General features: G+C 43.4%; 1 protein-coding gene across 9 annotated transcripts; it reads right to left on the reverse strand.

The window, feature by feature from the left end:
• Positions 1-770: 770 nt before the first annotated feature.
• On the reverse strand, positions 771-49,874 carry SHLD1 (shieldin complex subunit 1). 9 transcript variants are annotated; one of them, XR_008448947.1, is made up of 5 exons: positions 49,768-49,864; positions 49,599-49,669; positions 48,954-49,019; positions 45,527-48,868; positions 29,030-29,792 (listed from the first exon to the last, which is right to left on the reverse strand). XR_008448947.1 is itself a non-coding variant. In XM_054061113.1 (3 exons), the coding sequence occupies exons 1-3, from the start codon at positions 49,686-49,688 to the stop codon at positions 2,442-2,444; spliced, it is 780 nt and encodes a 259-aa protein (XP_053917088.1). In that variant the 5' UTR covers positions 49,689-49,850; the 3' UTR covers positions 771-2,441. The 9 variants fall into 9 exon arrangements, 1 of the variants encoding a protein (XP_053917088.1); XR_008448943.1 differs by having other exon boundaries at positions 49,599-49,874; XR_008448946.1 differs by having other exon boundaries at positions 45,527-49,522; positions 49,768-49,865.
• Between the last annotated feature and the right edge of the window lie 14,529 nt (positions 49,875-64,403).

Here is a 64,403-nt window from a genome sequence, read left to right on the forward strand (position 1 = left end):
GGTATGCTCCCTTTAACCTTCCTTTTCTGGTTGACGTACTTGTAGAAGCGTTTGAATTAGTAAATTCAAAACAATTCATCTTAGTTTTAACTACGAATCAGCTTAAAAAATTCAAACAGATGTAAATTAGGCCCCCTGTGCTATTACTCACCAGAGGTAATATTCATTATTACGATTTCTTCTATGTAGCAGCATAAAACGCCAAATAGGACTGTGCTTCTTTCAAGTACAGCCTGATCAAAGCAATTGGTGAGTCTTGCTTGGAACACCTGACAAAGGACAGAGATGCATTCATCTCCCTGTGTCCTGAAGAAAGTAAGAAGAGATGTTTATCAAGGAAATGAGTAATAAAAACAGTTTGGCTTTCAGCAGACTTGGAAATACAGCAGGTTCCAGCACAGGTTTGTAAAAAATTAATTAGCACTGAGTGGGAAAAGGAGTGATGAGTGTTATTCTCGGTGCTGCAGTCTTGTTTAACTTGGTAAAAGTGACTGAAAAGTGACTGATCAGAGTGAAACACGTCCTAAAATTGTTTCTCCAGAAATGCAGCTGTTTGTTTCACACTAGGAATGATGATGGATATGGCTCCTAACACCATATATCTAATAAGACTGTCAGACTCCCTCCCCTAAACATTTAGCTCGTATTGTTGTAATTAGAAATGTGCTTCTGTAAGCACTAAGATATGAAAATCCACCATAAAATAACCAGGTTTATTCTAAATTTTAATGAAAATCTAACAATAAAGGTTTGAAGATGACAAAACTCAGATTTTTTCCACAAAGTTTATTTGACTTGCAAGCCCCTCCCCCCCCAGCAAACTGTGAAACAAAGCAAAATCTACCTTTAAGCAGCACGCCTGGCAACCCTGGTAAGGACTACCACCAAACTATCTTCTCCCACCCAAGTGCCTGATGCATCCTTCAAGAACAGAACTTTTGTAAGAAAAACTACTGTCAGTAAAGCAGAGCTTTAATGATTGACCACCTGTCCAGAAAGGGATCAGAAGCCCTGTTTGCTCCTGGTTGACCACTTCAAAGTGCTCCCACATGCTGAGCAGAGGGGCCTAAATTGCAGCCTCGCCCAACAGCAGCACCCTTCCCACCAGACAGAGGGAGCCCAGTCACAGGGCAAGCCATAGTCACCACAACTCAAGCTGGTCAACCGTTCTCCCTGCCACCAGTGGTGACCTTGCCAACTAAAACCAGAGCAGGAAAGTGCTGGATGTTAAGAGCAGCAGAGCTTGTTAGAAGAAGCAAAGCTTTACTGTAGCCAACCAATGCCAGATGATCTCTACTGTAAAGCAACCACCTCCATAGTTCAGGCATCTCATAGAATATTTTCCCTCATCCATCATAACATCAGGAAAGTAATCACAAGGTCTTGTGCAGTACCAACAAAGATAACAGAGTGAGCACAAGCAATGAGCATTGGCTTCCTCTCCGTAAAAGCTCTGTGCTCAGACTCCATGGTAGCAGAAATCACCAGGGGCTAATACATAGGAAGAGAGCTGGAAAATGCTGGAGAAAGCAGCATTGTCCCTACAGAATCAACAAAGCAAACCACAGGTTTGGGCGTGCCAAGGTGTGAGCTCTGCTTTTTTTTTTTTTTTCTTTCCTGCATGTTACAGCAGGCAGCTACCAGGGCAGCTGGCACCAACTCTGCAGCTTCCTTACAGACACCTCTACAGAGCTCTTACTCATTAATCTATTTCATGTCGCTCTTAACACATCTAATACAAATAGGAAAATACCCCAGTCTGCTCAGCTGGTGCATCTGAAGTGTTAGAAACATCAGTAAGGTGATAAAGGTTTCCTGTCTTTTTCATCCTCCCTTTTAAAAAAATAACCTGCTCAGAAGCTGTATTTTTTCTCTCTCTCATGCACACACACTTTTTTCTAATGAAAAAGCTCACCCGCATTGCAATCATGATTTGTGGGATCATGTCTGTAGGCAAACACACAGAGCTATCAGGCAACCCCATGGAGGCACAGGGGTTACAGTATCGAGTCAGGTACAGAACAGAATCTCAAGTTCCCTCCCTAGGTCTGGGCATACCCTGCCAAGCTGGTTCAATCAGTCTGTTACAGTCAACGGCACTTGGATATCAATGCCTACGCTGGGGCTGAATTTGAGGTGAGCCACTGTTCAGCTGGGGTAAGGATGCAGGTCAACTTAAAAGGCTGGTATGTAGAATCATAGTGTTTGCTGTCCCAGCAACAGACACTGTATCACCCATCCTGATTAGTCAATACATCCTAAGCAGTTACATGGGGATCACAGATGCTCCTTATGCAGTGCTGCCCTGCAGAGACTAAGCTGGCAAAATCTGCTGCAGATGAACCCATCCATGGATTATGGGGTATTGAAGGTGGTGCTAAGCAGAACAGTGTCTTGCCAAGAAACCAAGCACCAACGACAGAAACAAACCAGTATCTCGCTCACTTCTTATGTGGCACATCAAAGCTATATTCTGTCCGTGTTTGTTTCAAGAGGAATTTCAGGACATCATCTGAGAGTCCGGGTATTCTCTTTCGTACTTGCAAGACATCTTCTCCCTCAGCTGGCTTTGAAAAACAAGCAGTAGTGGGGTGGTTTGGAAATATCTTACACCCATCTCTGTTTAAGACCACCTGGGCCATTTGCAGGCAACGCGACACATATTTTGTTCCATCCTGGTTTGCTAGCTCTGAAATCTTCTGTGACAGACATTGTGATGCAGCCTCATAGGTGGGATCCATTCTGTCTGGTTGTTTTTTGCAATACATTTTGTAGAAGCCATCAAGAGATTTCCTGACCCTGGTATCTTCCGCACTATCATGTTCATACATCCATGAGAGAGCAGTATCATTAGGTTCAGTGGGTGCAGACAGCCCTCCTTTTGCATAACATATCACGTTTGCTTTCTCAGAGCCGCCTGCAGAAATGCTCACGGGAACTGCAGAGTGTAGATTGTTCTCTCCTGCAAGCACAAGATCAATGAAACTCATTAATCAACAGGTCATCCCTGTGGCAAAATATGTCCCTGCTCAGTGCAGTCTGGCAAACAGGCTCTGTGCAGGAATGAGCTAAGCACCGATTTAGACTTGCCTGGACTGCCAGAGGGGCTTGCTGCATAGATTCACACAAGATCAGCTGTATTTGAGGATCTCATAGTTTTCCCAGCCACACCCTACTGGAGTGATTGAACCTACTTGGTAGTATGCATCTACTAACTCCTCTCAGTCACACTTCCAAAGAGGTGGAAATTGGGATCTGCTGCTGCTGGAGACAACCGCCAACTCACAGGAAAGTCTAGATTGCAGCTGAAGCAGCGCTGCCTGTTTCCTTTTTCTCCCTTTGCCCCCAGGTCTAATTCATTGCTTTCCATTGTTTCAATTTTACTCCTACAGTGCAGTCTTGCACTCCAATGTGCAATTTTACTCCAATGTGCAGTCTTGTCCTCCAGCTTTCAGCCAGATCTAGAGACACCAAACTGTTACAGTGACTGCATGGAATCTGGGAATGGGGACTGCAAATGGGAACCGTGTGCTTCCCCATGAAGTCCCACTTTTGTGGCCCAGCTGCACTAAACACTATTCCCACATCCTGCAGGGATTTTTATGGATAAAAATGTATGTAAAGGCCAAAGACTTATTCTTGCCTAGCTTTTCTCCTCCTTCCTTGCTGACCCACATCTCTGGATAACAGTCAGAGCTATGGTTCTCTTCTGCTCCAATACAATCAAGGGGGAAGCCAAGGGGGATACTTTGTGCTTGCACATAATTAATACAGCATTAGCACAGACTCTTGGCAATGACATGGCCAGGATGATCAGGAAGCCACACAGAGCTTCTGGCATGAAGAACCTCCATAAAAAAAGACCTTGAATTGGGCTCTGGTAGACAGAGAGTGCTTCTAACTGCAATCTCATTTCCGAGTCTGCTGCTCCAGCCTGTTTGCCAAGCACCTGAGTCATGAACAAGAAAACCTTCCACGGCTCAGCCAGAGGTTGCACAGCCGTCATCTGCAAGTTACATAAGCAGGACGCATAGAGTCAGAAAACAGCTTGGTCTTTTCCAGTTCTGTAAAATATGAAGCAGAGTGCTGTCCTTCATTTTGGTAAGAGATCAGGTTCAAAGGAAATCTCAGCGTGGTGGCAGAAGGCTGCTCTTTCCCTCCCAGTACACAGAGAGCTATCAGCCCCTTCCTGAATGGTCAGAGATTCATTAAAATGAAATGAAGATATCTGTGCAGCCATACTGCACATTGCCTCTCTCCTCCTCCCCCTACTTTTTATCTTTGATCTTTTCCAGTTTCACTCCATCTCCAATTCTGCAATTTTAAATCAAACTTTTCATCCTCTTGCAACGTGTCATTTCCAATGCAATACAAACTAAAGCTTAGTAGCCTTCTCTTAACATTGCCATCAGAGTAGCAGATCTGAGCTAATCAAAGAGAAGAGGTCCACTTTGCCTGGATAATCCCTCAGCCTCGGTGCCCATGTTAAGTAAGGACTGAAGCCTTATGCCTCTCTGATAGTCCAATCCAGCTGTGCTCAGATTCCCGTGGCAGTTACATGCCCCTGTGCCAGGCTGGCCTCTTGCTACTTCTTAAGCACAGCTCAGCCATTTTTTGCGAAAGAGCAGTAGCTGCCTCCACCTACAAGTCTCAGCCCTACATGACCCAGGAAGACCAAAATCCTGTTTGTTTCATGGTGTCAGGGGAGACCTTTGCAATGCTGTTCTGCCCTTCTTCTGTGATTATAAGTGAGCATGACTTATAAAGGTAGACATCCTTTGTTGAAGCTCAATCCATACAATCTACCAAAGAAAAGACTGGTTAGTAGGGGTGTACTTTGGAGTTTAATTAGTCATAAAGTACTCAATTATATTATTAGGAGAACAGTTTTCTTTCATTTACGTATTGAAATCCAGGTATCTCTCTTTTTCAACAGTAGGCCCTACCCTCTTAGTGGATTACTTTTCCAGCAAAGCATTCTTAAAGGAAGACATGCAAAGTTAGATGCAGAATTCCCAGACACAGTCTAGATCCCATGAAGCTGCACAGTTCCTGAGCTTTCCTGACAATTCCTCGGTACTTTCTTATATTATGGACCATGACTGATTTTTGCAAACATGCTCAACCCTTTTCCTCCCTAAAAGTGATCAGCTCAGGCAGAGGTCCTTCCACAACACCCCCCTAAAGAGCTGATACCGCTGTTCTAATGCACAAATCTCATGGACGATTTACAAACTACAGGGCACAAGCCCAGTCACTGGATGCCTGAAGGGTCTAGAAAGAGCTTCTCAGTTGGGGCACACCTACAGCACACAAGTGTGACATGTCAACCAGCAAACACACTGCTAAAGGCAAAGGCAGCACTAAACTAATCAATCTGTTTCTCTCTCTGTGCCCCTTCCCCCACCTTCCCAAGAAAGCTGGGAGTCCTGATTACACGCAGCAGCATTGCATCAAAGCTTACACCTCCCTGGCCAGCTCTCAGCAGCAAGAAAAATGTAGTTTTGCAAACCCTTTATCCTTCCCAAGGCAAACTTAACAACACATCTGTTGGCCTGACCCAACACCTACAGAAGTCAATGCAAAGATGAGCAGGGCTGAAAACTCACACTCTATTTACTTGAAAATGGAGTTTCATCACCAGAGATTCTGGTTCAAATTATTTTTAGCTATTTTCACTCATTTATACTACCAAATTTATGTTAAAGGTGAAAAAAAAAAAAACCCAAACAAAAATAAAGCCCCCCAAAACTGGAACAGGTCATTACTCATGTCTTGATTTCATCCTCACATGATGGATAATCATCAGTGAGAAAGTAGATTATTTCATCTGTGCCCCCACTCCACACTAATTGAAGTTCAGCATGTGTAGCTTATTAGTAAAAGACCCAGAGGCTGATAAAAGGATATTCTTTGTGTTTATAAACCTGCCGATGAAAATTTAAAGTCTCCATCTGGCACAAGCACATAACCCTACCACCTGAAGCACACAACAAAATCCTGCTTTGGACCTGGGCCACTTTCAGTGATGCAACAACTCTGCAATATTATTATTTGCACTTCTACAAAAGCAGCTCACGTAGTGGTTTGAGTCTCCGTATAACTGTGTTCAAGCACATACAGTCAGAGTGTTAAATAAGACACCCCTCAAACAGCAGAGCTCCTACACTGATGGCTTTCTGGGGAATGAAATCCTTCCCAATTCATGTGCTTCACTAGAGCTGGTGTTGCTGTGATCTCTGTCTCTGTCCCTTGCAGGGGCTTAGCTGGACGCCAGCAGCTGCTAATTCTCTAGTTACAACACTTGTAGCTGGATTTGTCCAAGCCTTCTGCCCTCCTGCCCTCTCTCACACCACCTGACTGCCTGCCAGGAGCCCTGCGTGTAGGATGTGTGGTGCCCTTCCTGCCCAGTCCACAAAGGCCACTCCTGTTATGAGGGTCTGCGAGATTTACATTGTAGATCTGAGGATGGAAGAGCTAAACCACAGTGTTTTGTCATCAAAAGTTCTGTGAAAGGAAAATTACATCACTTGGTTTTGAGCACGAATAATCTTCCCTGGGGCTTAGGAATGACTCATGCCAGGCACAGATGGAGCTGTAGTAAAACCCACCAAAATGCCAGTCCCATACCACCCTAGAGCTGCTAAGGTACGTCCAGGTGTCTCCCACTACTGGAGCAGCCATGTCCAACAAGGCCAGCGATCCCCATCTCTAAATAGTTCAAGCCCTTGGCACCTTCCAGCCCTTTGACTGATCCCATACTGTGCATAACTTGGAGCAAGGGCTGAATTTCTCTGGGTGGCTCTATTGGGCCTCTCTAGACAAGGACCAAGAAAACTATGAGACTGAGAAAAGCTAATATTTTTTTTTAAGAGAACTAAATTAATCTGGGGACACACAAATTGCCTTTATGTTCACAGCAGTGACTGAAGTTCAACCAGATGTTGGTTAGATGATGCTACAGCGCATCCCTACATTGTAAAGTCAATTATAGGACTGTTAGCCAAAGTATCGCAGAGTGACAGATTATTTAGGTACTCAACTCTGAGATGGTGTACTGAGAAAATGCGTGTCTGCTTCCTCCTACAGCCATCCTGCTGGCTGTGAAGTCCTGAAGAGACCATTGGGATCAGCTTGTCTGAACAAATGTCCCTTAATAAAGATTACCAGAGAACTGAGCAACACACCACGGAAAGGAAAAGCAAAGGAAACGAGAGAGATAGATGAGAGAAAAACTCTTTCTTTGGGTGAGACTATCCCAAAGGTCATCAATGCTTTTACTCCCCTCTCTGGGAGTAAATGGGGCTGAGCATAACTGAATACACCAGCCACAGACTTGCATCTCAGAGCATAACATACTGCCATAACAGAGGCAACACCATGATTTTATGCCAAATTCAAGACCTGCAAAAGACCACAGTGTGCCTCTCGGCACACCGTAGTTAATTGATGCTCCCAAACTTTTCCTCAGAAAGGAAGACAGAAGGTTCTCCTCTGTTGGCCACAAAACCAGCCACTTATTGTGCTGGACACCCCACTTGCCCTGGACACTGCCACCTGCACCTCAGCATGCTCTCTCTTTCTACCCATAATAAGTCTTCTCCCCGCTGTGACTCGTTAAACAAGTTATCACATTCTCAACACCCACAGGCAATGATGAGTCATACAAGAAGGACAAAAGCTACCAGCTGTTTTGGTTGACGGTATCCATTAAAAAGGGGCCATTCAGTTCTCACAGATTGTACTGTTTCTCTTTTCCCATCAACCTGCCAGGATGTACATAGGGTGAAAGCAATCATCCACAAATAAGAAAGGGTGTCTAATTTTGTGGTTCCCATTAAGTGACAAGACAAGTGAACACAGATACCATGCCTGAGGGTTACAACAGCCCTCTCACTACTCCTGGAAAATCCCTTCTTGCCTCTCCACTAGACATGTCCATATGGCATGGGAAAGCTCAAGCAGAGGCGACACTACTTGGGCTTTAGCAGAGCTCCCAACTCACAACAAATTTGTGCCAGGCCACAGCATTTAAGGGATGCATCTATCTTCATGGGAAGTGAGAACGGGTCACCTGTCACAGCAGAACTCCCTACGTGCCCATGGACCTTATAATCACACTTGTTGAGACAGCTAATGCAGAGAAAATTATATTTATTTTCTTTCCACCTGGCTGATTTCCAGTGGGAGTGTGAATATCATCATGGTAATGCAATTCCGTTCTGTCTTGGGAAGAAAGAAGAAATTTAAGGAGAATTGAGCAGGAGCTCATTATACCCCAGTCTCACACGGCACCTTAGCCCGCCAATAATCACATACCAGAGTGCTCAGGCACTGCAAAGTTAGACGTTATGGGACCAAATTCTATTGCCCTTACAGGCATTAATAAAATTTCCATTGATTGCAACAGTTAAAAACCCATGTGTGAACTGTTGATTACACCCCTTTACATGAACTGGAATATATTTGCATTGTATGATTTCCATTACTAACATTTAAATTGGAATAGCACGAGAAAAAACAAGTATCAAAAGAACAAGTATCATCGTGCTAGGTGCAGTACAAACACCTATCACACTGAGTAAATGACAGATCCTAAAGCCTTTCTTGTACAGTATTGAAGTATTATGGTAGTCTACAATTTCTCTGCACACATCTCTGCTCAGCAGAAAACAGCTGTTTTCTTCTTGTAGTGATGTTTGGAAAACCTTCCTCCAATTAAAGCAAAGCCAAAATGGAGTTTTCAATGACCTTATTATTCAAAAAGACTTGTAACTGGAGAAAATTTGATCCTTGTGGGTATTTAAATTGCGAACGGAAAGTTAAAATAACAATCTAATAAGCCTTGCTACTTTGCTGTCTCCCTGATGACACACAAACCAGCCTTCTTGCGCCATAATATGCAGTACACTATAACTAGCTGTATTCTTCACCCACCAGCCCACGGGAGAGGCACATGTTGCTGTGTGTGATTGCCGAGAAGCCTGCTGGGAGCTGTGCAAATGCTGGCTGCTCTGTTAGGAGACCTGGAGGATATGAGTGTGGGAGGGTGAGCGAAAGGCAGCAAGAAGAGAAGGAAGAGCCTAGAGGAATTAGGGGTATGGAATAGAAAAGGGAGGCAGTGATGGAGGAATAGCACTGGAATAGCCCAGTACTGAATATTGCTTCCTTCTTCTACCTGCTGCACATTTGCAGTGTGAAAAGTTGTGGGGGCTTTAATTTCTGTGCAATAAGACATAAGCAGTTTCTCAAGGGAAGGATAAACTCTTCCCTTTCTGTCTAACTCCCTTAGGAATTTGAAACTGCAGAAAAATAAAGAGCATGGCAAATGGTAAAGTGCTTTTGAAACACAATAAGTAGGCATAGCACATCCCCCTAGACACTCTTCCAAATGTCACACTTGATATTAAGCTCTGTCTTGCTCTGAGAGCTCACAGCTGATGCCTCTGTGCCATACTTACAGGACAGCTGGAATACTCAGCCAAATGAAATCTTTCAGAGACCGCACTAGTTAAACATGCTTGATTTAATAGACCACACAGCAAGTCAGACACAGTATGAATTCCTACAAATTAACACTCTTCATTTGCTGAAAGCCAAGAGATAGGCACCACAGTCATCTCACTAGCGGTCTCACTAGCGGGTTCCTAAGCAACCAGGCCCCATGGTCCAGGGCAACATGTATGGGCAGAAGCAGCAGCACCATAATAAATACCATCACTTATGGCTGTGCCCCAGGGGCCTGTCAATGATATATCCTCAGCCAGGCCTCTGAGCAATGGAGGCTGGATGTGAATGCGTGTGAACAGCTGCTGAAAATGCAACAGCACACAGGAACATTGCAAAGATCCCAGGTATCTCTGAAGAGATGGGCAGCAACATAACTGGGATGCACAAGATCGTATGCTTAAAAGGCAAGTTCCTGCCTTGGAGTTCACCACCATTCTAAAAATGGAAAGAGCAAAGTTAACTCTTCAAACAGGTATATTTAGAGTGGTTTAATTTACATGATTCTGTAGGCAGTATAAAAAACCTAAAGCATCCCATCTGTCCCAAATTACGATTTTAAAAAAGGTTCTTAAGATCTAAGGTTAAAGACTCTACTATCAAGAGCAACTTTTCTCTGGAAACACAACTAATATAAAATCCTGTTTATGTAGCTGAAAACACTAACTATCAATTGAAGTTATTATCTGGCAGATGAGGGCATCAAGAGGCTTTATTAGACTGCAACTGTCTGCTGCTTTCCTATTACACACACAGCCTTGGGAACTGACAGACAGACTCACCTTGTCTATGTTAACATTAAAAGCACCAGTTTCAAAAAGAAACTCTGACAAGGCTTCTTAAGGTAATTGCTCAGCTTCCAATTCAGCATTAGGAGAACATAGGGAAGCAACTGCAAGAATAGCACTGTGTACATTCACGCACACAGACACAGCAGTGCTGCGCTAGACCAGCCTCTCCTTAGCCACAGCAAAATATTCCAATAGGCTTTCAATCTTTGACAGTCAGGATCTGACAAGCAAAGTCTCTGCCTTCTCTGTGAGCGAAAGTGAAAAACATTCTCTCAAGTCCCTTACTCAACAGGACCACAGCACCACTCTGCCCACGGGGAAGATTTGCACCATTTGAGTCAGGTTTTACCCCTTTACTCCTGTAAGCAGGCAGAAGTCTCCTTTCAAAAATATGAATTTTTCCTTCTTTTAATCAGTAACCTGCAGAGTTGGGTTTTTTTTTTAAATACATGGAAGGCTCTAATTTTAGCTCCAGAGCATATTTGTCTTTAGGTTCATTCTATTTCAGAATAAAGCAAAAGTCTGGCATTTGAAACCAGAGAGAAACAATTCTGATTACCCAATTTTCACTGCTTAAAATTTGTAAGAATTTTATGAAGGAAAACTGGGCTTTGTGTACCTGAAGGAGCTTTCTCACTTTATTGACATTGCACATTGCTAAAGCAAATGGGAGTTATTTCCCTTTATATTTTTTTCCTGCCTAAAAATTATAAATTCTAGTCTTCCCTATTCTCGTTTTCCAGCTGGCACTACAGAGTCCGGTCTTCATGAACTGTTAGCTTTCTGGCATTAGAAGAATTTCCCAAAGAACTCTAATTAACTGAGAGGGAAGGTATTTTTATTCAGCCCCCAGGGTTCAGTTATGAGTTAGTTAACTCCAGAATTGGCAAAAAGATTTGCTATGCCTATCCCTTCAGCTAAAAGCTGAGAAAGTCCCTGAGGAACCTGAGTCATCCAAGGAGACATCTCACAGAGACAAGGAGGGACTGATGAAAGACAACATTTTTTATCGTTCTAAGGTAAAAGACCAACAGGAAAAAAAGCCTTCCTGTTTCTGGCAAGACTCACAAAGGAAAGATACTGTACTCTTAGACATTCTGCAGATGGTGCCACGCATAACTGATGAAGCTGTGAGCTGAAATTAAAAGAGGACTTGAACATCTATTTGGATGACAATTAGTGGTCATAGACAAGTTTAGCAATAAAAAATCTGGAAAAGTTATTAAATCCCATTCTTCCAAGCTTTAACAAATCCTCTGCTAGAGGCAAGAATAGGGCCAAAACTGGCAGCACACCGTAGACGCCCGTTTTGGAGGGTAAGGATAAAATAAAGAGGGGGAAACTACCACTTGTTCTGAAATACTCAGTAATGGCCACTGCAATGCCAGAAAGCAACTCTAGATTACTTGTATTACTAAGAAAACATCACCATATTTATAAGTATCGAAAAGAAAACAAAACCCAAAGCAATATATACCTTCTGGATACATTAAATATCTTGTCCTTCATTCAGTTACGCATTTTCAGCACTCAAGAGGACCAACAATCCTCAGCTGATGCCTTGGACACAAATAGGAATAAGCAGACATAGAATCACAGGAGATCAATAGATCAAGTTTCAAAATCAGTTTACAAAAATTTTACCTTCTGCATCTCCCAGAGTGATAGGCATGACAGTTTGCCTGGAAAACAAGTATCTGATGCTATTCATACAGCTAAAAAGGAAGGAAGAGCCTGTCATGATGCTATTTCTTTAATGAGAAGAATATAAAATTTAGTAAAAGATTTGCCATATTTACAGATTGTAGCTGGGAAAGGAGAAGCAGAGGGCTTGCCATTATAGCACCTGAAAGTCCAATTCATTACAATGTTAGTACCCACAAATACACATACAGTTTATGTCGCAGAGATTCACGTGCATATCAGCTCCGCTTCCAACCGGCTACACACAGATGTAGATGCAAATGATATGACAATCATAGGCAGAAAGGCAGTTTATAGACCAAGAAAATACTGCAAAGCAAGATATTTTTTTAAGATTCCTTCTTGAATTGCAGGTCAAATTATACTGCTTATGAACGTTTTTGAGAGCTGTGGAGTTATAACCTAAAATACTATCATTAATGATTTTCATGGGAGGCCCTGCTCTTGGAGGCCCGAATCCTGATATGGAATTGATGCCAGGGTACCACAGGGCATCTACTGTGAAGCAGCTGCTGTGGGGAAAAGAAAAAGCTCTAAGAACTGTGGAGGTTGAAAACTGAGTTAAATGAGGCAGATGAAGGTGAGGGCTGACTTAAATGTAACTTCCTCTGAATTCTTTACTCCCTTCAGCCTGCACACTTGTACATCTCTCAGTCAAATGCATCTGTGTGAGTCTCTTCAACTTTCTACCATCTTACTGTTTAGGCTCAGATCCCAAATCAGTGGACTGATTTCCAGAAGTGCTGAATACATGGATGTTCTCACCAAGTTTAAAAGAAGCCATAGAGATTTGAGCTTTTCCAAAAGAATACGGGGACATCTAACCTTTAACATTACTAATTCTTTAGCAGCAGATCACCACACATTGTACATGAGAAAAACAAGAGAGGTACTTTTTGGTTTTCAGGTTTAAGGTCTTGATGTTTCAATTTGTCTAAGGCCAAAAGCATTAGTGAGAATACTATAAGAAATGCTTACAGATGGGACTGATTTTCTCTAGATGTGATAGAAACAGCTGAACATGTGCAGTCTGTCCCTCTTCAGATCAAAGCTCTTTACCTCCAGTCAAGATTGATCTTTCACTAAGAACAACAGAGGAACACTTGCAGAAGCGGTTCCCTGAATTTGGTTGCAATAAAATGCTTTTAAAACGAAGCTTCTTGTCTGTGTCATGCTCCTGAAAATATGCTGCATGTCAGACAAGCACAAAAAGGCTTGTGCTTCTTTTAGAAGCAGGAGTAGTAAAAAAACCCAAAGAAATAATCTTAAAAAGCACAGACAAATAGAAGGCACAATGGTAAAGAGATCTACCGACACTGGTGAAGATTTGAATGTAGAGTGAGACATTTTCCCAGCCTCCCTGCAGGCCTGAGGAGTCTCTGCACATTGAACTGTCTGGGCAGAGCCCAGAGAGCCTTGGCACAGAAAGATGAGCCTCCATCCTCTTCCCAGCCCCACCATGTGGGACGTGGAAACACAGCTCGGCTCTGTTTTTCTGGATTGCCAGAGGAAGCCTGTGCATCAATCAGATATTGATCAAAAAATGATAAAACAGACTCAAAAATAAGAATAGAAGCAAGATACCAATCTCCATCTATCAGCTTTCCACAGGCTAATAAATGAAACATCCTCATATTGAAGACAGCAGCAAGTCAGATATATCAGTCATCAAGGAAATTTTCAAGACACAGAAAATGCAATTTCAAGAGAATACAATGAAAAGCAAGCAAGATATAAAAGTTTAATAACTGGGAGATGTTTGTTCACCCCTAGGGTGTGGCATCTTGGTTTGCCATTTTAAAAGTATATTGAATAAAAATTTGAGCTATTTAGTTTCGCTGCACTATTATTTGAAATCAAGTAATGAGTAGAAAGTTTATTGAACTAGAGTGACAGGCACATTTGTAGACCATTCACAAATGCTGGAAGCCGAAGAACCAGGAGGACTTTTTCTTAATTATCTACATGCTGGTTTGGGAATCACTGAAAATCTCCTTCATTGGAACTAGCTTCACAGAAAATGAGGTTTTGAGCAGAAGTGTTCTGTCATTTAATCAGTCAGCTTTCTGCAGGAATTGCTGTGTTGCTAATACACCTGAAAACTGAAATGGTTATCACATAAGAATTGCATCGGAAGTGCCCATTAAGGGCACTCACTTGCCAGACTTTTCTTGGATGGAGTCATGACTGTGGGACTCCATATGCCTCTGAATGGACTTAAACAACCTGAAGGGCAGAAGGGAGAATGTCCTTAAAAAGGAGTATGATTTTAAAAGCTAAAAAGGAGGAAAATCACTGAGCAAGCAACTAGAGCAGTCTCCATCCCTATTTCCCCACTTTGTCCCCTTAGCAAGTCACAAGAAAGGCTTGACAATACAGGCATTTCCCTGCTATAATTCAGCTTTGCACTCTAAGGCCAAACAGTACAAAGTTTCAGTGATTCCACATTTCTTTGCATCCTTTTAGCTGGCTGCATGGCCGATTAGTCCTGCTTTTAAAGAACATTTCTTAGTCATGAGCAGATGTACTCAAATCTCTCAGTTCTGCCCCAAACCAAACATGTCATTTGTGTTACAAGTGAACACAACTCAGGGTAAACTAGGAAGGTCAGTAAGAGCCCAAATCCTGTTTAAAAACCAAACAAAATAAAACTCCATGTTGCCATCCCACATTATTATCCATAGCAAGTCCCCACTGGCATGGCTCTGCTGAGAGGCTGCGCAGACAGCAGGCAAGAGCCTGCTGCTGTCTGTGAACCATTTGCTTGGACGGTTTTTCAGTAACACCTTCAACTACTGACGAACTGTGGTTAGTGATAGTTACTGCAACCACGTAACATTTGTTCACCACGCTTTTATGACAGGCATGTTTTTAAGCCACACAAGAGATATTAACATCTTGCATTATCATATGTAGCTTGAAAACACCTTGTGACGTTCACAAGGACAGAAAAATTAATTAATTCCTGCAAAATAAGGCAAATAAAAGGACAGACAAGGCAGAGCAAGTTGGGGCAATTCAAATGTTTCTTTATTAAAGGAACATTTTTCACCTACCCTAGGCCATGAGATTGCCTGTCTGAAAATCTCTGCTTCATTCAGAAATAATCACAGAAGTAGCAAGGTAGGGAACAAAATGTAAGACTCCTTTTAAAAAACAGAAGAGTTAGGGCTTGCTGCAAGGATCTAAGAACACTGTAATGTGTGGTTTTGATAATCCATCTGATGTTTGTATGTGTAAATATTTGCACCATTTACAAACAGTAAACAAGAACAGTCCAACTATTTTTCAAGGTGATGTGACAGCGTTTGTATGACTTTCAGCAGAGCAGTGAGATGAGTTATGGTCATGTTTGGTTTGAATTTGCTCTCTGAATACGGGCTAGAGAGTCTACACAAGCAGACACACAGATACTAGAAAACACCAGTAAGTTCAGAATTTGTAGCTTATTATCAGACTCAAAATTCTTTCAAATGTTAAGCACCCTGTAACTTGGGCGCTCAGCAATCCCCATTGCTCTTTGCTGATCTGAATGAGAGCACAGGTCTCCTCACATCTGCTCTCCTCTCCAAAACAATATCAGAAGGGAAAAAAAGACAAGAAATAAAAATAATTAAAATAAACATAAGTAAAGCTGAACAAACAGGCAATCAACAGATAAAAGAGAGTGGTTTTGAGTCCAGGCAACCAGGAGCTGCAGCACAGGTGCTAAATGCATGAAAATTATGTTCCGAAAAGTGACATACAAACTAAAATCAACCCAGTTCTCTGGGCATGCAACCAGCTTTCCACACTGGGAATCCCCAGTCAGATGGGTTTAGAGGTGTCCTTGGACTAGTTATGGGGATTCTTTAACAAACAACAAATCCCTTCAGTACAGTGGCCTTGCTCAAAGTTGGGGTTGTTTTGATTCTGTTCTCAACCAGTGCAGATACCTCAGCATCTTGCTTTTGGATACATCTTTTAAAGAGCAGGCGGAAGGGCAGCATGCCTGTTAATATTGTTGTTGCTGTTAGGAAAGGCTTTCTGGCCCATGTGAAAGAATAATCTCAAAAGAGAACATGTTTTGGAATGAGCCTACACTGAAACTGAAGACAGAGGTGTATATAAATTGAACCCCATCAGGGTACTATTCAGTTATTTTTAGTACTCTGGGACCCAGTTAACCAGGCAAGGTGAAAAAGCCACTACAAAGTGGAAAGTCTCACTGAAACATGGGGAAAAATAGTTACAGAAGTCTGAAAACTTGGCTTACTTAGCAAAATAGCTCCAAATCCATGGGCCCTGCAAATTGTTCAGGGAGTATCTGGGAGCAGGTATATCTTCCAGACCCACATGCATACCACTGGACCACTTCTCAATGACGGAGAAAGGAAGGTTAGCACCACCTAAAAATTTGGCATGATAGGGCTGTGCAAATTCTGCTGGACCATTTCAGATTTTCCTACTTGCAGTCAAATTATAATGTAGCTAAAATTAACACAAAAAAAGTGAAGATAATTTTGATCAAACTGTGAAATTCATTTCAGCAATGGAAATAGCTGCCAACTTCGGCTATCAAATCTCATTGCCAGAGAGGCATTCAAACAATGAAAGTTCTCACATATTTTAGAGTAACATTTCCACTTCTTTTAAAAACGTCAATGAATTAATGACAGGTCATCACTGATTAGCATCCCTGGCAAACATTAATACAAACATAATTAATAATAGTAATCATATTAATACAGCTGTTTACCTACTCACAGGAAAAGGCAAATGTTTAATATAATGAATGCATTAATATTGGACATTTTTATGCAATGATAAATTGGATATGAATTATATGTGTCTGATACAAAACAAATCTGTAACAGTGAAGGTAGATTCAATTTTTAAAATAAAATGGTAAGATTATCACAATTCAATTTCTTCTATCTAGGCTGGACACATTCCTGACAGCTGTGTTCTACTTCAAGCTAAAGTCTCTTGAGATCAGTGGGTGTAGTGGGATCTGACAGTCCAGATAATTTAGCTGATCATACATTCTGGTAATTTTCTTTAACTCCTAATATTTATGATCAACTTAGGAATTTTTTTAAAGGCCTAAAGAAAACATAATTCAAACAGATTGGATTCTGTGATTGTAGTAAATACATCTGTTTTATTTATAAATGAAGCAGGGATTCGGAAACAAAGACTATACTGAACATTTTCAGCTCACGGTTTGGGATTGGTATTCAAAGGCTACTTAATAAGGTTTTTTTAGATCAAATGTGGACAACATTAGGATGTATGCAGTTAACTTTTATTCCACTACCTGACAACTACCTTTTATTCCACTACCTTTTATGACAACCTGCCTCCTTATCTCTTTAACTTTCCCCAAAGCCTCAGCAAGCTCACAAGGGAAGACACCTCTGCAGAGTGTATTGACACATGCCTCCTAAAGGTGGTATATCTACAGATGTAAGAACATAACAGAAAATGCTCATATCCAATAATAGTATCATAGTATCATAGCATCATAGCATAGTTAGGGTTGGAAGGGACCTTAAAGATCATCTAATTCCAACCCCCCTGCCATGGACAGGGACATCCCACTGGATCAGGCTGCCCAAGGCCTCATCCAACCTGGCCTTGAACACCTCCAGGGATGGGGCAGCCACAACTTCCCTGGGCGACCTGTGCCAGTGTCTCACCATTCTCATAGTGAAGAAATACTTCCTAACGTCCAGTCTAAATCTGCCCCTCTCCAGTTTATACCCATTCCCCCTCGTCCTATCACCACAAGCCTTTACGAATAGCCCCTTTCCAGCTTTCCTGAAGGCCCCCTTCAGGTACTGGACGGTCGCTATGAGATCTCCTCTGAGCCTTCTCTTCTCCAGTCTGAACAAGCCCAACTCTCTCAGCCTGTGACTAATGACTTGATTGACTCAAATCTCAGCCTAATGACTTGGACTTGAACATTATTGAATTTATTTGCTCATTATTATTGAACCTAGAAATTAGGTATGTAAGTGCAATTCCTATGAATTAATTTAAACCAGGAGCTGTTAGAAAATAAAATTGACATTCAGAAGATCCTTAGCTCTGAAGTTTTAAAACCTCTACAATAATAGCACTGGAGTCCTTAACTTCCTCCACTCTACAAACAAATCCACTTTCCACTTTCACATTCTTCCACTTCCTCCTGATCACATTCACAGCTGAAGGTTGACTGTGATTCTTAAGACAACAGGAGATATATCTGACACTTCCTTTAGCTGGAAAAATGTTTAATGCATTAAGGGCACAAAGAAGGCCGGTGCCCTTGAGTGAGCAATTGAATCAGAATAAAATACAGCTCGCTGAGAATTAAAATAAAACAAATATCTATCCATCTGCACAGAGGCTCAGTTGTGACCTTACTCTCCCCCTGCTTAAACAACTGTCAGTCATTCTTTATAATAAAAGCATAAGACGCCAGACTGCTACAGCCCAGACTTGAAAGAATTCGGAGATTAAGGTATTCAGAAGTGGAAACAAAAGGTGTGTTTTAGTGACAGCAGCACCCGTAATCTCATGCCAATGTATTAGCACAACCAGAGCATAAAGAGCTAACAAAGTGAACACATTCTAAAGAAGGCATGCAAGGTTAATCATGGGGGGGTGATCCCTTTTAAACACAACTGCATCACCAATGCCATGTACTAGAGTTTAAAAGATCTTGTGTTTTTTTCTTTTTTAAACTCCAGCACAACAACGAAGGCTTACCCATCCTCCTGCCAAGCCAGGTGGAAAAGGAGGCACAGGAAAAGTTACTTTAAATCTCCTCCTGGTCAACAAACACTGGCACTACAGAAAGTACAGAGTCAATCTGAAGACAGCAAATGAGTGGTCTGCCCTGGAGGAACAGGGACATGTAAAGTAGGAAGAAAGATATAAGAAGTTTGCAATCTTGCAGAGAGGCTTGGTGGAAACGATGGCATCAGCATGTGCTGCTTCTTTTCAAAGCCTGGTCAACCCCATGATGAGCATTCCTGTGGCTAAAACAGCGTGTATGCACTTGAGGTGCAATGCTCTCTTGTTCCAGGCTCCAGGGAAGCTTCTGGAGCAGAAAACAGATTCACCACAGCACCCACTGTGCTGGCAGATGCAATCTAAGGGAGGATGCAGGCTCTGCTGCCCTGGACCACAAGGGAAATAGCACTCTCTCTCCAGGTCTGCCACTGTTCACTCAACACAAGCCATTTGAGCATGAAGGGGCGGGATGTACAAAAAGCCCTAAGCTTTTAAAATTTATGTGAAAGGAGACAACACAATTTCGAACTCTAGCAAAAAACAGCCCAAGGAAAAAAGGTGATTGAAAAGAAATGACACCCTGACTACAGGTAAATTACATTACAGACAGCTCGTTGTCCAACAGGAACAATTTGGACTATGATGCACATCAAAATAAATCTAATTACTCTTAAAAATCAGAATCTCTAAGTTTACCTGAAAAACAGGACATGAGCTTTTAATTGTTGTCACTGCAGACACAAACAAAAGACACTGATTAACTTACTGGGCTTAAGAGAGAGAATTATTTTGCAGCAGATGCATCTGTAAGAGCAATTCTGTGACAGCTCTAGATTTAATCTGCCTTTGTTTTATGAAGACTATCTGCACAAATTATTTTTTCCCTTAGATTTTAGGTTTTGCGATTAACTCTGCTCAGATTGAATGGAAAACTCAATTACAGCCCGGTATCAGGATCTCTGGATGCTAGAGACACATGCTGCAGACTAAGACTAATGAAAGCTCCCTAGCTGAAAACAGAGTTTAATTTCCTTTAAAAAAACCCAACACACTCCCCAGTTTTGTAAAAATATTAAAAAGATGACTGGAAACAGATGAACAGATTACTGAGCACATATGAAATGGAGAATATTTTAAAAGATTTTTGCCTGGAAACAAGCTCAGATGTACTTTAATAAAATACTTTCTCACACCTAATATGCTGTTTCATTCTGCAATATTACCAATAGAGCAGAGCACCTAAGTCGCAATAACCTGTTATACTCTTAACTCCACAGATTTGAAAAAGCATTTAGCAAGAGGTGCCAACATCTTCATACCAACTTGCCCAACGCCATTTCCCAGATCACTGCAGACTGCAGCACTGACATCCTACTCTCTGTCTGCTTAGAGGTAGGAGGGGAGGAGAAAAATGCAATAGCATCACACAGGGTGTGTGGAGCAGTGCAGACGTTTATGATGCTACTCCAGCACATCCTAACCTGGATCTTGAGTCTTTCCTCAGCAGCCACAAGATTTCACAGCGCTTCCTCACTAGCCACCTTGGCAGCAGGACTGGGCAGGAGGTTTCTTCTGAGAAGAGAAAAGCAGACTGCGCTGAAGAGCTGGCAGTCAAAAAGATGGGGAGACACAGAGGCCAGTGCAAAGGAAGGCCACAGGTTAAGTCATCAGACAGGTCTGCAAACTCCAGCCTCCGAGGATCACTGGCCTCACAAGCTACTTAACTGAAATGGCCAGCTAGAACACACTATGCCAGCTTATTCTTCCACTAGTATATCTTCTAGCAGAGCGGTTACTGCCCTATGATTTGCTGCTTCTGACCTGAACAGTGCTAAGACTTCTCTGTTCTCAGTGTACTCCATGCTGCATTTCACACAGGGCAACACCAGCATCTGTTTTACGATGGACTATTCAGACCCACTCAAGGTTATTTGACCGGTCAGAGCCACAAGCAACTCAAAGTCCCCCAAGTGCAGGGAGCACTCCAGCTCCTAACAATGGGACTGGCCATAGGTTCAGCACAAGAGCCAACTATGAAGAAAAAATCCTTAGCGAGCAGAATTACAACTGGAGTCTCCAGAAAAGCAGAAGAATCTTCTTTGGATACCTTTCCCATACATACTTTTAGCTAAAACCTATTTGCCTTCAGTGTTATTTGAAAGGTAAGGTCCAAAGTTTGAGGCAGTGCAGGGCACATTGGTCTCAGCAGTTTTGACAAAAAAAAAAAAAAGTATGAGCTACGTGTGACCATCCTTCCCAAATGCATTAATGCCTGCTTCCAAGAAACCTAGTTATCTCCCAGGCAAGGCTTGAACTCTTCTCCAAGCACCTGCACCCATGCCCCTCCACCAGCATTTCTCTGCCATGCATTTGCTGCCTGGAGCTCCACACAGATAGGAAAAGTGCTAGGTTTTATTTATTCAAATTAATCCACCGAATGAACTATTCCATCCATGTCAAGTCTTCTTTAATGGGCACTGAGCAGTATGATTTCAGGAGGTGCTCACAGAGTAAGACATCATAGAAAATGAAGCTATCAGTGCGCACTTCCATGCTCTCCTTTGGATGCACACGCTCTGCAGGGTGTCACGTGCTGCAGTCACCCAGCTCCAAGAGTGCTCTTTGTATCAAAGCATAGCTAAAATATGAAAGATATTTTAATGCATCTCCCTTCTTATAGTTGGGGGTTTTTTTCTGCCTTCAAGCAGGACTCAAGGTGCACCAAAGCACATTTGGGACAGTGGTATTTTTAAAATACCACACTGACCTTTAGGGAATATTTACATGAACATTAATGGAAACAGAAATGATCCCACAAACACTTCCAGGGAAAAAAAAAGATGGTTTTGGGCAAAGTGTTATAGGAAAAGACAAAGCAAGAGTTAAATCAGTACAGTCACACAGATGATCTAAGAGATACAGATCTGAGAACTTCAACCTCTTTTCCAGGTTACTAACAGCAGCAAGAAGAGGCATGGACAACTATATTAAAATTCTAGCGAGTTATCATCTACCAGACATAGTTCTAGATACCATCTAAGTTCCATAACTAATTTAGCTCCTACCTCATTCTGCAATAACATACAGTAATGGCAATAACCTATCTGGCAAGACCAAGCAGCACCCAGGCCAGTGGTCGTGGTCCAGCTGTGAGAGGAGGCAACAGTGATCAAAGGGTGCTGCTTGTAACACCATCTTCTTTCCCATTCTGGCTCCTCTTACTGTCACAGCCTTACTATCAAAGCAACCTGCCACAGGTAAGGGCAGTAAGCCCTTCCAGGTGCATTATTCCATAGTAACTGGACTCCAAGTAAAGAGTTCTAGGCAGATGAACCTAGAGTACTGAGTACTCATAGCAATGATTTTCCAGGAGTACTGAGTTGATAGTTGATATATCCCCAATAACATGCACTGTATAGTCTCTATGGTGTTTTTTCTCAAAGCATGACTCCTTCTTGTGCAGGCAGGAAAGGTGCAGAGAGAGAAAGCCTGGCAGGTACAGTATGTGACAGTAAACTGTCTAAGCAGAGCAGCACGGGGCCTGCAGCATCCACCCAAAGCTTTAAGTCCATGTCTGGTCTCTGCACTCCTGAAGAAGATGGCCTCTGTTTCTGCTTCATTACTTTCTCCCTTCTTTCATCACAGGTGGAAATGCAATATCAGAGCCAAGGCAGAGGGATATTCAGATATGTATCCAAACTGTCCACCTAAGATTCAAGCAACAGGCCATTTCTGTGGCTCATTCGTTAGTCACTAACGCAACAGAAACTAGGGATACTATGGTGTCCAGAAGAAAAGTAAAACCCACAGGAACACACTGATTGCTCAGAAAGGAGAAGAAACAACTGTTTTCAAATTGGCAGTAAATGGTGTTTTGCAAAAGGAAACCCCAGGCAGATTATCAGATATAACAGCTTCCAAAGCATCAGTGAAGCCTGCTCACTTTCTCATGCAATAATCAAGGGAGGGAACCAGGTTCCTGCAACAAGCCAATAACTTGCTGGCTGACAAAAGCTTTGGAAGTCTGTTTGAGAGGTGAAGAGAAAGTGAGGGACAGCTATTGCTTGGCAGGGCTTCAAAAAGCTTGGGAGACTCAGGGTAAATCCTTTCGCTAAGGCTGCTGAAGCAAACCAAGCTTCCCATCTTCTCTCAAATTTGGCCACCCCACTGTTTTGGCATCACTCTAGTCCTACTAACAACTACTCCAAGATCCCACAGGAACGTGGGGATCTTGGGGTACATAGAATAACAATATTTCTAAAGAGACCAAACTTGCCCCTAGCTGCAGCAGTACAGCTCTGTAATAATGAATTCCTTTCCACAGGTTATCTACAAAAAGAATTTGGCTAAGTTTGATCACTACACATTCATTTAGTATCAGTTTGGAAAAGCAAATTCTGGTTTTAGTGCACAGCTGAGAAAAGGTAAACTGGCAGACCAGACTCCTGCTAGATCCCTTCAGGGGGATTTCTTTCTGAAATAATCTTATTCCTAAAAAATGGTTAGTCTGGTTCGGTTCTTGTTTTCTTAACAGGATGATCAAGAGTGGGAAAATCATTGCTATGATACCAGAAAGCAGACTGCAGCACTTCCAACACAAATGCAGTTAGACATTGACAGCTAGAAGCAGTGCAGTGATTTTGTTCTGTGCTACAGGGAGGAAGATTTGGGCAAACTAAGGATGTAACAAAGCGCATTACTAGTCTCAAGTATTAAAACCAGCCACGCACACCTTTTAAAGGTGGATTATTGCCTGAAAGACACCATTAGGTTTTGTATCACTTCATTCTATGACCAGCTCTTCAGCATGCTGGAGAGATAGCAGTCGACTAATCCAAAATTGAACAGGAAGGTTCATCTAAAAACATTTAATTTCCAGTTATTGTTACAAGGAGAGAGGTCATGAAGAATACAAGTGACCGAATATTTTTGCATGCGTGTGGGAATACCACAGGCAAACCCAGCATTTTCTTTCCTGTGTAAAGAATCACATCTGCCAAAGACACATGTTCACCCTCTTTCACCACATGGTTTAACTCATTCTGGTGGGTATGCATTTCACAGTTGCTAATTATAGAGTGTGATGCTCACATTCTGAATACCAGATCCATCTTTTAACCTCATTTTTGCTTTCACCCTCTGCAAAAGAATGATTCTTCTTTCTCTTAAGAGAAAAAAAAAAATCACAGCTAGATCCTCATCAGGAATAAATCACTGCCTTTATTAACTGCTGAAAGCTAACAACAATACACTATTTCTTAACAATGCAAAAATATTTCCCTTTATACTTCAAGACTGCTGGGCTGAATAATACTATTTCCTCACACTTGATCTAACACAGGAACAAAATCCACTTGCACGAACTCAGTGACTCATCCACTGGAGCTAACTTCACTTCTGGAATTCCGCCACAGGCTCTGCAGATGATTCACACACGCGCACATGCTATTAGACAAGTGCTTCATATAAAACAATAATTAGCAGCAATAACAAACATCCTACCACAAAGCACTGGTGCAGCATGAAATGGATTTTCTCAAGTGATTTTATTTTGCATTTTCTGCTGCCTTCATTATATTTTAATTAAAAACTGCATCAGGAGGAAAAAATTACCTAGGAATAAACCTCATCAGACGTCCAGAAGAAGAAGCAATGTTAAATTCAGCTGGGATTGCAGATGGTAGCTCTGTAAATCAAGTTCTGCTTCAATTCAGCACTTCAACAGAAAGTTCACCCCTTTAAGAAATTGCTACTGAATTATAAGATACGGTGAAACAGATCACACTTGTGCCACACCATGACCAGGAGTAAGGGTGATAAATTTTCTCACAACATTTATAGACCATACTGCTTAAATCATTAAATTCAGAATGTTTGTTAATGAACAGTACAGAAGGACATGGGGTAAGCGTGAGCAAGTATTCCTTCAGTTGGACAAGTTACCATATTTTTGATGTATGCTTTCTGTGGGTATCCACTAACAAAGTAAAACACCACTGCAAAAATTACTTATGCAGAAATAGAACCTAAGCTGTGGACCACAAAAAAATTTTGTCCCCTTATCCAGCTCTGCATTGCCCTCTCCTCTATTCAGACATATCCTTTCCTGCTTCTGCTTTTTGGGCAGGTTATCAAGGATTTATTTCAAGTAACAATACATAAGAAGAAACAGACTATTGAAGAGTTTGTACACCATTAAAGCCAACTGGGCATCAGCTTAGCCAGCTGCAGAATGGGGATATCTACTACTCTTTCTAAAGGGAAAAAGGAAGGAGGCTGCCAGGCAGGATCGTATCAGAAGTAAATCTAGTCTAGTGCGTCCCCCTGCACTTGTGGTCTGTTCTAGGTGGCAACAGGGATATGTGGTAATGAGGCTATGTAGTGTGACCTGACACTTGAAATCAGGCAGCGATTACTACAAGCCTTGAAACACCACCCTATGGATCCAGTACCTCAGCAACATTCTGTCAGCAAGAACCAGTAACTTAGCTTGTTATTATTATCCAAATCAGTGTATAATCCCTTTCTTACACTGCTAAGCTCTTAGCCTCAATAATTTCCCGTAGCACTGAGTTTTATAATCTAATTACCTGCTGCAGAAGAAAGTGGTGGATTTGATTCTGCTACCTTTCCTTTTCCTCGTCTTCCAACACATGCAGAACCAACATTTAGATTCCTCTCTAGACCATTTTTATACCTGGATTTAAACCTGCTTAAAAATATGCAAAAAAAAAAAAGTTTTGCATAATTCTTTGAGATAGAAGTATGCATATAAAACAGACAAAGCCCGCACTAGTCTAGAAGACATTACAGTGTTCTGTCTGCTTCTCCATGCTATCTCTTTCTGGTTCTTTTTGTCTTATCTCTTCCTGACAGGCATCACAGCCTACACAAAGCTGGGACCCTCCTTTAGTATTAACAACACATCATATTATTACTTAGACACGTGTAAGATAGTCTGTGGACGTTTATGGAAGGTAGGAATGCCAAGGCGTTACTTCTTGACAAACCCAAGTAATCTTGGGAATATGATCATCTCTTACAACATAGGCAGCGTTATTGTCATAAAATACAGCCAACTTGCAAAACTCGAGCCTCTGCCCAGGAACAAACATAAAGAGAGCACAGCTAGAAAATCCCTCAAGGTGCTGGAAAGAACAGCAAGCAGCACATATCACAAAATACTGTCATTTGCTTGCCAGTGCTTATTATGGCAACAAATAACCAGCTGCCTGCTACCCATCACATATACCCTTAGCATGGAGGCTCACTGTAAACACAGAAGCACTGCTCAGCCTGACAGCATTCCGTCTGTGGAGATTTTATAGGAGTATATTACGTGCATGCATAGGCTTGCACGTATACATTCATATACCTATGAAATGTATAGCATACAACACTGAGTAAGAAGCAGGGTGGGTGGGGAGTCGTTAAACTCACAAATTAAGGAAGAAATCAGACGCAGGAAGGGCTCCAGGATAAGACTTCGTGTAGTATAACCCACACTGATGCTGAATCATTGGCCTATGGTTGTTTTGTTTAAAAAACACTGTGGATGATGAAAGTGTGCTATATTCTTCTACTTGCAGTCTGCTACTGAAGTGTTATGAGTCACTATTTTTTGCACTTTTATGCTGCAGCCTCATCAGCTGCAAAACAAATGTACTGAGTGAAGAAAAACAGAAACAGGCAAGCAACCTGAGGCCTGAATTAAGACACACAGAGAAGCAGTTTAATCCAGTGCTCAGATCCCCCACTAAAGTAATTTTTTTTTTTTTGATAGGTGCTGAGCTGGGAGGCTTTAGGAGTATTTCATCTGGACCCAATCCATGGTGAATGTGGTACAAGCCAGATGGGTTGCAGAGGGGAAGTTGGGAGGTATTGAAAGCAGCACATGAATGCAAAGCAGAAACCTAAATAACACACAAACCCAGGAAAAAACCTCCACAAGGATCCCCACAATGCTGGGATTAATCCAGAACATTTCACTGCACAGAGCAGGGACCTTCAGTAAAACGATGGTAATGGATGTCAGGCAGTCACACTATGTCCTACCTTGTCACACAACTATGAAGCAATGCTCCAGACACTAGATCCACCATAAGATCTACTCATCGACAAGAAACAAAGGCATCCCTGCCCACAGCCTCCTGCTCAGCTCTTGCTCCACAATTCGCTAAGAACAAGTTTCATCCTCTCACCACAGTAAAATCTGGTCTCAACACTAAGCAGAGTCCTGGGGGCACAGCAAGGAATATAGCTTCTCATTTCAACAGCATCAGCATCCCTATTCTTTCCTTCTCTTTGTCACCAGCCACAGAGGATTCCCCAAGATGTATACCTCTGTTGCAATTCACAGCAGCATCAAGAGAAACTTCAAAGTCAGGGAATAAATTCAGAAGCAATGAGACTGTGGCAATTAGGGCAGATGCATCTTGTTCTCTTGCTGCACTCCAGCATCAGCTGTCAGTGCAGTGTCTTTTGGGTCTAATAAAAACATTTTTCTAGCACACAGTCACACTATATGTCTGAGAAAAGATTTGAATGATAGAGAAATACGTGTAGTGAAATTCTCCTGGTGAAAAGGAGAAAGTCAGGCTGTGCATAAATGATCCCTGTTGTAACAGATGCTCAAAGTGGCTGAACTTCATACAGAAAATTTCAGTCTCTGAGGGTCCTCCAATGTGTTCTCAGTAAGAGGACAAGTGAATCTGACAAATCAGAAGGCCCTGCTTTTAGAATCAGACTAGGAAAGCGTAAAAATCTTGCTAATAGCGTCATGAAGAGACAGCCTTCATTAGTATAAAAGCTCACTGCTTGAGCCATGCAGGCACATACAGGCTCATATGCCTTATCTCAGTGACATTCAGACATGGTCAGGAGATACTGCTATTTCAGCACACATTGCTTTGGCACACGTTGCTTACATAAGCTATCCCTGTTAGCCGGCAATAAAGGAACATTCTCTGATTATTTATTCATGCAGCTCCACGGGGCTGTTTGCTATCTCAGCAGTAACTATGACGAATTACATAAAAGCACTATCAGAGAGGGAGGAACACTCATGTACAAACACTCCCCAACACGTGGCATGATGCAAACCACTGTCTTTCTGTGGATTGCACCAGAGGGCAAAGCCTCTCAGTGCAAGCAGCGAGGTTGGGTGCAGGGCAGGTGAGACGTGCACCCACCAGAGGCATACACTTGAGAAAAATCAAGCGGAAATGAACACCACTGCCAGCCAAATCAGTATATTTAAAAGACTGAACGTGAAAACAAGAGATTTTAAAGAGACTTGAGGAGTGACATTTCTTATTTATGCATATATCGGCAGAGTATCACATCACTCTCTAAATTACAAGCACTGCTCACAACTGGACTGGAGGTGATGTGCCTCACATGTGTGATGTGCAGTGCTTACTGGAAGTTCTGTTGCATCATTACCTGGGTTTTCTGCCTTCAGTAGAGCTGCATTTCAGGCTGATGCTGCTATCCTGCTTCCTCAAAATCCCAGGCTTACCTGGGTGACCCACAGGCACTGTAATAACAAAGAAATATCCTGCCAGGGTGACAGAAGATGGCCTCAGCATGGCTTTACAAGACAATGTGCCCTTTTCCATTGTTCTGTCCTAGCCAGTTATACTTCCTGCCTTAAACTGGGATTTTAAAGCCATTTTCACAGACCTTTACCATCCGCACACAAGTGATGCAACTGGCAAGCCGAGACACCAAGGCATGCTCTGCAGAGAGAAGGGAAGGGTAATGCTCATTTTACACAAAAAAGAGTTATCACAGGCATCTCACGCTTTGCCACTTGCTGGTTGCTCAGCACAGATAGACATGCACCCTGGGTCATTTTTGGAGGACCTGCACTACAAGAAGACTGTAATACCAAGCTGCAAAGAGTGGCTTTATTATACAAAAAAAAGGAGCAAACATCTTGGGAGTACCACACAAAAGGATCTAACATTGATGAAAAGATGCCATGAACAAGTGTCCAAGGAACAGGAACAGCCACACTCCTATAGAGCTTTCTCCAGTTATTTCACTTACTCAAGGATTCATGGCATGCATTTTCATTTCTTCTTCAAGAAAAAACAAAGTATTTTGTAGAGAAGTTGCAGCTGTACAGCAGTTGTTGCACTCTGAGATGACTGGAAACATTCATGCATATACCAGCATGTTTCACAGCTGCTATTACTGTATTATTGTAGCACTTTACTATAAAACACATGCCTTGCCTACAGACTTTACGACTGCTTTGTAGCTTCTCCTCTCAGCTGTTAAGGAAAACGTGAGTTTCATTGAAATTGTTTCCTACAAAACATGCTTCTCTTCCTGGAAAGTAGGACTAAAAATGGAAAAAGCCTACCCCCTTTGCGTTCCCATTTTCCTTGGTGGTTTTTGCTCCTTGTATAACTCTCATGCCTGTGAACCTTTTAATGGAAATTTCTTTCATGATTTTCAAGCTAGAAATACATTCTAGAGGATTTGTTTTGTTTTGTTTTATTTTAACAAAGCAAACCAAACCTTTATCTCCACATAGTAGAGGAAGTGAATTTCTTTCTTTGCCTCTTAATGTTTCAAACAGAGCACTCCACTGCTCAGACATGCATTAAAATCTAGTTCATATTAGCCTTCTTTAGACATAGCAGGAAAAAAACAAACCAACTTCTATAGGAACACAGCACTGCGAGAAGGATGGAGCCCTTGCTGGATTTCACATGAGAAGAAATGAAGCGAACTATGCATTCAGTCTTCTGTGGGGAGGGGACAGCTCCCCATCCAACACAGAGTAGATTTGGAAGGGTGCGTTTCTCTCCAAGACTCCCTCTCAGGTGTCACCAGCCTCTGTACATCAGATCATAGGAAAATCCTGTCAAAGCTTTTGTGTTGTAAAGAGGGTCACTTCATGAAGTTCTCCTATGGGTCTCTTAAGAGAGATTCTCAAATTTGGGAAACAAGACAGCAGAGAAGGGAAGTCTGTCTTTCTGCAGCACACCCGTCCTTCAGACCCTGCAAAGAAGCCTGGAGAAAAAAATTATGATTACGTCCTGCTGCTGCACACAAATGGCATCCAGATTCACCACTACATCAGGAAAGCCAATCTCCCAGCCCTCTGCACTTTGCCTAGTGAATCTTTTTTGATACTTAGATCCAAACAACACAAGCACATCAATCAATAGTTATTCCTCAATGGTAAGGAATATACATATGGAAGGTTATCTAAGAATTCCGCATATAAAATGTAACTTCTCTATAAAAGAGGAAATGTACTGCAGTTAAAATGGTAACATAAGGTGACAGGTAAAGAAGGAACGCTGCCAGGCTCCCACACATATGTGAAATAGTCTCTCTGTAACTGCCATTGCTATCTGCCTTCTCAGTCTTACAGCCCGATTACATCAGTGATTGTTCCTAGAGCTCTTCAACTTTGAAATAATGTCAAAATTAATAAAAAAAAAAATTAGCTAGAAATTAAGCAACAAAACCCATTTTGCACAGGATTCTCGGCCTCTCTCTTCAATCCTCACAGACACTTTAATTTCCTCTCTTCCTTTCCTGAATCCTGCACTTCCATTCAACTCACGTCCTTCTTACTGGCACTTCAGCACTCTTGCAGAGAGCCACAATATTGCTAAAGGGAAAAAGAGTCAGGCAATGGAGCAGACAAGGATCTCTGCGAGATCTTTCAATTCTAATCAGGTGGAGGAAAAGGCTCCCACTACTTGCTCAAAGCTAGCACTTGATTGAGAAGCAGGTGGTGAAAAACAGTATCTGGGCATGATGGACCCAATGAATCACAACAAGGCATTTATCTCCTACAGAAGTCTAATGGAACTTGAAAAATTTATACTACAAGTTTGCACTAAAATAGCTGTTACAGGAAAATAAGAATTTCTAACCCCCTTCTCCCTGCCTGTGATAAGCCAGAGACTCATGGTAAGCTAGCATGAAGCATTTTATGAAGCATTCCATAAATCCCTTGCAGCCTTACACGGAACCATGAAAGGGCATCAACGCCGGTGTGTGAAAACATTGTCATGGGCATTGGTGCATTCTGGAGTCATGCTTAAAGGACTAGACAAGGAATGATTTCTACTTGCTAAAACATTGTCCTAGGCCATGGCTTCTGGGTTGACTACCTAGAGACATTCCAAAGGTCACACACACCTGTTAACACAGCCTCTCCATGAAGATTCTGGAGCCCAGCTAAGACAATTTATAGACAAATTTATTTCAGATGGGAGCTTGGTGTAGTGAAGGCAGCCATCTCAAGTGGACCACTGTTTTACAGGGGACCATTCAGTAAACACTCTGCTCCCTCCAGCAGCATCTAGTGACTGCAAACATTTGCTTCAAGACAGATCCACTTTCACCAATGTCTCTAAGGGGTGAGGAACAGAACTAATGGTTTTCAAAAAGCTGAGGACGGCTACAAAAGAAAGCTTCAAGCACAGAAGAAACTTTATACTACATACATGATGAAAATGTATTTACAGAGTTTGAAAGCCCAGGGAAGCACCCATTAAGAAGGAACACAAAGCAAGGATCAGCTTTTCAGCCATGTCTGTATTCTTGCAGCTTTACAGATCCAGGAGCATCTGCCAACCAAATATGCCATAATATTTAATGGCATTTTGGTGGTTAAAATGATAGTTGAAAGGCACAGGCTTTCAACAAAGTTGAAAAGGCACAGTCTAAACTTGTCTTTCCTCTGTAAACACATACCTGAATGGTTTCTGTTCCCAATATACAATTTTCCATCTGTAAGTAGTTCACATCTTCACTTCAGAGGAAAATGATTCATAAAGAATTGAACAAAGTCTCATTTGCTGTCATTTATTTACAGGATTTAATTATTTCTTCTTTAAACAGCTAACACTCATTAACCGGCCTGGTAAGATAAAACAGCATTGGCGTAAGTATGTACAAAATTGCCCTGCAGCCACCTTAGGAACAATTGTCATAATAACATTACTGAACTCTGAATTAGTTTAGGTCCCAGCAATGGACAAACAGTGATGGATAGGATGAGAGAACTAAAATCCCAGATTGGAATGAGGTTTAGATAAAGATAAGGAAGAAATGGCCCAGAGTGCCTCCTACTCCACAGCTGCAGGGCTAGGCGAGATTAAAAGACCCCGGTCCCACTGGTGGGCATGACACAGCTCTGTGTACCTATTACAGGTCCCACTGTCTGGCATTGGCGTGGTGCTTATAGTATGGCTGTTACAGCCAGCAAATGAACTGGGACCCTCTCCGCACCAGACAACTGGTACAAGATTAATGAGATCTAAAATAAATCTATATCATTTGTAGATGCCATGCGTGCACTTTTTAGAGCTTATGATACTCTAGTGCTAACAGCCAGCCTGCTGTCATCAGCGTAAAGCAAAGCATTTATAGTACATCGTCTCCAGTAGATGGAGCTTTAAGGAAAGCTACAATGCATTTGTTATAATAATGAAATTAGCTATATTGCATCCTGAAAGCAGGTACAAGCTTTTGTGCAGCCTCCTTTTTGAAATGAACACCAATAATGGTTTGTTATCATGACATTTTATATAGATACTCAGATTTCCTTCCCTTGCTTGACATTTAGTAGATCCCATGCTCTGGCTGCTGAAGTAGGATCATGTTTACTTTCCTGAACCTGACTCATAGGCCTGTCTGACATTTTTAAATCACTAAAACGCTGTCTTCACGTTTTACTTTTGCCCTTTCAAGTCTTAGACAAATCCCTGAGCTTATAACCAGGAAGGACTGGCAAACCACCTTGGAAAATACAAGGGACTACAAGCACAGCAAATATCAAAGGCAGTTGCACAGCAAGCATTTTCTTGAAAATTGTGCCGGCTTGGAAGTAAAGACAAAAAACTACATGAGGTTTCCGGAGACAGAAGTCCCGGCAATAACAGGTGATTTACAGATCACGTGAAGACTCAGCAGAAGATGGCAGGATAGCATTAGGACTTCTAGTCTTTAATTGCAGGCTGACAGAGAATCTATTTCCATTCTGTGTTGAGGACAATTCTACTGAATGGTCTGTATACTTTTGGGATTAAAAGGACCACGTTACCTAGAATCCACAGCAGCCACGTGGCTGCATGCAGACAATGGAGATGTATGGGGGAAAAACACCACCACAACTTAGCACAGAGACAAGGCAGTGAAAGTGCAAACCAAGGAATATTACAAGGGAAGGAGAGAACAAGCATATGAACAGACTACAGTAAAAATACAAGGAAAAGAGCAAAACACAACTTTGACCTACCCTAGACTTACATTACTAGGTAATAAGAGACCTTTTTGAGACATTGTCCTAGCCACATTGCACTGTGCATGATTCTTGTCTCCACATCTCTAAATATCATTGACAAGCTAGGAAGGGACACAGAAGGACGGTTTAAAGCTGCCTAAAGTCTTGGAATGGCTTTTCTTGAGATAAAACCAAAATTACAGCTTTCTTTAGCCTAGAAGATACAACAGAGAGAATGCGCAAAATGTGTATAAGACCACAAGTGGCTTAGAGAAAGAAAGAGCAGTGATCATATGCTGATCTCTGGAGATTCACAGGATCAAAGGAAGCAAAAGATGCAAACCAAATTAAGTGGTTCCCCACAGTCCCACTCCCACATTGAGAGAGATCGAGAGGTTCAAAAGCAGTTAAAACAAATTCCTATACGTAATCATTCACCAGTAGGTAGTAACAGAGTGATATGTCATCGGTGGCACCTGAAGCAGACGTCTGGAACCTAAAGGCTTGCAGGGACACGATCACTTCTGTTTGTATGTTCTTTAAATATCACTGCTACCTGCTGCTCAAGACAAGCTACTGCTCAAGCAATCTTCACTCTGACCTACTTTAGGCGTTCTCATACTATGAAGTGAATGGTGTCTGAAAAAACAAAATAATCCAACACATTTTTGCACAGAGGAAAACAAAACCTTACTAAAATCTTTCAGCAATGTAAGGGACACAGCAGCATATATTCAGCTAGTAAGCCTTGCTACCCAAAAGCACATTTGGCAACTCAGTATCTAGGCTCTAGATCACATAGTGCACCACAGCAACTCTGCATTACCTTCAGAACACAGGGACATAGGTTATTCTCCATTCAAAATCTTAAGAGTTATGAGCTACCTTGGAAACGCATCTTGTTCTTAATGGTGACCAGGACAAATGTGTTTTCTGTTTCATGGCTTAACGGCTCCACTGGGAGTATTTACTATTCCTTACCCTGAACCTTGTTTCACTTTCTCTGACCAAACAAGGACTAAACAGACTTCCTTCAAAAGTTTAAAACAACAGGTTCTTTGTACCTGGGTCAGACAGGTAGAAAGTGCTGCTGGGCTTTGTTATCCCAGTTGGCAGCTACAGACTTCACTGTCAGAATACAGCAGATACCAATTGAGCACAGGGCAGTCGCTGCTGTGCAGAGCTCGTCAACCATGAGAGCGAGATGCACAGACCCCACAGGTACAAGAAACAGAGACCACAGCAGTGAAGAGCTATGCCCAATATCACAGACAGAGCAGATCAGCAGCAGTCACTGAGATCGATTTGTCAGAAAAACGACTGTAAAAAAGGAGGATGTGAGCAGAATTTGGCTTTGAAGAAACACATTCAGTCTTGAATGTCTGGCATATTTGTTTGCCTCAACTCCAACTGGTACAGAATCCTAGGTATATCATCACCATTTAAATACATGGCAACATCTTTGCAGAATGGTGATTTCAGGGAAAGAAAAAGACCCACCACTGGAAGCCTGGCTCAGACCACAGATCTAATCCCTTCTTTCTGACTTGATTTCACCCGAACTACTTCCTGGGTAAGAAACTGGTAAATCTTAAGGCACGTGCATCTTCAGCACAAGGTTTCCCTGCTTAACCATCAGGACTTAGCATCACACACTAGGCAGCAGATACCTTTTGTTAGCTTGAAGAAGTGTATCAATGCAATGCAGTTAATTTTCAGCCCTGCAAGGAGCTGAGCAGCCAACTCTCTGGACAGTCAAGCGAAGTGCAGTCACTCAGCTCTGTATAGGGCTGTTCTCTACAGACAAACCATATTAGCAGGCATCAGCAGGGAGCTCTGCATCGATCCCAGCCTGTGAAAGTTACTGCCCAGTACCAGAAACAAAAACCTCATCTCTGTCACGCTTATCAAGCTGAAGAAGCTCCAAATTCAGCACCATAAACACCACACATACGTGTATCATTAAAAAGGAACTCCCAAACTAGCACCCCCATTACCTTCCACAGATTGCTTAGTCTGTTGCATTTACTCTCAAAAGGTGATTCACTAAGCAACGGGAATTTGTTACAGGTCAGCCCCACTCCTAAATCTACCATTGCAGATCAGCCACCAGCTCCTAGCTCTACAGCCATCAGGCAGTAGTTCTCTGTACAAAGCTATAGCATCCAGTTACAAATCTAATACGCAACTGTGTAGGACTCTGCCAACATTTAGAACCACTCATTTAGAAACTTAGAACATTTAGAAACCACTTCGCTGTTTAAGGTTTGATAGGAGCATCCCAATTGGAAACTAAGCCATTCTGTTTTCTGCCTTTATGTAGAGAAGCTGGAAAGAGTTGAATTAGACTATACGCTCAATTTAAACAATGAATGAAAGGAAACAACAGTGATGGTCCCTCAAAGTCACCTCAAATATACAAGTTGTGTATTGTGCCAGCACTTTTTAAGAGTTCAAGGATAACATGCAGAACACGTATTACCCTCCTTTCCATGTTGAAAGTCTTGGTAATTAGATTTGGTGGATACAGCTGAAACTGTGTGCCAAAGAGAGTGAACCTACCAAATCTTCTTTTTCTGGGAAAAAGGATGAGCTGGGTAGCAGAAGAAAACTCGTTCTGAGCAGATGCAACTCCAAACAAGCTAATACAAAACTTCAGACTACAGCACACAGTTGTGCTGCATAGTTGTTTCCCAGCACCTCCGAGAGACAAACTCCTAAGCTCCCCCTTAGGCACAGAACCTGATCCCTACGTGCAGCTCCTTGTCTTTGTCTACTGAAGTGCTTCCCCACAACATGATTTCTAATTTTTTAATGGTTTAGTACAAACTGTTCATTTTCACAGAACACAGTGGTACTCTGAAGTATTAAAGTCTAAAAGACAAGTCACATGTTTCATTTTTTTCCCCTTACTGATGTAAGTATAGTGCTCTAATTCTTCTTAAAATAGGATTATTTTTCTTCCTCAAACTGTGAAGAATAAAGCACTTTTTCTCTTCCAGGATTTATTTTTGGCTGGATGCTTTATGTAACACATTCCTGAAAAATTAGTTTACAAAAGATGCAAGACCTTCAGGGACTCAGTGGTGCCAAGTGCTTTTTGTGTTGTGCAGTTTCCCTGTGTTCCTTTTATGCGAGGTAGCACAAATTCCACTTTGCAGCTTCATTCAATATTCAACACAACTGGGCCACAAAGAGATCCTTGGAAAGTTAATGCTGCCAAACCCACCTGAGCCATGTAGTTACCCAACCCAAAGGCCTGCCTGCGACTTCACTGGAGCTGCATAAATTCAAGTCTGCTGAGCATCTGCCCCACTGGATCACAACATTGGTAAAAATATATTAGAATTTGAAACATTTCACTTTTTTTTTTTCCTCTTGAGAAGACTAGAGTATAAATAAAAAATTAGTATTTTGATCATATTTGACTGTGCTTGGTTAGAAATCAACAACTGAAAAATACACATTCACTTGAAAATAGGTGCTTCTTTGCTTTTGATAAGCTAAACAAAACCTGCCTTGACAAATAACTGGATGTTTATACCAGTATCTGGGATAAAAGAAAACGTTGCTAAAAACAGAACTATTGAAAAAGCTGAAAAAAAAGACAGCTACACCTAAAAAAAGCATAATATAACCGAGCTTTAAAGACTCCTCTTTTCCTCAACAGAATCAGATCCCACCACGGCTGTAATTGTAACAGATGGAAGTAGAAAGGCTATTCCAAGACAAAACCAAACACTTCTCAACAGACAAACATTAGCCACCTTATGCCAAGAGCCATGCAGTAAACAGCATGCAACCAAAACTCCTGAGAGGTATTCCCACATTAGCCTTGGGGATTGCTGAACGTCATTGCTCAACAGCAAGCCGGCACAGAACCGAGCTGGTCCAGCAGCACACAACCCCACCATCACCTGGAGGAAAAAGAAAACAAACCGCCAGCCCTCCAAGTTCCAATTATGCAAGGAGGCAGCATCAGAAATGGTAACATTTCTCACTAGAGGGCAGCAGGAAACAATCCAAAACCAGTACTGATCTAATAATTCCCAAAATAAGGGCCCTGATCTTCAACAAGGCGCAGGTCATCTACCTAAAACAACTCCACTAATTCCATTGGTGTTTGGGATCACAAGTTCAAACTGAAGAAGGTTTGCAGTTGAACAGACTCTTAAAACAGTGCAAAGCACCTTTGTACAGCACCTTCCCCCTTCATGTATGCATCAAGCCAAAAACTAAGATATTCTTTGGGTAATCTCTAACGTTTTGGTAAAGTGACACTATCAGAAGTTTCTATATCTAAACATCAGGTAGGAGTGCTAGTACAAGCTCATCTTAGCTCAGCTTTGGCTCAGTCTGAATGTGATTTAAAAATTCACGTGTTTTGGATTCACACAGTTAGCATAGACTACTTAAATGAGAATATATAAATAAAGGTCTTTAGCCTTAGGTTGTCTACAGTATGGCCAGGACAAAAAAGCTATTTTGGTAACAGTTGCAGCTGAGTCAGCCAAGCTATAATTTCTACCAAGTAATGAATGAATACAACAAATTCTGGGCTGAACTGAACTTCAAGCACCCATCAAGTGCCAGCTCTGAAAGGCTGCTGCTGACATGACAAGTTACAGCCTGCCTCTTTCATCTTCTGCTTCTACGTCAGCACTTGTGCACTACTCCCATACACAAAAACCACAAACCGTGCCAGACTTCTTCAGTAAAACACTACCCACTTCTGCAGAAGAGATTAAGCAACTCTTGACAGGCAAGGGACATGGTAAACAGGAGAGAGCATTTAAGGACAAGTCAGAACACATGCAGCAACATTAATGTGACTCCTCATTTGCTAATAAAAAACACACAAACAACCCACTGCAAACCTAAGCATGTAAATGCCCTGGGTTAAGTGTAGCCATTTTTTTTCAGAGGAAATCCCAATTGCCTGTAGAACCCAGAGCTGTGTTAACAGGCTGGATACCTCTGCTTGTTTTAACACATATGCTTAGCCGATTGAAAAGCCAGAAGGCAACAGGAACAGTCCAAATATCATGATGGCTTTTACTTTTTAAACTGGGGTAATCTTGTGAGCAAGTATCCTCTTGATCTGAGCAGCAGTGAGAGCCCACACTTACCCAATTTGCCTGGAGCCAGTGAGTCTCTGGTGAAATGGTTCTGCTCCATTTCCTCCAAGCTCTCAGCTTTTTCCGTCACTTGGGGAGAAGAGGTCAGCTCCCTCCTCTCCACAACCTCCTTTCAGGTAGTTGTAGAGAGTAATAAGGTCACCCCTCAGCCTCCTCTTCTCCGGGCTAAACAATCCCAGCTCTCTCAGGACACTCCTCATAAGACTTGTTCTCCAGTCCCCTCACCAGCTTCGTTCTCTTCTCTGGACATGCTCCAGAGCCTCAACATCCTTCTTGTGGTGAGAAGCCCAGAATTGAACACAGTACTCAAGGTGCGGTCTCACCAGTGCCGAGTACAGAGGGAGAATAACCTCCCTAGACCTGCTGGTCACACCGTTTTCTGATACAAGCCAAGATGCCATTGGCCTTCTTGGCCACCTGGTCACATTGCTGGCTCATGCTCAGTCGGCTGTCAACCATTACGCCCAGGTCCTTCTCCTCCGTGCCAGCTCTCCAGCCATTCTTCCCCAGTCTGTAGCACTGCTATGGGTTGTTGTGCCCCAAATGCAGGACCCAGCATTTGGCCTTGTTGAACCCCATGCCATTGGCCTCGGCCCAGTGGTCCAGTCTGTTCAGATCCCTTTGCAGAGCCTCCCTACCCTGCCAGCAGATCCACACTTCCACCCAGCTTAGTGTCATCCACAACTTGCTGAGGGGTGCACCTCAATGACTTCATCCAGGTCACTGATAAAGACATTGAACAGGGCTGGACCCAGTACCGAGCCCTGAGGAACCCTACTTGTAACTGGCCTCCAGCTGGAGTGAACTCCATTGACCACCACTCTCTGGGCCCGGCCATCCAACCAGTTTTCAACCCAGGAGAGTGTGCGCCTGTCCAGGGCCAGAGGCTGACAGTTTCTGAAGCAGAATGCTGTGAGAAACTGTGTCAAAGGCTTTACTGAAGTCCAAGAAGGACTACATCCATAGCCTTTCCCTCATCCAGTAGTCGAGTCATTTTGTCATAGAAGGCAATCAGGTTAGTTTGGCAAGATCTGCCTTTCGTAAACCCATGTTGACTGGGCCTTGATCACCTGATTCTCTTGCATGTGCTTCATGATAGCACTCAAGATTACCTGTTCCATGACTTTCCTGGCACTGAGGTCAGACTGACAGGCCTGTAGTTTCCCTGGATCCTCCCTGCAACCCTTCTTGTAGATGGGCACAACATTAGCCAGCCTCTAGTCTAGTGGAACTTCCCCAGTCAGCCAGGACCGCTGGAAGACGATGGAAAGGGGTTTGGAAAGGACATCCGCCAGCTCCTTCAATACTCTTGAGTGGATCCCATCCAGCCCCATATACTCTTAACATTACTTTTTCCAGAAGCAACCATTCTGGAAAAACTGTAATCCCATATGAAAGACAGGACATATTGCAGCCCGCTCTGTCTTGGCCTGTGCCTGTGCTGCTGCCAGAAGAGGCAGCTGTCCTCGTCTCACCCATACAGCTCTTCACGTGGCTGTCCAGCAAGCTCGGCCAGTTCCCTGAGCTGGCTCCTCATGTGGCCACCTGAGTATCAGCGCTAAGGATGGATCAGGATTAAGAAGCATGGTCAGAGATAGCCCAAGAATCACTCCACAGAGAGGTCAGGGCAGTCCATGGAAAATAACCAAAGGTAAGCCTGGGCTTAAATCTGAAGCAAACTGCAGGAACAGAATTAGTTCTTTAGGAGAGGCACCTAGGATCTATCTCTCCAGACCGGCTTTTTTTTTTTTTATTATTATTTAAAAAAGCTAGCCAGCTTTTAGATACACACAGGTCCTCTCCAATCACACTCTGTCTTCCTGCTCCACCCCCTCTCTCAAGCATCATCCTCCCTCTAGTTTTGCTGTTCCTGTGACACTACCTTTTTTGTGTATCTTCCCCTTCCACTGGGTGACCCTGTCTACGCATCCATGCTCCTAAGGACAAAATTTTTAAACTACTTTTAATTACAAAGAAAAGGTGATTAAGAGAGAAGCTACAGAACAAACAAGGAGCCCTATGTCCCAAGATGAGTAGCCCCTGCGAATGGCCACCCAGGCAGCCTGGCTCAGCTCTGCCCATGCTTGAGACAGGCAGTCTCCCATGCATGGTGCCACCGCTGAGCTTCTCAAATGCTGCCTCCAAGCTTGGTAGCATCACTACAGGGCTGAGCTGCCAAACCCTGCTCTGTCAGATCACACAGCGGGGCAGAGCCCAGGACTCTGCCTGCACCACGTGTCTATTCTCTAACCCTTTCTTAGGCTGCAGTTTTTCCAGACAAGGACAATGCTTTACTGCCCCTGGTATGCTCTGGTTCAGCACTCTACAAGAAAAAGTAACATTGCCAGTGACTTATTTCATTGTAAACAACCTTTATTCGCTGCCTTTCAAATAGTAATCTGAATAATCTTAATAGATTGAGAGCAGTCCTGAAGAGGACTCAGGGGTGATAGTGGATAAGGAGCTCAACATGAGCCAGCAATGTGCATTTGCAGCCCAGAAAGCCAACAGTATCCTGGGCTGCATCATAAGTGTGGACAGCAGGGCGAGGGAGGGGATTCTACTCCTCTACTCTACTCTCACGAGACCTCACCTTGGAATACTGCATGCAGTTCTGGAGTCCTCAGCACAGGAACGACATGGATCTGTTAGAGTGAGTGCAGAGGAGGGCCACAAAGACGATCTGAGGGCTGGAGTACCTCCTAAATGAGGACAGGCTGAGAGAGTTGGGCTTGTTCAGCCTAAAGAAGAAAGGGCTCTTTGGAGACCCTCTAGCAGCCTTCCAGTACTTAAAGGAGGCCTACAGGAAAGATGGGGAGAGGCTCTTTATCAGGAAGTGTAGTGACAGGATGAGGGGTAACAGTTCTAAGCAGAAAGAGGGAATAGATAATAGGAAGAAATGTTTTCCTGTGAGAGTGGTGAGGCACTGGCACAGGTTGCCCAGAGAAGTTGTGGATGCCCCATCCCTGGAGGTGTCCAAGGCCTGGTTGGATAAGGCTTTGAGCAACCTGATCCAGTGGGAGGTGTCCCTGCTCATGGCAGAGGGCTGGAACTGGCTAATCTTTAAGGTCCCTTCCGCCACAAACCATTCTATGCTTCTATGATAATTTAAGGCTTACACAGACACACCCCTGATTGCTGCCAAGTAAGAACTTTTGCTGGCAACTTTTCTGCATCTTGAGGAGCTAGTAAAGTGTTGCTGCAGCCTTGTGCTATTGAGTGATACAGATGAAAAACACTAGAAACAATGAATTTTTTGTATTATCCTTTTTCACTATGTGGTAGGGAAAAAAAGAAAAAAAAAGGAAGTGCACTGAAAAGTACACAGGTCCAATTTAATTTTCTCAGCCTATCACTGCTTAAACACTTGAACTCTCTAGGAGTATAAGCTAAAAGTATGCATGTTCATTGCAACAGCAGAACTGTCATTCCAACACAAAGCGTAAAACCACTCATGTATACACAACTTAGACATTTAATAGTATTCCCACAGGACTACTGTTTTCTTGCCCAGGGATGCCTGCCTTCATGAGGCCTTGTTTTCATGGCTAGTGGGTACTGTCTTCTGCTATGACAAGTGATAGAGCTTCTCTAGACTAGTAAGACCTATTACAAGTGACTCAGGCACTAGGAACACCTCCCTATCCATTTCCGACTCCTGAGGCTAGCATGGCATGATATTTCAGTCATCTTCAGTCCAGTTATGTGATAAATGTCAGAAAACATAGCTTGCCCTGTCCGTCTGCTTCTTACCTAAGGAAGCTGTCACATTCCCAGAGACCTAACAGCCTTTTGGAAATGCCTTTGAATCACTAAGGAAGATCCTTACCCCTGATAAAAATGTTTCTAGTTTGATGAGAAGACTCATCATCCATCCTGCCCATGCCCCAGGAAGCAATCTTCTGGTCATACTGTGGGCTGCAAGCTACAGCCATCCCCGCTCTCCTCAATTCTTGTGTCACAGCAGCAGTCTGCAATGAGCAGCCTTGCTCATCCAAGAGTATCTGACACAGGCAAACTGTTTTTAAAGCTATCCTTCTGCCTTTTCTGCCACATTCAATAGATTAGACAGCTGGAGTTGTCTCAAAAAAAAAGAAAAAAAAAGGGAGTTTAAGGGAGTATGTATATTGGTGTGACACTGTTAAGAGAATGGAACTGAGATGTTCAGAGTGTGAACTGGGTCCAATACTTGGTTATTTCACTACCACAAGCACAGGGTAAGGAACCATTCCACAGTGTACATCGCACAGTTACTGCAAAATGGTTTTAGTTGTAAGGGGTCTCTAAAACCAGTGATGAAGGAGATGGTTTGTAGGCCTGATCTGCCCTCCCTCAGCACACCTGGATTCCTGCAGACACCAAGAGGTGATGGAGACGGCAAGGAGACAGGACCTGGCTTCTCAGCACATCCTAGTACTGAGCTTTAGCTACATATTCCACACGCACACTGTAAATAACTTGCCATCATTTGGGCTTAGAGCTGCCTATTTTCATCTTTGCATATGTCACCCTCGCTATGCCTCAGACCAGTCTTAGGGCTGCTGAGTGGTCATGCATCCGTTCCGTGCATCCCATTCATCAGAGCAATCAAGTCCAGTTGCCTAGAGCCACACTAAATGGTATTTGAGCAACAAACCTGCCCTACAAACACTGCAGGAACTGCCTCACAGCTCCCAGAATTTCTTCATACCTGCAACACAGGGCTTATGAAATCTGAGTAAACAAATGCCTTCCAGCCTGTCTCACTGTTATAGGAACTTCCTCATCCTCCTCTCCCACGGCAGCAGAAAAGGCTTTTTGAGGACATTCCTTGTAGAGGTGGTCATGACTCTTATGCACAAAAAAATAAAGCAAAACCTTGAACCACATACACTATTCCTCTAATGCAATATATATCATGGAATGTGAAATGGATCATGGTTTAAAGTAAAGGTTACAGTAGAAAATTTGCCTCATTAGTAACTTAAGGCACATGACTTCCTGGTCTGCATAGGAAAACCAAAGCAAGGACTGGCAGCTACAGTTTGCAGATTTCATTACAGTTCTGTATGTCCCACAATTAGAGGAGAAAACAGCTGCACAGACAAGTAGTCAACACCAACAGAGCTGGATTAGTTTGTGAGATACAGCTGCTTGTCTATTTAGCAGGCAAAACAGTGCAATTCCCACTGAAAAAAATTCACGTGTAATTCTAAGCCAATTTCTGGAACCAGAGTAAAGTAAACCACACAGGATCAGAGGAAGTCAAGGGGCCAAACTCTACTTTTACTTTACTTAAGGCTCCAAAGCAACCACAAATAACATTTCACCTGCTCAGATGCCTTGACAAACCATATCCATACATTATTTGCTGATGAGATTTTATATCCCCTCTCCTTAAATATTAAAATTACTGCAACCTTCAGCCCAGCTAGTAGGAATATATGGCAAGACGTGTCACTAGGCCAGTGCATTTCAGTTTCACACTTCTTGCCATGTATACCCCTCACCACTGATTCGGGTGAGGGGTATGAGTAATTAGTATGTGCCAGCTACCCTTTGATCTTCTCAGATATACCATTACTCCTCAGGATCTGGAGTAGTGGTTGACCAAAAATGCTACTTCTGCAGAAATCAGTCCTCCTTCAAGTGAGGAAACTGTTGTCTCCCAAGAGCTGAACTGAAGCAGTGCAGTGGTGTGATTCTTCCCTCCTAGTGCTATACTGCACAGGCAATTAGAGGCTTCTTAGCCCAACTTCTGACTCAGAACAATGCCCTCCATCCCTCTCCGGGCCACACACTGATCCAGTGGAAACCAGGCAGGTGTTAATGCAGGCTTCATAGGGAGAATTCACATTGTATAGAGGCAGTCACTCAGAATGCCAGGGCATCTTCTTGACCTACCTGAAACTGCTGTGCTTGGGAAAGAGATTCCCTTATCACCTGAAGACGGGGACTGATAATCAGTCATCTTAACCAGGCACTCCGGGACAGACAGTATCTATTGTTAAGAAACAGTGACCCAGAGCACTCAGGCATCTCTTCAATGCTCCTGGGCTCCTGTGTGCCTGGGAAAGGCCCCTTGCTGCCTGAGAAAGAGACTGACCATCAGTCACCCTGACAAGTGAATATGCCTGATACCTGGATTGTGGCCTGGATAAGGTAGCTTGATATAATAGTAAAAGTTGCTGGAATTATGTCTTCCAGGTTGCAGGCAAAAGGAATATTAAACAGCAAAATGAATATTCAAATATCTGAAATATCTGAAAGTCAGTTCTCTTGAAGTCCTATAAGCAAGTGATCACATGGAAGGCCCTTTGAGCCCTTCTGGATTGCAGTAGGCTGGGTCCAGTCATCTCCCACCGAGTTGGGATGCTGCTCAGGAGCAGTGTGTGATATTTACCAACACAGCAAAGAAAAAAGCCTAGGCAAAGACGACTCCTTGAGATCCTTGAGACATTGCCTGTCATGGGATGCTGGTGCATCGTATGCAAAAATTCTCACCAATCTCAAGAGGGAAATTTTTAGGCTAGCCTCTCTATCTATCCCTTTACCTATCTATCTGTATACCTGAGTATGTACTTCTGTAATTGTGATTATTCATACTCCTTCTACCCTTAAGTATCAATATATCTTTATATACAGATATATTCCTATATTTCTGGACTTGTATGTAAATTTATACGGTGTAGTAAATAGGAGTGAAACTTGTTATTTTCAAATTTGATTAAGGTGCTGATAATTTGATTATAATACATAATATTGAATCATTTTAAATTACTTTGTTAATCAATAGATAATCAAGGGTTAGTAGGAATTTTTGTACTTTTACTTCCATAAATTGTAAATTGCTGCCAAACCAAGGCTTCATAAATTCCTATCCACAACAAGCAGTTCTTATGGCACTTGTGTCATTAGCACACACAAATGTTCACTGTTACCACTTCAAAGCAAGAGCTACAGAGGCCACATCCTGAGCTTATGAGTGGAAGGTACATAATGAGCACATGAAGAACGTCACAAAAAGTTTAAAAACATTATTATGGTAATTTGAGACAGCATTTCCCACCAATGCCTGGAGGAACATTCTGTGTGTTAGTTCAAGTAACCCTCTTTCTCTGAGAACCCACTAAGCATGAAGAAAGTGTTGCCAAAACATTAGCAGTTGATAGTATCCTCTGAACCACTCTTCCCACATTTTACAATCCACAGTTCACACTGTATTTGTCAAGCTGGAACAGACTGTAGTTCTGGTAAGCTGTGTTTTAAGACAAGGCAGATGCACCAGTACCAGACTGTTGTTACTCAGGCCAATGACACACTACCAAAATAGATAATGCACTGGCTAAAGAAAGGGCATGTGGAGAGGCAGATGCTGTTACCTGTGGGTGTAGAGGGAAAAATATCCACAGAACGAAAAAGCTCCTCGCTGTTTTCAGAGCTGTGAGGAGGCAGAAAGCACTCTGCTAGGTCACAAACAGAGGGTAGGTCCAATATGCTGCTTTCCTCTGAATGACGACTTGGTGATGTCTCTTTCCTTCCATGGTCCCACTGCAGAGACACAAATACGACTGAGCTGGGTTTTTAGAGCACCAAAATCCAAGTGGAGCTCAACACAAACAATCTGGCATTTTTTCACTGTTTTATGAGCTGAGAGAAGTTGCTTGAGCATATTGTTACTTCATTTAAGAAAATAAGAGCAAAATAAAAGGTGTAAAGAAAGAACAACAGCAAAACCTATAGACAACAGCTCTAAGCCCTAAGTAGGATAACAACAAATCTGGCTTACCTAGAGGCTTCCCAGAAGTAGAGATTCAGACCCGAACATTAGAAAACTACGCATTATGTTCATTTTAAGGTATATTATGCGTGCAATTTAAAAAGAATTATGTTCTTCAGGGTCCCTTCCCCTTACTACTGATGTTTCTAGATATGACAAAGTTAAACCCATCCTCCCTGGTTGTGTTCATGAAATTCATCGTGCTCACTAGCAGAAGGGAAGAACATCTTAAAATTTGGTAGTCTCAACTGCACAGGGATGGCAAGCATTTCTTGGCGTGGAGATTCTAGAGCAGCTATGTTGTATGCCCTGCGCACAGCACTTTGGAAAGCTGTGGTTGAAGCATCCCCACATCCTAATAGCTTTCCCTTGAGCTCCCTCAACCAGTCCACCAGTGAGTGCAGGAACACACAGCTGGGTGGAGAGCAGGACAGGGCTGGTGCCCCTCAGCTCCACATCAGGGGCCACAGTGGACAGCTAGCTCTCTTGGACACGATGAAACTAAAATGTTGCAGCAGCTCCATGAACAGCCACACAAGTGGCTGGGGCAAGAGAGGTATGAAATGAAAGAACTTGGTGGGGCAGGAGCTCAGAAAATGACAAACGGAGAGCAATTAGGAATCCTTGGGCCAAAGCATGAGTCAATAAGAAAGGCTCTCAAGGAAAGACATCTGCAAGGAAAGCTGCAGAAGAGCCCCTAACAACCTCAGTTTCTACCTGATACCTCAGTCACTAGCTTCAGGCCACCATGAACAACTCCTTGTGAGGCAGTTGAGACTTTCCAGAAAGAGTAAAGACTGCACAGAGCACTGTTGTACTCCAGTTCACATTTCTAGCAACACCAAACAGAGGAGGAATTGGCCCCGTCCTTACTGCAAAAGCCTTATGCCAGAAGGACTTTAAGGCAGGAGCTTCACTTAAACACCTACTGAGCACTGATGAGTGGGGTAAATGTCAGCAGACATCAGGTTTTTCTTCCCCTCACTCAAGTAACACATTATGCGTTTTGTGGAAAAAATGTAGACAGAACAACAGTGTTTCTCTTGAAATGTGAATTTAGTTCCCAGCTCTTACAGACACCCCAGGAGATTTTGTGCAAGTTTCTTCCTTCATCTGTTTTGTCTGCTTACGTGCAATAGAAAAAGCAGATTACGGCTCTCTGCCCTGTTCCCTCCATCCACCTGTATCCTGCATTTTTGGTAAAGACTGATAGAAGAACCACATCTAGTGGTCAGGCAAAAGCTTGGAACCCTGCAGGCACAAATTTATTTCCTCTTCTATAAAATGAAGGGCAACACATGCTTATAGCAGGGGTGGTGTCAGTAAGGAATGTTAAAACCACAGAAATGCTCAAAGATATGCCTAGAAGGGGTCAGTGCTGAAAAATGAAGTGCATGCCCCCACACATAGGATTTTTTTAAAGAACACGATTCCTTAGATGCTTCTGTATTGAGTAAACTTATAGCTAAGATGCACCCCTGACCTTTGCAGAATGCTGACTGGCTAATGAACAGAGCAGAGATGTTGGCTGTGATACTGGAGCAGACCAGCTGCCTTGCCTTGGAGAGACAAGCAAGGTCAGCGCATTCACAGAAAGTTTCCAGGAAAAACAGAGTGGAAGGTTAAAAACAAAACAAAGTACACAGCCCTCTGCCCAACAGTCACTTTAGAGGGAAGCTTCTCCTCCATTGCTTTTGATGTCCCAAAACACACTGATCTGTGCAAAAGGAAGAGAGAGGAGAACTTTTCCTCAAATATTGTTTTCATTATTTTTACTACTTTTTAAGTACACAAAGTACCAGTACCTGAAGGGTGCCTACAAGAGAGATGGGGAGGGACTTTTTACAAAGGCATGTAGTGATAGGACTAGGGGCAATAGCTATAAATTGGAGAGAGGCAGATTTAGGCTAGACATAAGGAGGAATTTCTTCACTATGACAGTGATAAGGCATTGGCACAGCTTGCCCAGGGAAGCTGTCGATGCCCCACCCCTGGAAGTGTTCAAGGCCAGACTGGACAAGGCTTTGAGCAACTTGATCTAGTGGGAGGTGTCCCTGCCCATGGCAAAGGGGTTGGAACTGGATGATCTTTAAGGTCCCTTCCAACCCAAACTATTCTATGATTCTATGAAATATTTCTGAGAACAAAACTGCCTATTTCAGTTCTTGGTCTGAGAAAAAAAAACATACACCAAAATTGCAACCCAACCTACCCCTCCAACGGCAAGTGAGAGATTATACCAAGAGAAGCTGCAGGTGTGGTACCACAGCAGTGTAAGGCTATCATTGATACGGACTGCTGTGATCCTGGCCATCTCTGCCAGCTGCCTGTGCCAGCATCCTTCCTTGTATTGCCATGACAGGGTTAACACCATATGCAGCCATGTGAGGATCAGGTTCAGAAAACACAAATCACCCTTTTTTTTTTTTAAAAAAAAAAAAGAGATCATCATTTCTTTTAAAAAAAGAGATCATCCAAGTCCAACCATACCTATCCACTATTAAATCATGTCCCCAAACACCTCATCTACCCTCCTCTTAAATACCTCCAGGGATGGTAACTCAAACACCTCCCTGGGCAGCTGTGCCAGTGCCCAATAACCCTTTAGATGAAGAAGCTTTTCCTGCTGTCCAATCTAAACCTCCCCTGAGGTTTGAGGCTTGAGGCCATTCCGTCTTATCCTACCATCTATCATTTCGGTGAAGAGACCAACACCCACCTCTCAGACTGTGTGAGTCAAGTATTCAGCAGTCCTACTCGTAAAACTAAGACCTATGAGGACAAGCAAGACCTTAGCTCAGTGTTGGGCCTTCAGACACACTACTACCTGTGTGCCACACCTGGAAATTGTTAATAAAGATGTGGAAGCAGAGTTCAGCTGTGAACAGTCCGTCACTGCTTCAGGATCCCCTCCTCCTTCCTTCAGTTTGTCAACTCCAGCTTGCTGGAATGAAACGAACAGGTTGGTTATGTGTTTTGCATCAGCTGATCAGGCTGAGGGATGGCATGACCTTTCAAAGCACATATACCTGCCGATGTCAAGTCAGTTATCACGTATCACACTGTTTGTCAGGTCAGCAGAGAAAGATTTTTTCCTAGGAAACAGAAATAACACATTTAGTAATGCCCTTGAATGTTCTGACAGTGATGGAGACCTCCTGGAAAGGGGTCGGTATGCTCTAGAAATAAAGACAAGATTTTGTTTCCAAGAAGTTGCCAGATAGGCTGTTTACTCAAACCCTGTGGAACAGAGAAGTGAATTACAGCTGGCATTCTTCTCTCTCTTGTGGAGGAGCAGCCACAGGTTTCCCAGCAGGATTATCTCACGGTGCTCTGACACCAACACCGACAGCTGGAGCTGTGTCAGACCTCAACCAAGAAATGGGTTTTAAGAGGGCCACAAAACCCAATGTATGGAGCAAGCCACAGGGCCAGGAATCCCAAATCCTGTTTTCCCTCTGCCATTACCTTATTATTTTCAGTGAGCAGCCAAGACAAACGTATTTCCAAGAGGAAACTGGATTTTCAAACAGGCCACCTGGACTGGTGGCACTGCGCTGCTCCTGGGAATTTTGAAGCCATGTGCACGCTGCAGGTCCTGTGTAAGCACAGGAGGATGGCACAGTGTGCCTGCACCTTGGGCACACCAGTAGGGGCTGTGGGCACTTCCTTACCAGCTGCCCCGCTGTGCTGATTGTGGGGCACAGGATCACGGTTCCTCTTCCTGCCGGCCTCTCTTCTTCCCCTGCAGGCACAGGACGCATTATCTGACCTCCCCTGGCGCTGGGAGGCTCAGCCTCGCTCCCTATGGGCCCGGTGCGAGCCCGCCTTCACCCCACCCACCTGCACCCCGGCAGCCATTACTGCGCAGCCAGGCGCTGCAGGCGCCGCCATCTTGCGTGGGGGCAGAGCCGCCTTAGCTGCTGGCGGCGCCATCTTGGGTGCGGGCAGAGTAGCCCTGGACGCAGACAGTGCCATCTTGGGTGCGGGCAGAGCCGCCCCGGCTGCTGGCGGCGCCATCTTGGGTGCGGGCAGAGCCGCCCTCGGTGTTGGGTGGGGCAGGAAAGAGGTGAAAAGTAAGTACGGAGAGGATGATATCGAAAATGCTGGGAAATCAAACTCCCCGAGACTCGTTTTGGAGTTTTAGAAAGCAAGTAGTCTTTATCACGGCTAGGCAACGAGAGACTGTGATCTCTATCACTCGTTTGCAGTGAGATGAGCTGGTTACAGAATATATTTCCCATTTACGTGCCTCTGGATAGATTCTCCCAGAAATCTTATGCATGTTCTATTACTTTCCAAGGACTCATTTTAATGTTATTATGAACCTTCGCAACAGTCGGCACTCTGGCTAATTTGGAGGTGGCTGCAGCTCTGCCTGACCTTGCCTTAGAGGTGGGGAAAGGCTGCAAACAGGTGATTATGGAAGCAGACACGTCTGTTCAGCACAGATCACACAGCACACAAGATGTTATAATCTCCAAAGAATGAACAGGGTCTAGAAAAACACTATTTGAAAACAACCCATCCTATAAGAAAACATGCTATCAGAGGGACATTCTGTCTAACTTTGAAAAAATACAGTTTCTTAGATGAAAACTTAACTGTAGCTTAAATCAAAATATTCCATTTTTTATAATAGTAACTTCTTGTAGCAGGGACATCAAGGCTGTTTCCAGTCAGGTTTTCATCAAAATGCATTTAGCTCTGTTTAATCCTTTTCATAGCGGAGAGGTTTTGGTTAGAAGGGACCTTAAAGACCATCCCATTCCAACCCCTCAGCCATGGGCAGGGACACCTTCCATTGGATCAGGCTGCTCAAAGCCCCATCCAATGTGGCCCTGAACACTTCTCAGGGATGGGGCATCCACGACTTCTCTGGGCAAGTTTTGTTTACCAAGTTCCCTTTATCCTATTACTACTTGTGCTTTTTTACTTTTGATTTCTGTCTTGCTACTGTTTGTACTTGGGTCTGGATTCCTTCATCAGTCCCACTCCTCACAGACAGGTTTTGGTCTTGGCTCATGCAGGATTTGGCTGTTTTACACTGTCACTGTACAAACCCCAATGCAAGGTGCAGCCTGCGAGAGCCCTGGGCAGTGGTGAGTGCAGAGCTGTGCTGAGTCTGCAAGGTGGGAACCATCACAGCAGGGCCTGGAAAAAAACAGGCAATTCTGACCTGGGCTAAGAGGCTGGTGGGTAGGCTGTGAGTCTTCCTCCAAGGGCCTGCAGAGCTTGTCTACAAGAATTCATATGGAAGTCAAGCAAATGTGAGGCCAGACACCAGCTGCTGGCACCAAGGTTGTCCATGCTCTCCCACATGGCACCGAGGAGTTTAATAGGCAGTGGGGTGGAAGTGTCACAAACCCTGCTGAGAAATAGGATACAAACTATACTGAATTTCAGGCATAAAACATCACTTCGGCACGTGGCATGATTGCCATGTGCTGCGTTGGCCGTGGCAGGCAGGGTGACGAGAGGATGCCAGCAGCAGTCGTGGGGGAGCAACACAGGCATCCTTATCCTCTTGACAGTGGAGCAGCAGGTGCTCCCAGACACACGCTGGATGCTTTCCTAGCAAGAGGAATATATTGCAGTGCCACCTGACAGAGCATGCGTGGCACAGCCAGACATCCCGGGACACCACTGCTGGCCCTGTGGAGGTTAGGGAGCAGCTGCTTTTATTGTCCAGGCAGGCAGCTGGGGAGGAAAGCAGACAGCTGGCCTGCCAAGCAAAGTCCTGTCAGGAAGACCTGGCTTTGCTTCTAGGCACACATCCTGCCAGGGAGACTGGGAAAGAGCTGGACCCTTTGGACTGCAAAAACACTGGTGGCAAACTGATGTGTTTAGAAGGAAGTTGTTAAAAGGAAGACAATACATTTGAACTCCTGTGGCCGACAAGAGGGCTTCCTTTTGCTCCCAGGTGATCTGGCTCAAGACAGGGAAGGTTCCCACAGGGAGAGCCTTTGAGTCTGCTTTTCAGGCACAGCAGCTGCTACTCTGCCATGCGCTAACAGCCTCCCTTGAGCCAGGCCTGGGCTTTTGGTGTCACCATACAAGTAGAGTTGCAAGCCTGGCTACCTCCTAGACTGTAACGAAACCCAGACACTGCTTTAGTGCCTGGCTACTTCTTGCCATTCACTGTCATGCCCCAAGACCTACCTGTCCCTCCGGGAGTGGGATGGCCCCTTTTTTATGAGCTGGAAGCAGATAGCACTACGGCATTTCATTTTCCTTGCAGGGTGAGGGGCTGGAGATGACCTAGGGAATGCAAAACATCAGCAATTCTGCCTTATTTATCTATGGGAGCACATGCAATAATACAGCATCCAGAAACCAGCCATCTCTGTGATTACACCTCCTTGGATTATCCCAAGTCTCTGTCATCAGAAAACTCTGGGTGTAGGAACTTGCTAGTTATTGCTGAGCTCCTGGAAAAAACTAGGAGCTCCAGTGAGTAGAACTGACAAGGAAGTTGTAGTGCTTATTAACAAACAGCTTACCAGTTTTATAATTTATAGTTTCTATTAGGTGGACAACCAATCTTTGAACTTGCCCTCTCCTCCCCCTCTCCCCTCACCTGAAGGGAGAGGGTCCTGCACCCTCCTGATAGAGCAATGCACTCACCTGGTCCCTCTGCCATTGTAATCTATGCTCTTTACCTTTATTCCTTATGGACTGCATTATCAGCAAAAATATTACATTTGCCTGCAGTATTTAGGGCAGCTCTGTAAGTGCATATTACGCTCCTTCTTTTTATCACTGTGTTAATGTTAGCACATGATAAAACTACACCAGCAGCTGACTCTGAAGTTGGTTAAAGCGGAAGTTACAAAAGAGCCAGGAAATGCAGAATTAAACTCTGCACTTGATATTTAGCAAAGATCAAACTACTGAGAGTCACACATGGGGAAAAGGAAATACATTTTCTGATTATTGTGGCTCTGTCACTGTGTGTTCAGAGTGTTGACAGTCTCAGATTTGTTTGCATTGAAGCTGATGTGTATCTGCTGACTTACCATCTTAATACATAACAAGAAGAAAAAAAGTCTATCTTTGTAAAACAGCAGAATTAGTGAGTTCATGTCTTTTCAGTCCTTTCCCGTTGTCACATCCACAGGGGAGCAACTCTGTCTTCTCAACTTCCTTCTTTCACAATAGCTAAAAGCTAATTTAGCACGTGAAAACAGAATAACAGCTGAATAGCTTCTACTCGGCAGGAAGTGTCCAGGGCAGAAGGGATGCTAAGGGAGGACACAAACAAGGTTGATTTCCTTACTGTTGAATTATACAAAGATTGTTTAATAGAAATGATTAAACCAGAGTGTGTAGTCTGTGTACTTAAAGTGTTTTGAGTTCACTTCCTCACAACAACTATAAAACTGAAAGCAAGAAAAAATAGAAGTATATTTAAATCTATTACTTGCATGCATTTTACTTCCCAGCTCAAGAGAGTGTTACTAAATGGATGGAGGATCAGGCTGTGCTGGACTCCCATTGTGGAGCTCTCTCAAGCCTGCAGGCTGTGCTTTAATGGCCTTTGCTCTGGAAAAGCCTCTTGTGGTTACTCCAGGAATGAGTGTTTTCAGGCTTCATGACATCCAGTGTGAGAAATGGTTCTTCAAAGCCATGAAATGAGAAACTGCAACTGGCGACATCATCTCCATCTCCGTCCAGATTCAGTGAGGTTTGCTGGTGATACTGCAAATAGCAAGGGCAGAGGAAGGATGGAAGAATAGCTCTTTTCCACCACCCCACCATCCCACAAAAGGTAAGACATCCATCATTCTTAAGTAACTTGTTGCGTGATCATCCTCCCTTCACTTAGAGCTGTGTTTTGTGTGTGCATACCATGGTACAGCACAGAAACCACAGCTCAGCTGCAGAAGCAAAAGACATGAAGGCTGCGTTAGGACAACAGACACACAAGGAGCGTCTCCAAGCCCCCTGCTCTGGGTGTACTATCCATGCAAGGCCAGACGTTGGTTAGAATACTTGGGGGAATATACTTGCTTACCTGGAAAAAACCCAAACTATACCTGACAACATATAACCCCATCCCAGCTTTCCCTGCTAAAAGTGTTTGGTTGTCCTAAAACTCATTGATTTATTCCAGCCGTGTTAGCTGGGCAGAATCTAGTCGCCTCCAGATCTGCTGCAGTTATGTTTTCAGGACCACATAAAAAGACATTGTGTTTCATGTTTTGCCACATCAAAGGCAATTATTCAAACCTCCTTCTAAAGGGTCAGTTTCACTTAAACCGAAGTAGCCTTCCTTGTCATTGCTATCTCCAGACAGCGATAACTGCAGGGCTAATGCCTTGCAGAATTTGGATTGAACTATCACACAGCACTTACTGCTGACTTGTGTTCCTGGTTAACACTAAGGTCAATGTATAAGCTATCCTACTTGTTTTTCTCATACATAGTCAAGTAGGGCATCTACCAAGTTACACCAACCTTATAGAATGTATTCTGATAATTGTAATTCTCTTCAAGACAGGTTAAGGTTACAAACAGCAAGCAGTCCTCTGCATTACAAAAAGTGGGTCAGCCAGGCATCTGAAAAATTCTTGGCCATAAGACAAGTAATGCTTTTTGCTTCCTCCTTTAGTAACTAGGAGTTTAAGCCTTTTGCTTGCAGCAATTAACACCCGAAGGTACAGGAAGTTTCAAAGACCAAATGTTATTTCTGCTGGACCACATGCCAGTAAATTCACTTCTTTTTTTTCCCTCCCAGGAATCTGCTGCTGTGAGTCTGCCAACAGTATCTGACTTTTAAAGGTGCCACTTTTAACCTCAACATGAAATCATGGCAGCCAGTTCATGTATTAATACCATGCCTTGGAATTCTGTGTTTTCAGGAGGAACTTGCTCTCTCTTCAAAAAGTAGTTTTCTGTTGCAAAGGCTTGAAAACGTGAGTGTTGGGGATATTGCAGTACAAGGTGTAGCCAATACTTTTTTTCATACAATGCTGTACCAAATCCTGTCTCTCTCCTTTGAGAGACTTTGCTCCTACATCTTCTGATTGATATTACGTTTCTTAATTTTGGGCTATCCACTTGGATCTGCTACTGCTTGGAATCTACTTTGAAAGGATACTTTTTAGGATGATAACACTAGTATTCATGTTCTGCTTAAGGCTTTTAGTACAGGGATGCAGACATAGGGCTCTGTGGGGCTTTTGTTTACTCCCTGCAAAGAAGCCTTCCCTGCATCACCATTTGCTAACCATAAAACACAAGCAGTATGAGACTCAAGGATAGACACAAAGCACACTGTAACTTAGCTCTCATCTTGCACCTAAGCCCGACTTGGATCTATCTTAACTAGCATTGTATTTCCTTCTTCCAGACTTCCACTCTTGCAATGTTATTCTGTTTGCCTACACATCCATGCCCTTCCCTTGCATTCCTGCTACCAGTGATTTTGTCCATCCTAGTTGCTCTGCCCGTGCCTGTGACACAACTGCTGCCTGATGGCAATCCTGCATTTTGCAGCCATGATGAAGGTAGTACATAGAAAGAGCAGAGATGTTTGGAGTAACAGGTTAAGTCTTATCTAGGCTCAACTCTCAGTCTCCCTTTGTGGCAAACTAACCCTTTTAAGCATTGGTTTACCCTCTGCAGTTTATTCCCTTTCATTCTTATTTTTACCCTATGAACCAAGTGATCTACAGTCTCTTCAGCTTCTTAGTCACCATACAAACCAGCCAGCAACTGGACTCCTTTAATTCTGGCAGGGAGTGCGTGTCTGAGTTTCCAGTTCTTGTGCTCCTGGGATCTGGATGGAAATTGTTACAGCTGGACCTATGTACATCTATACACACATAAATATCCACCAAGGATTTGTCATGTTCTCATACAGTTGGGCCTTTAGGGAATTTCCGAAAGATGCTTCCAGCCTCACTTGAAGTAAGCAGTCCCAGAAGAACAGGAAATAAAGTCAAGCTTGCCTCGATTTTCTAGTGCCTGATCCAGTATGGAGCTCCACCAAGAAGTGTCAACTGAAGTATTCCTGCACTTCTCTCCTCTAGAAGTCCTCCAGTTCTCAGCTTAAGAGCTGACCAGCCTCTGCTGACTTTCTACACTACTAGAGTCTATCCCCTGTCCAGTAACAGACTTTTGTTATAACAAGCACGTCTGCTCTGAGATCATTACCTATCTATCAGATTTGATCAAAGAATTCAGAAGTAACTTGAGATGAGCATATCCACATCGGCTTTGTTTCTCCTAGAAGCCAGGCTCAAAATAGAGGAGTCATGTCTTTAATATAATAAGGCTGGCATCCTGCAGGGGTGGTTGAGATGAATAGAGTGAAAGTCAGATTGCACAGAGCACTGGAAGGAACTTCAGTACCTGAAGGGGGCCTGTAAGAGAACTGGGGAGGGACTGTTTACAAAGGCATGTATGTATAGCACTAGGGCAAGGCTATAAATTGGAGAGGGGGGCAGAGATTTAGACTAACATAAGGAGGAATTTCTTCACTGTGGTGAAGGCACTGGCACAGGTTGCCCAGAGAAGCTGTCGATGCCCCATCCCTGGAAGTGTTCAAGGCCAGGCTGGACAAGGCTTTGAGTAACTTGATCTAGTGGGAGGTGTCCCTGCCCATGGCAAAGGGGTTGGAACTGGATGATCTTTAAGGTCCCTTCCAACCCAAACTATTCTATGATTCTGATTCTATGAAATCCCCCTCTGCTCACACACAATGTCATCTGCTTCTCTCAGCAGTTCTCTCCCCCTGTATTGCTTCAGGGATCCTCTAACTAGTTTTTGCTGTTGTCAGCATATCATTTTACTTTAACTGCATTCTCATTCATAAGGGATACGATTGACATGGCTTTGGTATTAATTTCACACATCAATTCTAGGAAAGCATCTTATAACTTAAAATGGAGGCTCCGTTCTGATCCTGTTCAGCATATCTTGATTTGACACGACAGTCTTATGCCGTCACCAAACATCATGGTGGGGTTGAGTGGGGCTTTTGAGGGAGCTTGGGGATTATATTTGGAGTAGTTACAGTTTTTCCCATGATTTCTTCTTATGAGGTTATAGCTGCTAAAGTCGGGCCCTCTGCTAAGGTCCATTCAGGAAACAGCCACTTCTGGTGCCTGCACTTAGGCTGAGTCACAGCTAAAGGAGTAAAGCCTGTCAAAAACCAGGCATGTGTCAGAGCTCCTACGTGAAACAGGCGCTGTTGAGCTCTAACTCTGCAGAGATGTACTACCAATGGAAAGCAGCAAGAAAATACTGAGAGCGCTGTTGGCTTCCTCCAGTGCTCCACCTGGGCAGGGCAGGGCTCTTTGCTGTGAATGCTCACAAAGTCCTGCTGGTTTCCCTGGGATGCCTAGCACTTCTGCCAAGAGGAAAGGAAAAGCTTCTCTTCACTGCTACCTTTTCACTTTGGGCTATTCAGCAGTAAGAGGGTGGGTTTGGGCCTTCCTCTTCTGAGCTGTCAGCAAAGTAAAGTGCAATGGAAATTGTCCTCCAGCTTGGAGATAAGAGGGAAGCAAAGCTAAAGCTGGCAGAGTGATAAAATAACGCATAAGATGATCTTCCTCTCAGTCTGTGGCAGCCATCAACTTGCTTGTGAGTGTTCACATGAGCTACCCTGATCCAGTGTCACCAACAGTGAGAACATGCTATTGTGCAATAAATCTATGCGACTACCTCAGAAGGAACACCAAGCTACCACACTCACCTCTAGCTTCAGTCCTCACATGTCCAAAAGCACCCACGACTACTGAAAGATTTAAGCCAACCATGTTTTTTGTTTAAAGAGATTGGAACCTTCTTGCTGGCTCTAGGTTAGTATTTCTAATGTCCTCCTAGTTATTCACGGCTTCCAATTAGTATAGAGAGCCCATCCTGTAATACCTTTGGAGCAGGAAGAGCCATGCAGCTTCCAGGGCTGGCACATACTACTGCTCAGTCTGCTTTTCCACATTCAGTGCTGACACAGCTTGGGAGAAGGAAGACAAAAGTGTTGGACTTGGGCTGAGGGAGGAGAACCCCATGAGACCTTTGCCCTGCTGGAGCATGATTTTATACACCATGTTCCTGAGTCAACTGGGGACGGCCTTGAATTCCTTGGGTAAAGGCATCGGACCAAGAGCACTTTAGGCTCTGCATATGAACAGATACAGAATAGACCCTGCCCTCCGACCTAAGGCTTATTTGTTGCCTAAGAGCAAAGATATATTGCAGATAGAGCATTGTTCTTTGTCCTTAGCGTCCAGACATAAGTTCCTTAGCTGCTTTTCAGGAGAGCACCCTCTCTAATCTGTTATTTTTAGGTTAGCTATTTTTAAGAGATTGCTTGATGCCTACATACTTGGAGGTTTTTGATGCTCACATTTCTCAGTACTGAATGCTCTGATTTAGTTGTAGTTACATTGCACCAGTTTATATTCTACTGACCAGATCACAGACAGAGTTTGGCCTAGACAGGCATGGGAACAGAGATGTCTAATGAACAAAAAAGAAATTAATTAAAAAAAAAAATTAAAGCTGTAGTGACTCAGTTGCTAGCTCACATTACTCTGGTAACAGAGCTGATTCCCTGGGTGGACGCCTCTTTTTCCAAGGGTGGTGCCATCTGTGAGGTCCTGTCTGTTTTAAGGAATTTTTAAACAGGATGCAGCAGATAGAATTGGACCAGTATACCTCAGGGCTACGTTATGCTGACAGACAGGCAGATATTCCTCTTGTACTTTCAACTGTAAGTTCAAAATTTCATCTTTTCCCTCTAAAGAGCAGGGGGAGCAGGGAGAACCTTCTATTCCTCCACAAAAAAAATCTGAGTTTGTTGATGGAAATCTACCAACTACCATGGCCTGCTGGACCAGCATCACCAGCTCCCAGCACCAGCAACCTCTTCTCAGCATCACACAAGCCATTTGTGCTGACTTCTGCCTAGCTACTCATCACCCCCAACCCAGATGGATGGCTCTACAAGACCCTGCAGGGAACTCTGGCTCCACAGCCCTGCCTCTTGCACAGGCACCTCTTCTGCACCCTGGCCAAGCTCATGCAGCAAAGGCTTGGGTGAAGTGTGGCTAACTTCAATGCTCAGCTCCTCTGCACCCCTTCTTTATACAAGAAAGGAAACAGAAGTATGCCCAGACACAGATAACGTTGTGGTTTCAGTAAAGGATCACCTGATTGGAAATGAAAGATTTTGTCACCCTTCATTTACCCCAGGAGGGCTCAAGTGCTCTGTAACACAGGTTTGCATATTGTTTTGCTGAAGGCTTCTATTAGCTGTCACCAAGTCCTCAATCCCAAGACAGCAACAGGCCCAATGTTTGTTAATGTGTTACCACTTCTGTTTTCCAGTCTTGGAAGAAAACATGTCACAGCCTGAGCACAGTCTGAAACCTGAGAAGCCTGAGTTGGCTGTGGCTTTCTGCTTTGATTTAGTCGTCAAACCAAGAGAGGGGCAGCTCCAGGATCTCGCAAGCTACAGCTTCTCTCAATAATAACTGGGGTGTTTGTGTTTAGAGGCTTCAGAAAACAGCCAGAAAGTAGGACACATGTCTGCTACTCAGCTACCTGAGGCAAAAGAAAATCCCCTGCGTGCTCGTGAAATATTGACCTGGCTTGTTGTTAAAAGCCCCCACAAAGCCATCAGGGTGTTAATACCATTTTTTCCTCCTAATGGAGACAACCATGCTGGATCCCGAGTGCTCAGATTCACACAAATCTCCTCTCTAGGTGGAGAAGGACAGCAGCCTTCTGCCTTTTTCTGCGCCCACAGTTCTGCTTGGAAGTTACACAGAGACCAAGCAATGCTGCCGGTCACTGCGACTCTGCTCTGCAAGTGTTTCCTACTGCAACCTAGAAGATCGAAGTTAAATGTTTCCAAGTCCAATGATGGACTGAACTGACAAGAAATGCTGAAGTTTTGGGAATACAAACATTTTGGAAGAAAGTTTGCAGCTTTTCAAGCAGCTGTTAGAGTAGATGAACTTCTATACATAATTCATATATATATGTACATATTCAACCTGACAAAGGTAACCTTAGAAGCTTTTTGCTAATTACCTCAGGGAAAACCAGCTTACAGTATGGCTTCTGATCCATGATCACAGTATCAGTAGTGAGTCTCCATAAGAAAAACATTGTTCCCCAACTATGCCAAAAAAAAACCCCAAAAGGCTTGGTTATAACCACAGAAGCTCCATCTAGTCCTGTTCTTCTGACCCAGGATACTCAGGGCTCAGTGTCAGAGGGCAGGTGCAGCTCATCACAATTTTTATGCTGCACATGTGAAAGATCCAAGCTAAGAGTCCATTCCAAATAGCAGCACCCAGTACAAGCAAGCAAACCAAGAGATTTGTAATGTATTTTTGAAGATCAACAAGGAATTAACCAGTAAACTTGAGAGACTGGTTAACTTCACTTAGCCTCCAAATCACTGCTGAAGCTTGTATTTAAGCTGAGCATAGTGTTTTCATATTTTTGAATGCAAAAAAGCAAGAGCTAGAATGGTTTCTATACAGTATGAATTTTTACATTTGTAATGTGGTTTCTTCTTACTAGAGCTAATGTACCTTTCTTTCTTCATTTATCCTATGGTAGGCAGTACTTGTTTGCTTCTCCAGCTGAAGTTTTGATACTCATGCAGCAGCTCAGCTCACTTGAAGCTGGGAGACGTCATACCAGTTCCAACTTTAGCCACATGAAATCTGGTGACTTTCTTTCCACTGTCACAACGTTGTTCAGAAAGCAAGCCAGCCCCTTCACCCTAGTGCATTAAGTGGTTCATGTCCACTATGGCAAAAATGCCCACACAGAAAACTATGCATATCTGTAGCTTGAAGTGCCAAGCAGGTATTTTTACCTTCCACTTTGACCTTTTAAATCAGAACTAAGAGCAATGGTTATTTAAGATTTTTGGTAGTGATCTGTCATTGAGTCTAAGGAACAGCGGCTTTCCAGAACAACCACTCCACTGAACTGTTCAGCTGATAGGTACCACATGGGACATGGGGGCTAGACACCAGAACTGGATCTCCACAAAGCTCTAAGTTCTATGACTCACATTATTTAATAGCAACTACACCATCCAGGGGAACCTGGAGTTACTAAATACCAGCAATTTCCCATAGATTGGAAAGAAAGCTTGACATTTTAGAGTACAGTGTGTTTCACTCTACGGAAATTAAAATAGCTACGTGATTCTTGCAAGACTATTGCTCTGGCAAGACACACATTCTCCCTTCCATTCTAGTTCCCATCCACCAGTTTTAGATGAAGACTGTTGGCAAAGCAGGCTTTGTTTTCTTTATAATATCCTCATTATTCTTACACAAAATCCCTTAATTTCTTGGACAAATTAAGAAAATATTTAAGTTCTTAGGGTAACAAAAGCCTAAAGCCATAGAAGCCTGAGATAGGCTGGGGGGGGCAGTGAGAGGAATTTAATGTAATGGAAGTACTGATGCAGGTTTTGGGGTTTACATGAGGAATTCCACCCTTCATTTCCCTCATAAACATCGTGTCTCATGATGCTTCCCTCCCACTCTTAAGCTCCGCATTGGCGTTTACTTAGCAATTCCCTGGCACTAATACAAGTTTCCATGGCAAAGGATGTGAAATGAGACTGGAATCACATACTCGAGGAATTATTGAGGACTGAAAAGCAACTAAAGCAGACATGAAGTACCACAAAAGTGAAAGCTATCCTTAGAATATCCCTGCTGGGAACTCCCTGTTAGCATTGAGAGATGGTGGGGAAAATATTCTGTTTAGAAATCCTGCCCTAAGCAGAGAAGCCAGAAGTCTATGAGCCACAGTTAAAAATGCCAGACTAGGTCTGAAGTACAAAACTGTGACTGGATCAGGAGAGATGCTCTGTAACTACATAAATATCGAATCCATCTAAAATCTTGTGAAAACATATGATAATGGGATAAAATTTAAAAATCTACGAGACTTTCACTGCAGAGCTTTAAATGGAACATTGAAACCATTGGCCATCAGAGTTCGACCTGGCATCGGCTGACATGATTCATGGGCTTCAGCATAAAGAAGGCTTCAGAAATGAATGAAAGCTCTATTTACAGCTCTTAATGACCCTTAAAAGGGCTTCTGTGTAAGAGACCCCCACCTGTGTTAGTATTATCACTCAAAGCAAAGTTTAACCCAAATGGCAGCAGAAAGAAGACAGTCCTTCCACAGGAAGATAACACAGTGATGTCTCCATGAGTGCCCAAGTAATTTTCAATCAAAACTGACAAGGGGGAGAAAAAATATACTTTACTTTTAAATTTTTTTAAACAAGTAGGAGGTCTAATGCTTCCTAGTGAGTGGGATCTCCCATCACTGAGAGATACTGTGAGGTGCGTAGGGGTGTATAGACCTCCCTTCCATGTCTACTGTGGTACCAGGGCTGGTGCTGGTCTCTGTGCCATTCACATTTAGCACAGGCAGGAAATCCGAGTTGTAAGGAGTTAAAGCTCCCAGTGGGAAAGCTATCCCATTTTTCCAACAGGGGTAGTAGTAACAAGATACTGGCAGAGGGCTCACATTTCTCTCCAGCAGCTCCAGCATTGGGTCCAAACCCAGGATTACATGAGATTGCTGCATTTGTGGCTGCATCTTGGCCTCTTCCATCATGGTCCCTGGGCTGTTGGTGCCATTTCACAGCTGGCTGCCACCAAAACCAGCAGCCTCACCCTGTTCCTTGCATTCACTGCAGTGTTCCCCAAGTCCCTTGGCTGAGCCAACTCAGTGTGCAGGACCACCAGCCCTACTTTTCTCCCCCTACAGCAGATAAATTTTGTGCCAGCTAAACCATCACACTGCGGAGCACTAGAGGAGGGATGCAGAGTTGCAGGGGCTGCACAATTGGCTTTGGGGGAAGAAGCTGTGTGGCACTGGGGAACCATTTGATCAGCTCCAGCATCTTGCAGGACCTCACCCCTCAAACCCCCAGGGGCTAAAGGCCCTGCAGTCCTGCTTACACTCTGTAGTACTACAGGGTGTACTCTGCATTTACCATGGCTCAGGATATCCATGCTTCATGGCCTGCAGGGAAGTGGATCATAAAGACTACTGAAGGCAACAAAAAGCCCAAACCAAACATCTTGGGTTCAACTGCAACAGCCAAGTTCTTTAAGAAATGTGTTGCTGAACTGTTACAGGCAGGGCAAACTCCAGGGAACAGAGCACCGCCAAATCTGCTCTTCTGCCCTAAAATGACCAGGGACTGCATCCTGAAGCAGCATAGACAGGTCCAAACTAGGGCCACCTCTTCCTTGTGACAGGCAGTGATGCCTGCTCCAAAAGATACAGAGCTGTGTATACTCATTCTTTGGTCAATGAGAAGCTTGACATGAGCCAGCAATGTATGCTCACAGAAGGCCAACCGTATCCTGGGCTGCATCAAAAGAAGCAAGGCCAGCAGGTTGAGGGATTTGATCCCGCCCCTCTATTCCTCTCTTGTGAGACCTCATCTGAAGTATTGTATCCAGTTCTGGAATCCTCAACATAAGAAGGATATGGAGCTGTTGGAATGGGTCCAGAGAAGGGCTACAAAGAAAAAAGGGCTGGAGAACCTCCCATATGAACACAGGCTGAGAGAGTTGGGCTTGTTCAGCCTGGAGAAGAGAAGGCTCAAGGGAGATGTTACAGTGACCTTCCAGTACCTGACAGGGCTACAGGAAAGTGTGGAGAGGGGCTATTCATAAAGGCTTGTGGTGATAGGACAAGGGGGAATGTGTATAAACTGGAGAGGGGCAGATTCAGACTAGACATAAGGAGGAATTTCTTCACCATGAGAGTGGTGAGACACCGGAACAGGTTGCCAAGGGAAGTTGTAGATGCCCCTGGAAATGTTCAAGGCCAGGTTGGATGGGGCCTTGGGCAGCCCGATTTAGTGGGAGGTGTCCCTGCCCATGGCATGGAACTAGATGATGTTTAAGGTCCCTTCTTAACTATTCTATGATTCTATGATTGAATTCTATGTCGGGCCAAGGAGTGAGCAAAGGATGGACTTCCACAGTCTAAAAGCTAGTGGCAGCAAATCCCTTGCACTGAAGGCTGTGGATTGATCTCAACAGTTGCCCAAATTCACCATTCCCACACGGAGTACAATCAGAGGGATGAAAATTCCCTATGGAGAGATTGCTCCTTGTTCCTGTCATCTAGGGCTCTTTCTCAGCAGGAAGAGCATTACCTCATTCAGGACAAGCATGAATACCACTTCATTAACTTGAGACTTCTTAGTGCTAATGGTACATTTAGGTGCCCCTGAATCAAGTGAAGTGCGGTGGATTTTTACATTAGCACTAATAACAGTTACTCATCCAGTTCCCTTGTGTAAGTACAAGATGCAAGATTCATCTGAATTTTCCCCTTGAAAATGCATTTTTGTGTTTTGTAAGCCTTTAAAATGACAGATAAGGTTCCATCTTCCCAAACCCAAGGACTAGCATATAACTGCCTCCCAGTAGCACATGCTGCTTCCA

This window comes from Cuculus canorus, chromosome 3 (genome assembly GCF_017976375.1).
Source record: "Cuculus canorus isolate bCucCan1 chromosome 3, bCucCan1.pri, whole genome shotgun sequence".
Classification (NCBI taxonomy): domain Eukaryota; kingdom Metazoa; phylum Chordata; class Aves; order Cuculiformes; family Cuculidae; genus Cuculus; species Cuculus canorus.

What these genes read in the sequence shown, in the direction of transcription:
- SHLD1 (XM_054061113.1), bottom strand. Translation starts at nt 49,688, where the DNA reads ATGCGTCCTGTGCCTGCAGGGGAAGAAGAGAGGCCGGCAGGAAGAGGA. An exon ending in TCAGCACAGCGGGGCAGCTG is followed by an intron (nt 45,696 to 49,598) that starts GTAAGGAAGTGC and finishes GTGTCTCTGCAG; the next exon opens with TGGGACCATGGAAGGAAAGA. An exon ending in TTTTCCCTCTACACCCACAG is followed by an intron (nt 2,963 to 45,526) that starts GTAACAGCATCT and finishes TTGTGCTTGCAG; the next exon opens with GAGAGAACAATCTACACTCT.